General features: G+C 37.3%; 3 protein-coding genes across 5 annotated transcripts; 2 read left to right on the forward strand and 1 right to left on the reverse strand.

Moving 5' to 3' along the window:
• Positions 1–6,510: 6,510 nt before the first annotated feature.
• On the reverse strand, positions 6,511–35,893 carry VWA5A (von Willebrand factor A domain containing 5A). 3 transcript variants are annotated; one of them, XM_032285100.1, is made up of 18 exons: positions 35,757–35,893; positions 33,748–33,805; positions 33,427–33,629; positions 32,915–33,137; positions 32,615–32,790; positions 32,233–32,347; positions 27,105–27,274; positions 26,781–26,869; positions 26,431–26,575; positions 25,926–26,005; positions 18,548–18,662; positions 17,609–17,773; positions 17,231–17,331; positions 16,584–16,837; positions 11,760–11,903; positions 10,952–11,082; positions 8,011–8,137; positions 6,511–7,508 (listed from the first exon to the last, which is right to left on the reverse strand). In XM_032285100.1, the coding sequence occupies exons 2-18, from the start codon at positions 33,788–33,790 to the stop codon at positions 7,429–7,431; spliced, it is 2,361 nt and encodes a 786-aa protein (XP_032140991.1). In that variant the 5' UTR covers positions 33,791–33,805; positions 35,757–35,893; the 3' UTR covers positions 6,511–7,428. The 3 variants fall into 3 exon arrangements, 1 of the variants encoding a protein (XP_032140991.1); XR_004270826.1 differs by lacking the exon at positions 6,511–7,508 and adding an exon at positions 8,775–8,911 and having other exon boundaries at positions 8,053–8,137; XR_004270827.1 differs by lacking the exons at positions 6,511–7,508; positions 8,011–8,137; positions 16,584–16,837; positions 17,231–17,331 and having other exon boundaries at positions 10,953–11,082.
• Positions 35,894–47,850: 11,957 nt separating this feature from the next.
• LOC116556426 (olfactory receptor 148-like) lies at positions 47,851–48,789 on the forward strand. Its single transcript, XM_032285777.1, has one exon. It carries the CDS (start codon positions 47,851–47,853, stop codon positions 48,787–48,789), a length of 939 nt encoding a protein of 312 aa, XP_032141668.1.
• Positions 48,790–59,346: 10,557 nt separating this feature from the next.
• On the forward strand, positions 59,347–60,809 carry LOC116555972 (putative olfactory receptor 10D4). The gene is given in 2 exon segments (XM_032284894.1): positions 59,347–59,747; positions 59,750–60,809. Coding segments are annotated over 2 exon segments (933 nt in total). The 5' UTR covers positions 59,347–59,524; the 3' UTR covers positions 60,460–60,809.
• Positions 60,810–72,089: the final 11,280 nt, after the last annotated feature.

The raw sequence follows: 72,089 nt of genomic DNA on the forward strand, positions 1-72,089 counted from the left end.
ATTGTCAATCATGTTTCTTCCTTTATCTGTGATAACCCAGTAAAGAAGAATTAGGTTGTAAGCTCAAAAACGGAAAAGTGCATAAAGATGGCTATTTACTGGGTGACACATTTCTGAAGCTGCTATTTCCTTTTCTTCCTTTTGTTCTTCTTTCCTTCCTCTCATTTTATTTTTCCTGATAGAAAATTTCTTGGCATTTTAAAAATTTGATGGTTTCTCTCTCTTTTTTTTTAAAGATGGGGTTTCACCATGATGGCCAGGCTGGTCTTGAACTCCTGACCTAAGGTGATCCACCCACCTCGGCCTCCCAAAGTGCTAGGATTACAGGCGTGAGCCACCACGCCCGGCAAAATTTGATGGTTTCTATGGAAGAGGTGTGATTTACCTAGTGGAGGAATTAAATTAATAAATACAGATCTGAAAATTTTCTACATTTTTATTGCGGAGAGATGGGAATTAAAGCAATATCAGGGACTTGAATCCTTGGAAAGTCCCTTGAGTGATTTGGAATCCTCGGTCATCACTAATTCCTAAACAAATTTTCATGCTTCTATCTGATCCCACTCCCACTTTCAAAGCCTGTAACCTGTTGGGATGTAAATCAGGCAACCATAACAGGCAACAATACTGGACGAGTCCCTGGAATCATATGGAGCAGTTCAATGTCTAAAATGAATCACTAGTTTCCATCTCTCAATGGAAATATGAGCCTGAAAGTATTTTGTGTCTCAATCTATATTAAGGCCATTTGGAACCAACTGTCAGTTCTTGGAGCTTCAGAAAGTACTGAACGAAAATTCAGAATCTATATCTTTAGCTGTTACACCATGTCCTTTGATCATGCATTCTAATAGATAGTTATAAGAGAATATTTCTCTCTATTCTTCAGACAAATCTGATCCTCCTGAACTACAGCTTCACTTTACAATATCTTCTGTGCTTAATGTGTGTCTATTTAGCCATGGACATTAAGAAATCACAACAGCAGATGTGCTAATTTTTTTTTTTTTTTTTTTTTTTTTTTTGAGACGGAGTTTTCGCTCTTGTTACCCAGGCTGGAGTGCAATGGCGCGATCTCGGCTCACCGCAACCTCCGTCTCCTGGGTTCAGGCAATTCTCCTGCCTCAGCCTCCTGAGTAGCTGGGATTACAGGCATGCGCCACCATGCCCAGCTAATTTTTTGTATTTTTGGTAGAGACGGGGCTTCACCATGTTGACCAGGATGGTCTCGATCTCTTGACCTCGTGATCCACCCGCCTCGGCCTCCCAAAGTGCTGGGATTACAGGCTTGAGCCACGCATTGGACTTCTAATTTTTAATATATCATAACTGATAGAGCTGTTTTGAATGTGTGCAACTCTATGTATCTTGGATGAGGGGTGGTAGTGGCATTCATATATTTATTTACACCTGAAAAAATATTATAAAATGATTGTTGTATAAAGATTTGCTACAAAATGGAAAATATATAGCTGTGATTAATTGTATCTGTAACATTCATTTTAATGGTTTTGTCTATTAATGATTACAGATTCTCCCCAAACCAGATAATTCAGCTAATTTTTTAATGAAGTATTATAACCGTTGGTCTTAATATTCAAAACAAGTAGCTATTTCACATTTTTATTTTTAAAAGTAAAAAATAATAATAAAACTTTCAATCATAGAGTCTCTATATGCAATTAAAGTCGTTATTAACTTAAAATAGATGGTTATAACTACAAGATATTTTTATGAAAGCCTAAGATAACCACAAAGAAAAGTCTCAAAACATAAAGAGAAAATAATCAAAGCAAATTGCTACCAAAAAAAATCATCAAGTAAAGGAAGAAAGCAAGAGAAGAACAAGTCAACTGCAAAACAAACAGAAAACAATTAAAATGGCAATAGTACGTCCTCATTTATCAGTAATTTAAATGTAAACGGATAAATTCTCCAATCAAAAGACACAAAGTGATCATTTTTGTCTATCATACCTTAGTAAAGCAGAAAACATGCTTGTAAGCTTAAGCATCTTTATCCTAAAAATCTACTGAATACTAAACTGTTAATTACAATATTTCAAAAAAGAATTAAATTGAATGAGTGGATTTTACAGTACATAAATTATACTTCATAAACTGTTTAAAAAAAAAAGATGAAATAAAGACTAAAAAAAGCCTGGATTCTAAACTCTGTACAGAGCTTGATATTTGACAAAGGTTTTAATAATATATATATCCATTATCTCATGTAAGCCTGACTATATTCCTATATAATTCCACTTTCAGCGTTATGCCTATGCTTGTTATTTAAGAACTGCTTAACATTATACCCTCATGCCTCCCTAAGTCCTGTCTATTTATAGACCTTCCCTGCATTACTGGGTTCTTCCCCACAACTCATCTCATTTTCATATCTCACCATTAAGGATGTCTGTTTGTTATATCACTTGGTAATAAAAACTGGTTTATGTGCAAAACAAACAAACACAAACTTTTAACTTTGGATAGACTACAACAGGGGAAAAACAAATGTTTTCTACCTCTGAATTTCCAAAAAGTACAATTCTGTAAATGAAGAGTCACTAAAGTGTGGCAATTTGGTAGATCAGAATACATGGAGTCCAGTTTCAACTATAAAATGTAGAGAGTTTGGAAATCATCACTCTCATCATTACCAGAAGAAAAAGCTGAACAAACTTGATATGATTTGAATTTGTGTCCCTGCCCAAATCTCATGACAAATTGTAATCCTCAGCATGGGAGGTGAGGCCTGATGGGAGGTGACTGGATGATGGGGTGGATTTCCCCATTTGATGCTGTTCTTGTGATAGAGTTATCACGAGATCTGGTTGCTTAAAAGTGTGTAGCACCTTCCTCCTCTTTCTCTTCTTCCTGCTTCGGCCATGTGAAGACACCTGCTACTGCTTTGCCTCCCACCATGATTCTAAGTTTCCTGTGGCCTCCCCAAAAGCTGCTATGCTTCTGGTGTAGCCTGCAAAAATGTGAGCCAATTAAGCCTTTTATTTATAAATTACCCAGTTCTCAGGTTTCCTTTTTATAGCAATATAAGAATGGTCTAATACAAAACTATTTTTTGTACCCATTGGAAACTGAGAACACAGGCAAATAGTCACCCTGAAATCCTGAGAGACAGGTGACTTCAGAGTCACTGCTGACACTACAAACCTGAAAGAGAATCTTTGGAATGGAAGATAGATGAATAGAAACTTCTTAAACTTAAATGTAAAGATAAAAACAAAAACAAAATAAAAAACGCACATTTGCATGACTACATAAAGAATCTTTGGAATGGAAAGTAGACCAATAGAAATTTCATAAACTTAAATGTAAAGCTAAAAACTAAAACAAAATAAAAGACAAACACAGGAAAAACAGAGCAGAACATTCAAAACCTACAGGATAATTTCAAAAAGTTTAACATGTGTAATAGAAATACAAGAAACAACTAAGCAGAAAAATAGTTCAAGTAATAACAGCCCAAATTTTTCCAAAATTAATGAAAAGCACAAAATTATAGATTCAGGATTTTCAAATAACACCAATAGGATAAATACAAAAATGCCCTATATTGCGTTGGTGGTATAGTGGTGAGCATAGCTGTCTTCCAAAATTGCCCTATATTTACAAATGTTACATTCAAACTGCAGAAAACCAAAGACAAAGACAAAATCCTGAAAGAAGTTTGCAGGGCAGGAGGGGGAGAAGACTTTACCTATAAAGGAAAAAAAATAACCACATATTTCTTGTCAAAAACTACTCAGCTAAAAGAGATTGAAGTAAAATATTTAAAGTATTAAAAGACACAGATACACACACACACACAAATGTGGAACTATATGTTCAGCACAATTATGCTTCAAAAGTGACGAAGAAATAAGGACTTTCCCAGACAAAAACAAAAACAAAGGGAATCCATTGCCCACAGATCAATTCTACAAGAAGTATTAAGACAAATTCTTCAGGAAGAAAAAAATGGTTACAGGTAAGATGCTCACATCTATGTAAAGAAAGGAAATGTCAGGGAAGGAATAAATAACAGTAAAGTACATCTTTTCATTTTCTTATTCTTTAAACAGATAACTGTTTAAAGTTATAATAGTAACAAGTGGGTAGTCAAAATATAGACATAAGTGAAATGAATGGCAGCAATGCCATAGTGGATGGAAAAATGGAATTAGGAATACTCTGTTATAAGGTAAATCCACTACATGTAAAGTGATATAGTGTTATTTGAAGGTGGGCTTAAATTAGTTCTAAATGTAGATTACAAACTCTAGAACCACAACTAAAAATTTCTTAAGAAATATGATGGATATATTGACTGGAGTTAAAATAAAATCACATAAAATGCTTGATTAAAATGAGAACAGGGAAAAATAAAAGGGAAAAAATGCAATAAATAGTAAACAGTTGACAAACACGGTAGACATTAACCTAATTTTATCAATAATTAAATATAAATGATATGGGTAGATAATTTAAAGGCAGTGATTGCCAGAGTGGATTAAAAACAAACAAAAACAAATAAATAAGACCCAACCATATGTTATCTACAAGAAACCCACTTTAAATAAAAAGACTCATATAGGCTCAAAGTTAAGGGATAGAGAAAGATACGCCTTGCCAAAACCCATCAGCAGGAAGCTGGAGTGGCCACGTTAATTTCAGACAAAGCCAACTGCAGAACAACAACAACAACAAAAGTCAGGGATAAAGTTGAGCATTAAATAATGATAAGTCAATTTTCCAAGAATGTATAATAATTTTAAATGTGTATGCACTTAGGAGAATATCAAAATATATGAGAATATCAAAAAGTCTGATAAAACACAGTTAGTTCATTGCATGGGATTCTTTCTTGGTTTTCTCCATCTCCTTTCAATCAGATACTCCAGAAAGCAGATGGACTGTTTTTAAGGAAGCAACTGCTGTGAGTTGGGAGAGGAAGAGGAGCTGCTTAGTGACCCTGAGAGGGACTGTGTTAGAGTTGGGGAAGACGGGGGATGGATTTTATTAACAAGTCCATGGAGAACAGAGAACCCTCCAGGGGAGCTCCTGGGCTGTTTTAAGTGAAAGAATCTTGAGACAATGGTATCTGCCACTTTTCCTGTGGCCAAGTCTGCTGCTGTGGTGAAACAAGTGCTAGATAAAGGGAACCAATGGGAGATGAGAACAGCTTCTCTCCTGGGCTCCTTGCCTGGACCACCAGTTTCTGAAATACAGATGGTTCTTTATACTTTTCCAAAACATAAAGCACCAGCCTTGAAAAGGGGTTTCAATAAATGTGCCAAAATGCCATTTGCTGATTATGAAGACTGACACTTGTTTGGATTTGAGGAATTTGCAGTTGGTACAACATTTCATTGTGCAGAAGTCCAAATGGAAAAATAAAACCATGCCACTTTAAAACTGCAGCTGCCTTATTTTAAAGAAGACAAAAAGACAGGTTGACATATATTTTTTTGGTTTGGGTTTGTTTTGTGTTTTAGAAGGCCCTGCACTAAGTCCTCAAGCCCCAGTCTGGAAGCTGAAGGGTGAGAAACGAGGAGATAAACAATAAATGCTCTGCATAATAAATGTAAAGTGACAGCGTTGTGTGCACAGAGGTTAACTACACAAGTTTCATGGTCCTTAGGAAACTATTTTCTGATATTATGTAGGTAGGGCCTGTCTTGATGGCAGACTTTGATATAAGCCTATTTCATGAAAATATTAAGCCTTTACTTCTCAAGCTTCATTGTGGGTGCACATTACCTGGCAGCCTCATTAAATAAAGTAGTTCCTGGTGTTGACTAAAATTCTGCATTTCTAACAAGCTTCCAGGTGGTGCTACAACCCTGTTCCACAGATTACATTCAGCATAAACTAACTTGGAAGAAAGGCTGAGAGATTAGACTCCACTATACCCATCCCCCAAGTATTCCTAATACCAGGTAACTCAACAACTTAAGAAACTCAGGCCTAGTCCACCCACTTTCTGAGTCAAAGGCAATGACTTCCCTCTAGGAATTCTGAGTATTCAATTTGAAAGTATTAATAGAGTTCTAGTTTAATCCCTTAGTTTTACAGATGAGGATATTACGTGCCTGAGGGTGAAATAATTTGCCCATCATCACATAACTACTACAGTATATGGTGAAGATTCTAACAGTGGTTTCCTCACTAGTGTCCTTTCCTTGCTTCATGTAAGAGAAGTCAGCCTACAACAGAAGATAGAGGGGCAGGATACCATGGGAACAACGGAGGCATCAGGAAAGTTGGGACAGAAAACAAAGGATAATAAAACCAATGCAAGTTCAATAAATGAATCTATTAAAAACTAGACCTCTAAGTTGTGTTTTTTTTTACACTTTTTAAAGTGTTATTTCACTAACTTCAGGTCAAATTTCCACAACTGCGTTCTGGTCAATTTACTAGCCTAGCTTGGCTTCCCAAAATGCTAGTAACAAAATATTTGTGGGGCAGGGAGACAAGACCATTTTAAGAACCACTGCATTTACTCATGAAAGGGTAGAAATAAGTCATTTTAATATTGATACAAGTTACTTTAAGGGACAGTACATCAAATAGGGTCATTTCCATTAGGATAAGAGATATGAGACACAAGGGTCAGGAGTGATCACAGGGAGCTCCTTTCTTCCTAATGCGGAAGTGCTCCAGGTTCAGGTTCCAGGCAAAGCTCCCATTAAACTCGCCCTTCCCTTTAGTACACTAGATCAAAGCCTGACTTAGAGGACTCACAGGTTCAGGGTAGGACAAGGATTGCATTATATACCTCTTACTAAGGTGTTTCACTATTAAGAAGGAACATCTGTCTCCAACAGGTATAGCTCAACTGAAGTCTTTTAGGCAGCAGAAGGAAAGGCATGTAGGTTGTGCAGGCTAGCAAAGCCCAAGCAGAATGAATCAGAAAGGTCCCCAACAGTGCCAACTCTCACAGTGTACCGCTGGAGTCTCTCTCTGTGATCTTAACATTACATTGGTTCAGATGTTGGCTTTCAACCTCCCTCTAACTCCTCCTACATATGGAAAACTTCAAAGCTTACCAGTACGGTCCTAATAAGTATATAAGATAGAAAGTAAACAGACAAAAATAATGCAGAGAATTCTCTAATTCAGGCATTCCCTAACATCAATGCTGCAATCGTTAGTCTGTAGTTCATGTCACCTGTTTTTCATGCTGTCACCCTGGAAACCCTGGGAGGAACATTACGAGCCTGTGAATGTTTTGAACTCTTTCAAGAAAGGAAACAGGTTCTGGGATCACTGTCACTTTCCTAAGTGACAAAGTGGAGTGAGCATCCTTTACTTTTATGGCAAAAAAATAAAGAATTATAAAACACAAGAACATATCATCACAGTAGAAGTGATAAAGGACATGACAGTAGAAAATTAAAGGCACTTCTTTTCCTGTATGGTATCTTCAATAGGTAAAGATAGCAGGATCCACAGATGACTTCAGGAGAGTAATAGCAGCTTTCACAACCAAAGGCATGGTGGAGCCTGTGGTGAGGAAAAACAAGAATTAGGGATGAAGGATCTCAATGAGAGGCTCCTCCAAACCTCCCAGATCATCTACCCTGAGTTGTGCTTTTTATCTGTCCTCAATATCCCTGCTTTTTCTCTTCTTACTGCCCAGATTATCCTTGAATCTTCTCTGGCCCCACATACACTCAGCTGCCATGAGATAACAAACAGCCAGGACAACATGATCCAAGTCTAGTCTTCTACTTAGCTTGGTACTGAGACAGTAAGGAAAATCAGTGCCACTTGTCCTTCTCACAGTTCAACTCCCTGTTCATGTCCCTCTCCCTCCCTACTCACCCTCCTACCTTATCCCCAATTTAAGATTTCACCCTTGCCCTCCCAAGAAAAGCACTAGTAGGAAGATTAGTAAAGGTCTGAAGCAGGATGGTGGGAGCAAGTGACAATAGGACTCTCTTGTGGCAACCCTCTGCCAGGCCAGGGAAGGGGAAGGAGACAGGCCTTTGGATTGTGCTCCTACCTGCATGGACACGCATCCAGGCCACAGCCTTCCTTTCCAGAAGCTCCCATTCACACTTGAAGTCCTTACCATTGCCATGTAGCCAGATCACGGCCAGGATGGTGGCCCATCCTGAGGAATCCACAAGCTGCACAGTAGATAGAGAGCTCCGATTGGAGCTGGATGTTCCTCAAGGGGATGCAAAAACTTCACTCCCTCCTCACTTAGCAACCTTCTAAATGCTACTAAATTGAGTTACCTGGTCTCTCTCTACCTCCAGCTACTACTCACATGGCATAATGCCAGGCCTTAAACCTCAGGGCAGCAATCCATTGAGTCTTGAAATAGAAAATCCCAAGTTTTAAATCCAGTGTAACTACCAGGACAGTTCTGAAAACCCCTGACAAGACTTACCCAGCTCTAGTAAGAGAAACACAGGCAAAATTGCTTTGTATTTTGTAAAGTACCTTCATGAGTTTTTTAATTGCAGCCCTTACATCCCACAAAAAATCATGAGGAAATATCAGTAAACATATTTTTAAGAAAGAAAACTGATTTCATATAGAAGTATTAATAAAACGATTTGCCCAAACTTAGCCTTCTAGCAAATGACGGAAGTGGGGCTAAAGGCCAAATATTCTGATTCTAGTTATATTGCTTTAATTTCTCAACAGAAAACCTCAGCCATACAGCAGCAAATTTTCTTCCATAAAGTTTTCACCCACTGCTCTCAGCTTCAGTTTAGAGTCAGGAGATCAAGGGAATTTCCTATTTTATATCATGACCTTAAAAACTTGAAAACGGCTATCATGTCCTCTCTGATTGGTCTTATTTAAGATTAAAATTCTCAGTTCCTTCATTTCTTCCTTATTAGAACTGCTTATGTTAAAGCAGTAAGCATCCCCGAGCTTATTCTCCTAGTCTAAAAACAAATAGCACAATGATTTTTAAAACATGTCTCCTTAAATGGTCTTATCTGGAGGTAAACATACTTATAAAATTCTACAATTACAGCCCAAGAATGAGGTAGCATTTTAGATAATCCTGTTGTCCTCCATTACTCAGTTAAATATTCTGATTTATATTGTAGTCATCTAAAACCTCTGTTCTTCACGTGCAAATGCTCTCTTCCCTACCTGTAGAGTTGGGAATTTAGAACCCAAAACGGTACTTAGCTTTTATTTCTACTATGCTGTTTTTCTTTATCTGTTTATGAAAAATTGCAACTCATTATACAGAGGATTTTTGTGATCCTGATTCTTTTGACTGGTAGTTTATTTCCCAGTTTTGTCATCTACAAATAGGAAAGCCTTGGTCTTTATCTTCATCTAAATCTTCATCGAAACTGTGGACCTCCAGGGAATTCAGAGCCTGGTGGGTCTAAAAATCTGTTTCAAGTTTGAAATCAATTTATCATTTAGCACCATGGTTTTTCAACTGGTTTGTACTTGGTCCATGTGTTCATCATTAAAAAAAAAAAAATCAAATTCCTTGCCAAAATTCAAATACATCAGGTCTCTTGGTTCACTTGATTCACTGGCCTGACTGCCATGCCAAAGAAGGAAATGTCAGTGTGACGTGCTTTGTTCTCAGCGAATCTAATGATCCTTGCATCCTCTTCCAAGTGTTTATGAATTATTAATTACTTTTTCTACTTAATTACTTTTTCTAGAATAGCATTTTCCAATAAAAATATAATGCTAGATACGTTTGTAATTTTAAGTTTTCTAGTAGCCATATTTTAAAGAGTAAAAATAAAGAGATATAATTATTTTATTAATATATTTTATTTAACCCACTATATTAAAAAGTCATTTTAACATGCAATCAGTATAAAAATAATTATGGATGAAATGTTTTGTTCCTTTTTATATAAAGTCTTTGCCATTACTATGTATTTCACACCATAGCACACCTCCATTCAATTAAAAATTTAGTTCCTCATTTGTATTAGCCACATTTCAAAGGCACAATAGCCACATGTGACTAGTGGATACTGTATTATTGGACAGTGGAATTGCAGAATATCTGAAATTTATTTGATCTCCTTCCACATTTTGAAAGTTTAGAATATTTGTCCTTCAGGCTTTTTGCACCTGTCTCAGGCCTAACAACTTCTAAATAAGTACTGTATTAGAAGATTTGGCAAGTTACCTTGAAATTCTGGGATGCAATTTATCCTCATCAGCATATTTAAATACATCTAAAACACCTAGGTGGTTCTTATTAACAATGCTTCACCTACCCTGACTTCAATTAAATTTTGCCAACGTCTGCACCACTTTCATCAGTATGAAGAGGAGCAATAATGAGGTTATTATTGGGGGTTCTCAGGACAGATAGTCTTAGAACTGAATCTGGCTCCACCACTCATGGCCTGGGTAAACTCAGACACATTTCCCTAAACTTCAGTTTCTTCATCTATAAACAGCAACACAAAAGTGATCTACCTTACTAAATTAATATGAGAAATAAATAAGCTCATGAATGTGCTAATAACTGCTTAGCACAGTGCCTGGCACAGAGTAAGTGCACACTAAATATTATGTATATAACCAAGATGATTGCCAGGGAATAGTGGAAGAGGGTTTTTGCTTTCCCTTTGTCATCCACCAACAAGAAACCATCGATTCCTACTAGCTTCCCCATTAATCCCTTGCTCTTTCTGCTCTAACATGACCAGAAGAGCCTTCAACCTCTATTTATTACAAATTAATTTAGTGGGGGTGGGTCCTGAATCACCTCAATTCTCAATGATGACCTCTCTCTTTCAAAAACATACACATACACCTCAGTACTCAAAGTTAATGTATACATAAATATATATATGTATATATGTGTACATATATATATAAAGCTGGGTAAGAAGAGACATTGAAATATTGTGCTAAAACACACACACACACACACACATACATACATACAAACACACAAACACACTCCTTTTTCCTTTGAATCTTACCTCGGCAGGGTGTGCAGCTGTTATTTCTTCCAAACTCATATCTAGGACCTTGGCTAGATCTTCATTCAGATCCCAGGAGCCATTTGCATTTTGGTGATAAATCAGCTGCACAAGATGATTCTCTACAGAGGCTTTGGGGAGAAAGAAAGAGAGAGGATGAGAAATTATGGAGCCCCTCAACACACCTGAATTTACGGCTGCTAAATTCAGAGACAGACCACAGCAAGAAAGTCATTAGACAACATCCAGAAGATCGGACTTCAAACCTCACTTGTGAATGATGATCAGTGGAACAGGGACTCACAGAGGGTGACAACAGGGCTCTGCAGGGTGATGGGGGCAGCCCGCAGGCAAGCTGTTTGAGCTAAGATGATCAAGGGGTTTGTTCAACTAAGGGTCACCATAGACTCTACTGGGATAGCAGGTTTCAGGGTCCTATATGATATGCTAATGAAACTAGCTGAGCTGATGCTGGGAAACATAGGGGCGGAACAAATCTGACCTTCTGCCCAGTGTTTTTCAAACAGATAACCTCCTGGGTAGAGAAAGCCACAGGCAGCGGAACACTGAAGGTTAGTTTGTCAGTCCCTATAGATAGGAGGGGTGAAGGGAGGCCTGCCTCACCTATACGGTAAGTTTCCAAGTTGGTTTTTTGGGTGGAAGAATGAATCTTTTACAACTCACAGACGGTCTCTGAGGGAAGCATGCCTCTCTTCCCATAGCTGTAACTATGAAATTGTGGCTTGTCTAGTCCTATATGTGTGATAGACAAACATTGTTGAGAAAAAGTTCCTATAAAGGCACTCACCTGGACTGTCATGGTCCTTGTGAGTCATCAACCCACAGAAACTGTAATCACCTGTACGGTACACCACGTTGTCCTCAACAGACGCAGCTTCCATTATGGGCTGAAATGCAGGAGGACTATAGGAGCATACAGCCTTTGGAACAGCTGAAAAAAATCCACACAAACATTAAGACGGTGGCACTCCCTGCTCTCTGTGATGGACAAAGGAACCTGACAATTTGAGATACATATCCTCCCATCCACATTGGCTTCAGTGACCACCCTTACTGTGCTATTTTTCTCTCATATGCCCACCTCCTTCACAAACCCTTACCCTCTGAGCTCTCCTTCTACTGTGTCCTCTGGAACCCCTGATAGATGCTAAACAATTTTTCCTGCATCTTTAGTTTTAATACAGGAGGCTTCTTCCAGCTAAGTCTTAACTTGAAACTGAATTTATCCTCTCAAAAAACTTCACTCTCAAATGGTTTTGCTCCATGTACTACACTCCAAGTAGGGAGGTAGGGTTGACAACCTCTTCAGTCCCTGATGCTACATCCAGATCACTAAATGAAAACATTCCATATGTCTTCACTACTGCCTACTTCCAACCTCTTCATTACTTCCAATCATTCACTAAAGTATCTGAAAACTAGACCATAGACTTCTACTCCATTGCAAGGCCTACCATCTTCTTGAGAGATTTCAGCACCCCTGTACCTATCCAACACCCTAAGGCAAAGCTTCTTTGACTTCATCAAATCCAATGACTTCCACTTCATTCTTCTTCTGCCACTTCCTCCCAAGCCATGTTAATTTTGTTATTATGCAGAATTGTTCCACTCATAGAAAATAAATTGAAGCTAGGCGTAGAGATTCATGCTTGTAATCCTAACATTTTGGGAGGCTGAGGTGGAAGGATCACTTGAACCTACGAGACTGATACCAGCCTGGACAAAGTAGCAGGGCCTCATCTTTATAAAAAGCTTAAAAAATTATCTGGGTATGGTGACATGTGCCTATAGTCTCAGGCAGAAGGATCATGCAAGGCCAGAATTTTGAGACCAGCCTGGACAACATAGTGAGACCCTATTTCTAAAAAAATAAAAATTAAAAATTAGCCAGGCATGATGGTGCATGCCAGGAGTCCTACCTACTTGGGAGGCTGAGGTGGGAGAATCATTTTAGCCCAAGAGATTGAAGCTGCAGTGAACTACAATCACACCACTGCACTACAACCTGGTCAGCAGAATGAGATCCTGTCTCAAAAAATAAAAAAAAAAAAAAAGAATTTTAAATTCTTAGTTTTAATATGCAATATCTGATTTTTCCAGTTTTCTATCTCAGAGATTTCTGTTTCACCTGATCTTTGACCTCATCTGGATCACTAAGTTCTTGACTTCTCTACTTTGTTTCCTATACGTCAGCTTGCTTCCATCAAGCTGTCTAGTATTATCTTAAAAACAAGCTTCCTAGCATCACCCTTATACCAAAACCAGATACGACAAAAACAGAATTACAGGCCAATATCCTTGATTAACATAGATGCACAATCCCCAACAAAACACTGGCAAACCACATTTAGCAGAACATTAAAATGATCATGCATCATTATCAAATGGGATTCATCCAAGAGATATAAAGCTGGTTCAGTAAACATAAATTGACAAACATGAATCACACTAACAGAAAAAAGGACAAAAACAGATGATCATTTCAATAGATGCAGAAAAACCATTAAATAAATTCAACATCCCTTCATGATGAAAACTCTTAACAAATTAGGTATAGATGAAATTTACCTCAACATAATAAAGACAATTATGGCAAATTCACAGCTAATATCTTATTGAACAGGGAAAAACTGAAAGCATTTCCTCTAAAATCAGAAATGACAAGGATGTCCACTTTCACCACTTCTATTCAATATAGTACTATAAGTCCTAGCCCGTGCAATTAGGCAAGAGAAAGGAATAAAAAGAATCCAGATTGGAAAAGAGGAAGTAATACTATACCTGTTTGCAGATGACATGATCATATACATAGAAAACCCTCAAGACTACCAAAAAAAACAAAACAAAAAAAACCTTGTTAAATCTAATAAACAAATCTAGCAAAGTTGAAGGATATAAAATCAACATACAAAAGTCATTAGTGTTTCTATACACAAATAGCAAGCTCTTTGAAAAGGAAACAAGAAAACAATCTCATTTGCAATGGCTACAAAATAATTAAAACATTTGGGAATAAATTTAAACAATGAGGCAAAACATCTCTAAACTGAAAATTATAAGATATTGATAAAATAAATTGAAGAAGACGCAAATAAATATAAAGATATCTCACATTCATGGGAAGAATAAATATTGTTAAAATGGTCATAATACCTAAAGCAATTTACAGATTCAATGCAATCTCTATGAAAATACCAGTGACATTCTTCACAGAATTAAAAAATTCTAAAATTTGTATGGAATTATAAAACAAACAATCAAAAAAACAAATAGTCAAAGCAACCTTGAGAAAAACAAATACAAAAAAAATAAATAAATAAAATAAAATGCTGGAGGTAGCATACTATCTGACTTCAAAATATGCTACCAAGCTATAGTAACCAAAACAGCATGGTAGTTGCATAAAAACAGACATGGACCAATGGAACAGAATGGAGAGCCCAGAAATAAATCCACACATTTACAGCCAACTAATTTTTGACAAAGGTGCTAAGAATACAATGGTTAAAAGACAATCTCTTCAATAAATGGTATTGGGAAAACTGGATATACACATACGAAAAAATAACATTAGATCCTTATCTCTCGTCATATTAAAAAACCAACTCAAATGAACTAAATACTTAAATGTAAGAGCTGAAACTATGAAACAACTAGAAGAAAACATAAGGCAAAATCTCTATGACAGTGGTCTGGGCAATGATTTTTGTATATGAACTCAAAAGCATGGGTGACAAAAGCAAAAATAGACAAATGAGATTACCTCTTGTGTATAGCAAAGAAAATAATCATGGTGGCTCACGCCTGTAATCCCAGCACTTTGGGAGGCCGAGGCGGGTGGATCACGAGGTCAAGAGATCGAGACCATCCTGGTCAACATGGTGAAACCCCGCCTCTACTAAAAACACAAAAAATTAGCTGGGCATGGTGGTGCGTGCCCATAATCCCAGCTACTCGGGAGGCTGAGGCAGGAGAATTGCCCGAACCCAGGAGGCGGAGGCTGTGGTGAGCTGAGATCGCGCCATTGCACTCCAGCCTGGGTAACAAGAGCGAAACTCTGTCCCCTCCAAAAAAGAAAAGAATCAACAGGGTGAACCAATAACCTATGGAATGGGAGAAAATATTTGCAAACCAAACATCTGATAAGGGTTTCACAGATCCAAAATACACAAGGAATTTAACTCAATACCAAAAAAGCAAATAACCTTGTTTAAAAGTGAACAAAAGACTTCAACAGACATTTCTCAAAAGAAGACATACAAATGGCCAACAGGTATATGAAAAAATTTTTAGAATTACCAATCATCAGGAAATTGCAACTCAAAACCACAATGAGATATCACCTCATACCTGTCAGAATGGCTACCATCAAAAAGACAAAAGATAACAGGTACTGACAAGGATATCAGGAAAAGGGAATGCTTGCACACTGTTGGTGAGAATGTAAATTTGTATAGCCATTGTGGAAAACTGCTGCTCCTTAAAATGTTAAAAATAGAGCTACCATATGATCCAACAATCCCACTGCTGGGTATATACCCAATAGAAAGGAAATCAGTATAGCAAAGAGATATCAGCATTATTCGCAATAGCCAAGACATGGAATCAACCTAGGTATCCACCAGTGGATGAATGAACAAATGAAATCGTACTATAGATAAACAATGTAACATTATTCAGCCATAAAAAAGAACAAACTTTTGTTATTTGCAACAACGCAGATGAACTTGGAGAACATTATGTTAAGTGAAATAAACCAGCCACAACCTGGGTAAAATGGCAAAACCCTATCTCTATGAAAAATACAAAAAATTAGCCGGGCATGGTGGCATGTGCCTATTAGTCCCAGCCACTAAGGAGGCTGGTGGGAGGATTACTTTAGCCTGGGAGGTTGAGGCTGAAGTAAGCCATGATTGTGCCACTATACTCCAGCCTGGGCAACAGAATGGGACCCTGTCTCAAAAAAACAAAAAAAAAAAAAAGGAAAAGAAGTCCAGAACAAATATACATAAAGACAGGATAGGCAAATATATAGAGCTAGAAAGCAGGTAAGTGATTACTGGGGCTGGTGGGAGGGGAGTGGAGGAGAAGATAGGTGGGGTCAGGGAGAGAAATAGGAAATGTTTGTTAATAGTTTAATATTAACAATGGAATTAATTAACATTAATTAATATGAAGTTTATTTCTTGGGTGATGAAAATGCTCTAAAGTTGATTGTGGCAATCAATGGTTGCACAACTCTGTGAACATACTAAAACCCATTGGATTATACACTTTAAATGGTGAATTGTATGATATTTGAATTATAACTCAATAAAAAAGATAAATCAGCTTCAGATTAGGCAGTTTGGTCACTCGGTGTTTACATGCTCTTTCTACGTTTTAATGCTTGTTTGTTTGTTTTCTCTCAGATTATTTTAAATCTCCTTGCCAATAGGATGTATTCTAGTTCCCTAGGACAGAAAAGTTTAACACTAATCAGAAATCCTAGATATGGAGATATAAGGAAAACAAAGCAACTTAAGAACAATTCATAGCCTTTTCCTTTAAATAATGTGCTCAGTCAGGACGTTTTATTCTATATGAATTTGAATGGAATAAAACTCATTACCTCCTTTGCATCTGAACTTCAATGGGGCAGAAGCACCTAGCACAATTGGCCTTGGGATATTCCTATGAGCCAGGGGCCCCTGAACTGGCTTGTTCAGATCCTTGTTGATAGCAATGAAAGCTGTGAAAGAGCTTATGACACCAGACTCAAGGCTAAGGTTCAATGCATCTTTTTTATCACTTGCAGGAGTGTCTCTGAGGCCCATGTCCTTGGTCTGAAGCAAGGACTTGGCAGCAAGGCGGTGAATGGTGAGGCTGAAAGGAAAAAGTAAAAAAGTGCTGAAATGTAGGGAGAGATATACATATACCAGTTACTTGGGGCTCGTAAAAGTTAGGAATGGAAAAGGAAAGATACAGTCAGAGAAGGGGAGAGGTAAGACTTTGGTGGTTTATAAATAAAAAGTGATTGAAGAAAAACAATTACAATGGAGCCCAGAATTAAGAGAAGAATCTAATCCCTAAGGATGGCAGAGGAAAGAAGGAAGGAAGGAAGGAAGGAAGGAAGGAAGGAAGGAAGGAAGGAAGGAGAAGGAAGAAAAGAAAAAGGAAGGAAGGAAGAAAGGAGGGAGGGAAGGAAGGAAGGAGGGAGGAAGAAAGAGAGGGAAGAAAGGGAGGGAAGAAAATGGTAATGGAGAACTGAATTCTCACTTGGCATCAGGCTTGGGTTGTAGAGGAAATGTCACCTTATCCTCAAAAGTCTTGCCCTGGAGTGTGTATTTGAGGCATACTTCTCCTGTTGTCTCTGCTGCCTGCAAATTAGAGATGAGTAGAAGTGACAGAAGAAAGAAATCATCCATGGAAGGATCAGAACAGGGGCAGCTACCCCCAACAACGTATTAAAATACCTGAGGAAGAATCAGGTAGCCTAGGAAACCAGAGACCTGAAATGATGGGAAGGAAATAGGCTGGCTCTACTTGGCAAGTGCTGTCTCTGGCTGAGATGAAATCCACCTACCAGCTTTAGTGAATGAAATGGTCAGTGTGGTATCTTTCTGACTAGGGGAACAAACAAGACTGGAAACTCACTGGCATCTTCCCAGTCAGTTGGGCATAGATGATTAATCTCTGACCCCTAAAAATGACAGTCTGTTCTGGGGAAAGCATTTCAGCAGACAGACGAGGAGGCAAATGCCAGCTCAGAGAGACATTCTCTACCACAGGCTGCAGAGAGCGCTTCAGAGTCCTGAGAGCCTAATGGAGGGAAGAGAACAGTATGAACACAAATGATACTGATGATGGCAGCTACAATTAACTGAACATTTATTATGTATCAGAAGCAATACAATATAATACATGTCATGCCTACTCCTTAATACTATTCTAGGAGATGGGCATTATTTATCTTGCTTGACATAAGAAGAAGCCAAAGTTGAAATATTTAGTAACAAAATGTAAATGGACAAAATGTTTGAGAAACAAGACCCTTGGAGAAGGGGATTAGGTAAGAGGTGGCACCATCCAGGAAAGAGGAGCTTAGAGATACCACCAGAGGGGTCGTCTACTTGTACAGACAGATGAAATGGAATAGCAATTTACCATCTCTTCCAATCCATCAGACATATCACGATTGTTCCTTCTCCTTTTCTTTGTATCTTTTGCACAGAGGATGCATGTAGCACCAAAAGAGATTCTAAAGTGAGGACCTAGAATCTCAGTCATGATGGCCAAAGCTCTTAGTTTCTCTGTGCCTGGTCTTAAATGCAAAGGCCCCAATCCCTTTCAGCATCCTGTCTCTGAGCTTGCAGCTACTGGGACCAGATGTCATATTTCCAGATACTAGAGTGGGTCTCTATTACATGTGGCCAAAAGTAGCCTGACTAAGCATACAGCCCAAGGCCTTGGGGATAGAGGAACAGGTATACTGGAGGAAAGCTGCCACTCCTACCCTTGTACAGTGTCCCCCACCCCATTTCACTTTGGTCTGGATTGCCACTTCCGGACAGACACAGCCAGTCTGTCCCTCACCTTGGACTGCATCCTGTCTTTGCCTGTGATAAATTCTGAGGTGCCCCCTGATGCCCGGGCAATACCTTTTATTAGGCTGGTGGAGGCACCTTCACCAATACCGAATGAGAAACACCTGCAATTGTAAAAGGACAGAGGTTAGAGGCAGGCATTAAGGAGTGAAAATATAAAATTAATACACAATGGCCAAAAATACATAAGGAAATAGTCTACTTACTTGACAAATATGTAATAGCCACCATTTACTGAGCATATTTTATATTTTAGGAGGTATAAAAATGCCTTAAATCAACGATGCAGTTTTATCATTGCAAGATTCCTAAAAAGCAGGCTTCTGCTTCACATTGCAGATACAAAACTGAGGCCCAGAAAATTTAAGAAATCTTTCCAAGATCATGCAACTACTACATGTAGCAATGTCACTGGAGCACTGGTCTGTCTGACTGAAAGATCTCTCTGGTAAACCAAGAGAAAGATAGAAACTAACACCAGTTCCTACCTAACGATATGCTGGCACCTTATCTGCCCTAGCAAGACCAGTCTTAGAAAAAGGAAGCATGCCTCCTGCTCTTCTAACTGCAGAGTTCTTGCCCTGCCTTTGCCCATGTGCTCCAAGTAACTTCTTAATCATGATGTGATTTCCCAAATAGAATTATGTATAAACAAAAAACATACTGGTAATACTAACACAAGCGCTTTTGGAGGGCATGACAAAGAAAGTTTTCATTGTAAATTAATAGCCTGAAATTTTGGTTTATGTATCAGTCTCTCTTAGGTTAGTGTGAGTCATCATCCCCAAGTCTAGTGGCATCAGCATGAGGGTCAATGCTCTGCACTTGTAAGACTAAGGACCGGATTTCTAACTGCGGGTACCTACCTGTAACAATACTTCCTAAATGCTACAGCCTGACAGCATCTTGATATTACAATCTTTCAATTTCTAACATGACCTTTGAATTGCAGCCTACGTTATAAAGCGCTGTTATAGTTTGTAAGGTCTTCTGCATAAAATCAAAACTAAACAATATTGGCTGGGCGTGGTGGCTCACACTTCGGGAGGCCAATAACAGGAGTTCAAGATCAGCCTAGGCAACACAGTGAGAGACCCTGTCTCTAAACAAACAAACAAACAAACAAAAAGTATTGATGACTAACTGGAACCTCACGGCAGTGCTACATGTGGATGATAATAAATATTAATATTATTATAATAATAGCAAAATTTTTATATAGCACTTAAAATATAACACCCTAGGAAAGTTCTGCTCACAGCAATGCCACTGTAAATTGTTTCAAGCCAGTAGAGAACTAAGAAAGCTGTATACAATATTTACAATCATTTGTTTGAAAACATCAAAGGTCTACCAAGATAAAAATCTATGAGCCAGGACCTGAGAGAGGAGAGAAGCCAGGAGAAATGAACCCAGCATCGGATGTTTCTTTACCCTTTGAAGCAAGTGCCAAATACAAAATGGATGGCTGAAAAGCCAAGCAGTTACACACAGGCAGGAGAAACAAAACAGCAATTTGCACTTTCCAGAGGGAAGGTGCTCTTGTAAACACCCGAGAATTTAGAATAGAATCCTAAAGGACTACAACCCAGAGGTAGAGGTGAATCAGAAATAGACCAGCCATCACCGTGACTGAAGTTCATCAGATCCTGACTGGATTAAGATGATCTGTTCCCAGTCTATCCAGCACCATTCAGAAGCAAAGAATAAATCCTCTCAGATGGAAGATGTCATCTAGAGGTTAATCTAATTTCTACAATTTTTTATTTGATGACTAACAAAAATCCTCAAATATTGGGAAATTAGGCACTGTACTTGTGAATTATACAAGCTTAAAAAAAGAAATCATACTAACTGGAAAATATTCTTAAGTAGATGACAATGGCAAATGGCATATCCGTATTTAAAATTCGGCTACAGATGTGCTTAAATGTATAGCTCTGAATACACACATTAGAAAAGAAAGTCCAAAAATCAACTATCAAGCATCTGTTTCAAGATGTTAAAAAAAGATGGCCAAAAACTCAAGGAATGTAAAAGAAAGAAAATAATAAAGCTAGCTAGGAGCAGATATTAATGAAATAGAAAACACTTAAATGATAGAAAGTATCAACAAACCCAGTGGTGCTGGTGTTTTGAAATTATTATTAAAATTGATAAACATCCAGTGCAAGAAAAGAAATATTAACAGAAAAGGCACAAATAACCAACATTAGGAAAAGAAAAGGTAATATCACTACATATCCTACAAAACTTAATAATGTTATTAGGCAATATCATAGACAATTTAATGCAAAGAAGTTCAATAAAACACTCAAACTTTTATAAAAAATAAGAACACATAAAAGTATGAATAGGTCAAAACAAAAACTTTCCAAAAAAAATCCAGGCCAAGAGAGCTTTGCTGGGAAATTCTAATAAACATTTACAAAAGAAAATCTTTTGGAGCAAAGGAAAAAACGCAATCTTCACAGCTCAATTTATGATACTAGCATAACACTGATATCAAAACCTGACAAGACAATATATGTCAACATTTCCGATAAAAATAGATTCAAAATCCTAAAAAAGTATTATCCAACTGAATCAGAAAATATATGAAAGAAATTAATATATCACAACTACTTTGGGTTTATTTCAGAAATGCAAGGTTGGTCTAATATTTAAGAATTATTAGAATTCACACTTTAAAAGAATAAAGGATAAAATCATATATTCATCTAAGTAGATGCATAAAATACATTTGATGAAATTCAACAATCATTCATTATTCAAAATAAAAGAAAGAAAAGAGAGAAAAGAACCCTCAAAACAAATAAAAGGAAATTTCCTTAATAATAGAAAGGATAACCACTAAAAAAAAAACTTATAGAAAACACCATACTTAACGGTGCAATGTTGAAATGTTCCTTTTGAAGTCCAAAATAAAATAAGCATATGATCATTTTGATTTAGATTTCTAGTAGATATCCTCCCCAAGGTAATCCAAAGGGGAGAAAAAAAAATTTTTAAATAAGAAAAAAAGTTTTTTTTTAAAATAAGAAAAATAAAATATATTTTTTTACAAATGTGATTCTTCATACAATATCTAAAAGAATCTGCAAATATGGAATTTAGTTAATATCTAAATTAACATCATTAAATACAAGTCACAGTAAAACAAGCTATTGAAATTCATCTCTATATAGAAATAAACCATCCAGTAAATAAAATTTTTAAAATACTGTTTAAAATAGCATCAAACACCTAGGGAAACAATTTAATTAAAAAATGCATGAAGCCCTCTACACAGATAATTATAAAATACTACAGATAGATTTCGTGTGTACAGAAGGCTTCCCTTATCTGCAGTTTCACATTCTACAGTTTCAGTTATCTACAGTCCACTGCAGCCCAAACATATTAAATAAAAAATTCCAAAAGTAGACAATTCATACATTTTAAATTGCATCCCATTCTGAGTTGCATAATGAAATATCGTGCCATCCTGCTCTGTCCCACTCTGAATATGAATTCTCTTATCCAGCGTCTCCATGCTGTCTACACTACCCACCTGTGAGTCACTTAGTAGTAGTCTCGGGTACCAGATAGATATATGTGGTATCACAGCTCTTGTGCTCAAGTAACCTTTATTTTACTTATTAATTCTATTTTATTGTTAGTTATTGCTAATCTCTTTCTGTGCCTTATTTGTAAATTAAATTTTATCCCAGGTACATATGTATAGGAAAGAATGGTACAGATAGAAAGTGTTTGGTACTATCCACGGTTTCACGTACCTACACTGGTCTTGGAATGCATACCCCATGGATAAGGGTGAACTATTATTGATAAATTGAAGAAATGAGTAAGTTTACTGATTACGCAGGAAGTTAGGTTTCTCATACTGTAGAAAAGAAGACATAAATATGTAATTGGAGAAAAGAGGAAGAATGCTACATTGCTACCTATGAAGTGGGGAAACAGTAAAAACTTCAGAATTTCTTTTCAACATTTCCCAGTTCTCTCTGCTGAAAATGCCAAGAATAAATAACAGCACAATAGTAAGTAGCGCACCTAACACTCAAATATTGATTTTTATTTATTGCTTTCACGAAAAAGTATTTCTTCAAGGGCTTCTCGGAGGGCTGGGAAAGTACAGGTGAGTCTACAACAGTGTGTATTAGAAAGAAAGTATTCATAAAGTAAAGAGATGTGAGAAAAACATACAGACGCCTTAAAAAGGATCTCACAGGTCAATTTTGAAAATTTTGAGAATCTAAATGAATCATGAGAATTATGTGACACATACTGAAAAATAATGAAAGAATCCAAGAGTACCTACTGATAAAACAAAAGGAAGGAAGAGAGAAGAAAGGAAGAGGAAAAGCTTCTTCTTCTTTTTTTTTTTTAACAGTAGGATGCCAATTAACAGGTGTGGAAAAGCTGACAGAATTTTGATAATCATTCTGTCACCACCGAAAGTCATAGCTGACTTGGGCAATAATCACCAGTGAATGCTAAACCACCGAGTAAACATTTGTTGAGAACAAGATGTTTACAAAATTTCAAACATACCTTTTACACACTACCTTTAACTAAGCAGTCAAACTTGACATCCCCAAGCCCCTTTGGAATATTTCTGCCAAAATGTCTAATACCAATCTTAACATAAATTTAAACGGTCTTACAAACACAAATCAAGATTCAAAAATATAACTGGCTAGTACTCTTTCAAAATGTCAGTTTCATGAAAGAGGATAAAAAGCTGAGAAGCTACTCTGGAGTAAAGAAGACTAAAGAGACGTAACAACAAATAAAATATGTGTCCTTGGATTTGTTCCCAGAACAAACAGAAAAATTAAAAACTATAAAGCATATAGAAAACTATAAAGAACAAAAGAAAAATTGACAAATATGGCCTGCATTTGGATAATAGTGCTATCTCAACTTTAAATTTCTTGAATTTAATAGTTTTATTGTGATGTAGTAGAATGTTCTTGTTCTTAAAAGATGAGTGCCTAAGTATTTATATATGAAGGGTTATGATATCTGTGGCTTGCCCTCAAATGTTTCAACAAAAAACATATCTGAAACAAATGTAAAAGGTTGACAACTGGTAGACCTTGGTGAAGCGCATATGGTGTCCATTTTTTATGTTTTTGAGACAGAGTCTTGCTCTGTTGCCCAGGCTGGAGTGCAGTGGTGTGACCTTGGCTCACTGTAACCTCTGCCTCCCGGGTTCAAGCAATTCTCCTGCCTCAGCCTCTTGAGTAGCTGGAATTACAGGCGTGGACCACCATGCCTGGCTAATTTTTGTATTTTCAGTAGAGACAGGTTTTTGCCATGTTGGCCAAGCTGGTCTCAATCTGCCTGCCTTGGCCTCCCAAAGTGCTGGGATTATAGGCATGAGCCATGGCTCCTGGCCCCACTGATCTACTTTTGGAATGTCTCTATAGGTCTAAGTCGTCTTAATAAAATGTTGGAAAAAAAGTTTTAAGAAATCAGAAAAGATCAAAGTAAATAAAAGGATTGGAATGCTCAATAAAGTAAAGAGTCCTGTCTAAATAGATCTAATGAAGCCAATGAAATCCTAGCCAATATCCCAATAGGTTTCCTCTTGTGGTAAAAACTGACAAGCTAATTCTAAAATACAAATACTAAGAGTCAAGTATAACCAAGATAGTCTTTGTCATTAAATGAAAAAAATTGAGGATTTAGCACTATTGGAAATCAAGATTTATCATAAAGCTGTACTAATTTATACGGTGTCGTTCTAGCACATGTCTAGATGTATAGGCCAATGTGATGGAACAGAGGATCCAGAAACAATCTACACATGTATAGGTGCTTATTGATGACAGAGATGACATTGCACATCAGTGAGGAAAGGACAAACTTTTCCATAAATAAGATAGGGTCAATTTGATATCTACGTTATTACAAAAAAAAATGAAACCTAACCCCTACACCACACAATGCACAAAAATAAGTTCCAGGTGCATTGTAAATCCAAACGTAAAAGAAAAAATAAAACTTCTAGAAAATAACAACAAAAAAATCTTCATCACCTTGGGTAGGGAAAGACTTTTAAACAGGACGCAGAAAACATGAAGCATAAAGGGGAGGACTAAAAAATATCAAGCTACATTAAAATTTACAACAACTATTACTCAAATACATTTTGAAGCCAAGAGCAACCTACAGAGTAAGTAAGTGTACAGTATATCTAGAACATACAGTCAACAAAGAGCTTGTATCCAGACTACAGAATGAACTATAGGTCAGTAAGAAAAAGAAATCAATCTAATAGAAATAATCCACAGAAAAAAGACTTGAGAGCACATCATAAAAGAGGGCATCCAACTGGCCAATAAATACAAAATGTGCTAAATTCCATTCGTTATCAGGAAAATGTAAATTAAAACCATAAGAAGATGCCATTAAACACACAAAAAATTGACTAAAATGTAGAGACAAATAATACCGTATTTTGGAGAGGAAATTAGGTTACTGGAACACTCCTGCAATGCTAGAATGAATTAAATTAGTACAATCATTTGGAAAACTGTTTGATATTCCATAGAAACTCCACAACTCTGCCTATTCAGAGAAACATCTATGTATATAAATATGTATATATGCATATACACGTGTATACAAAAAATACATGTACAGAATACAAGAAAGTTCACAGCAGTATCATTTTTAACAGCCAAATCAAAGTCCATCAGCACTAAAATCAATGGATAAATTATGGTATAGTCATTTTATGGAATACTATACACCAATAAAAATTAACTATGGCTATACACAAAATATATATAAATCTCTCAACATACTGCTGAAAGAAAAGTAATGATATACACAGAAATGAAAGCATACTGTATAACTTATTTCTTTTCACTCAAAACACGCACAAATAACCCATGGTGTTACTATGTCAGGAAAGCTTTAGTGTATAGTGACGTACATGACGGAAAAGGGTATAGATGGAGAGGTCTGCTACCATTCCAGTTTTTACCTATGTGGCGATTACACAGTGTGTTCACTGTGATAATTTATTCAGTTGTATATTTATAATTTGTGTAGTTTTCTGTATGTCTCACTTTCCTAACAACATTTATAGTAAAAACAATTAACATCTTACTATTCAATTCTTGTGTCCATTGTAGTTTAGAAAGAATGACAATGATTTTTGCTGTGTTGTTGTTATTTTAAAAAATAATTTTAATTTTTATAGGGAGAAATAGATTTTCAATTGCTAAAACTAAATTCTGAAATCATATGGTCCTCTTCAAGGAATGTCAACACTGGCATCATGTAGCACTAGAGTCTATGTGCCACTACTTAGTTCCAATCACCCAGAAATCACATTCTCTTCATACCTGTGTTTCTGTCTGTTGATCCCAACTTCTTTAATTACCCTAAATGTGTCTGTAACTTCTCCATCTGTAAAGACAAAAAGCTGTACAAAGAAAGAAAATGTTCATCAGGTCTTTGTCAAGTTCATTTTAAGATACCAGAATTTGTCCTTGAAAAATCCACCTATTTCATTGCAGAGCCTCTGGTGCCTCTAAAAGAGGCATAAGATCGCTAATGCTTCAGTCATTAGTACCAATTCTCACATGATCTGCTCAGAACCCTGGAAATTTTTAGCGCCTTCCCTCCTAGCTACATCTAAGTTATTATGGCACTCCACAAAAGACCTTCCATTGTCCATTGCATGGAGTTAAGAAGAAAAATACATCGTCTTTTTTTTTCTATTTATTGTATAATAGAAAACTGTGAATTACAAATCATATTTCAATATACTGCATGAAGCTCAGGGGCATAGATTCTTAGAGATTTCACTCTTGCTGTCTCTTCTGTTAGCTGTGTTCCACTTCTTACCTGTAGGGGGTGGCCTGGGATGGAGGGTCTCCTGTAAATGTCCTGGAGTGGTGCCAAGATTTCAGTGCCCCCTAGGTTGGCCTGCATAAGCTTAACTCTCCCCAGGGCCTCCTCCATGGTTTGCTGAGTGTACTTCACACTCTCCCTGAGAAAAACAAACACATCCAGTTACACGAGGGTTACTTAACCCTGCACAGTATAGAGTCCCTGAATTGAGAAACCCCCATCAAAAGTGAGTCTTATCCAAAATCCTCAACGCCAAAGTCAGCTCTGCAGTAACCCCTTTAACAATTTAGTCTTTTTCTTTAAACTCTCATTTTGTACTCTCTACGGTCTTTCCAGTAACTTACGGGAAGCATGCCTCATAGGAAGAGCCGAATCCATAGATGTTGAAATAACAGCCTATAGGCAAACTCTTCAGCAGCAAAATCAGTGTTTCCTGAAGGTAAGAGAGTATGAGGACACAGAGTGAGAGAGGCTCCTCAAAACACATGGGCCCTGCCAATCGATTCTTGAGGATGTGGGCCATCACCCACCTGTCCCTTCTTACATTCCGAGGCCAGCCTGCTGCTGTGGCTCAGGCTCCAAATAGACCCGAATTTAACCCTCAGATTTATCTTCGATTTATCCTCACTTGAGCATGTGATCCAGAAAAGGAGAAAAACTAGCTTTACCTTGGCTGCCTGTATGCGCAGCTGAGATCTATCCTGGCTATTCATGGGGCTCTGCATACTTCCGGAGCGGTCCATGAGGAAGATAAACTCTCCACAGGTATTTGATGGTTGATCTTCTGGGATATTTGGATAGAAACTCACCATTGCGGTTGGATCTCCCATCAAATGACCTGAACAGAAAGGATAAAGCCACTCTAAGACAAAAAGGAACACAAGAGTCCTAGAACCCAACAATCAATGGTAGTGATTACAATCAAGAGCTAAGAAAAACTCAAATCTAAAACACTGTGATGATTCATATACTACAACTGCTTGCAATGGGTTCAAGGTGAGTTATAAATATATGAGACAGACAAAAGCAGAACAGATATGAAAGAGAAGAAAGAGGGTAGAAGTTAGCAGACACAAGCAATAGTTAAAACATTGTCACTGATTACTAGCTTCCTGGCAGCTACATAAATGAATGAAACACGTTAGGTTAAAATGTTCCAGCATTTGCCAAAAGAATCAGACAAGTTTATCTGCAGAATCGAACCTTTTCTTCAAATCAAATAAATGGGAAATGTTATCACATGGGCCTTAAGTCTTTAATTACAGCTTTGAAAAAAGTGATACTCACATGGACAATTTTTAGGTTGACAATTTACAAGAGTTGAGAGTATAAGTATTATACCCACCACCAAGGTAAATCTGTCTGCTTTGGGTATGAATAACTCACTGATAGTCCCCAGAAAAAAGGAAAACACTGGGATACATGTTGGATTCTATGAGCATCATCCAAATAATGGGGTGGGGGGACCACAGGAGCCTAGTCTATCTGGCCACGTTGTCAAAGCCACAGCTATAACTATTTTTAGGAGCAAGAGAGGGCTGATACAGGAATTGAAATGCTAGTTCTGAGATAGAGGTGCAATTTCTGTTAACTCCAGCTTTACAGAAAATATAGGAGGATATATAATTAAATTCCATTTTCCCAGTTTTACAAAGTGGTTCTAGGATCATAGGTGTATATTCTCAGTAGTCCTGGGATTTGGTATGACAATAGAATCTGGCTCAGTTTAATTTCTTCCCCATAGGATATGCCAATAACCAAACTGGCTTCTAAATAAGATAGGTGTTGTCCATCATATACATGAGAGAACATTAGTTCAAAAACAACAATTATACAATCCAGATGTCTGGATATATGATGGAGGAGAAGATTTTTTGATGAGCAGGTTCCTTTCCATTCTCAGAGACAGCTGGTTTAAATGGAGCTGGCACTATGCTGAGGAGCCAGAAAGGGTGGCATGAGTATGATACAGGTGAACATGTTTAAAGGGTGGCATGAGTATGATACCGGTTAACATATTTAGCATGAGTATGATATGGGTTAGCATGTTTAAAGTGTGGCATGGTATGACACGGGTGAACATGTTTACAGCAATGCCAGGTCAATTGTAAATGTTATATGTGGATTATCTATTAAACTTTAGCCTGGCTCAAATTATTTTCACCTCCATGAGTCTTGGCTTCTTTGTTTTCAAATGAGGCATTTCAAATTTTAGCTCCTCTGCTTGCTAGCCTCATGTCCTCATCTGAAAAATCAAGGTAGTAAGTAACACCTACATCAAGATTATTTTAAGCAGGGGTGTCCAATCTTTTGGCTTCACTGGGCCATATTGGAAGAAGAATTGTCTTGGGCCATACATAAAATACACTAACTACCAATAGTCAATGAGTTAGAAAAGAAAAATCACAAAATAATTTCATAATGTTTTAAGAAAGTTTACAAATTTGTGTTGGGCTGCATTCAAAGCTGTCTTGAGCCACATTTGGCCCACACACCACAAGTTGAACAAGCTTGATTGTAAGGGTTAAGTAATATTTATACTTAGTGAACTCAGTTTAGGGCTCAACTCAGATTAAACTCTTAATAACAATATTATAAAATTATTTCTAAATTTTATTTTTATACAATTTTTAAATTAAATCATAAATTTAATTTTAAAAAGACTATGTTCTTAATATAGTAAGTACATCTGTTCTAAGTTTGTAAAAAATAACATACTGTGTTTTTGTCATAGAGTGGTAGGTTTCATTTGGCAGAACTCTAAATGGTTTTAGTGAGCCAAGCTGCCACTTAAAGTTGTCATTTGCTTCCTTGTATGGATGAGAACAGCAAGTCATCTTGACTAAATATTTGACCTGAGAAGCAAGACTTGGGCAGTTCTGCTGGAAGGGATTCACAAGACTATAAAGACTGTTCCTGATGTCACCCTGTGGCCTTCAGAGATGGTCTTGGGGAACAGATGAGAAAATCTGCACAGGAGCCAAGGGAACTTCTTAGAAAAACAGGGACTGAGATCTCAATCCTTACCTTTTGAGATCCAACATTATAAAACTTTCTCTGGTGAAAATAGTCCTTTAAAATAATCCTAATTGACAAGCAGGTCACTGTTATGGGAATATTTCATGGACACCCATGAAATATCCATGAGATAGTCATCACAGGGAAAGGAAAAAGCAGATAACTAATGTACAAAGAGCATGGAGCTTTGTGGAAGAGGAGCTGGTTACAGCAAATCAGGTTGAAGCTGGGGAGCCCCTTGAATGACCTTAGCATGGAAAATTGGCCCTGAGGAAGAATGGTTGAACAAGTGAGGGAAAATGAAAAAGTTCAATTTGTGAGCTCAAGTATGAAGCTACTTTGGAAGCAAACATTAACAATGAGAGAGTAGGGTACTCTGTAGAAAAACAACTACAAGGAATTTTCCTGACAACAGCTATAATTGTAAAAGCAAGAGCCTAACCCAAGCTGTACCACTTGGAATATGATTGTCACCAAGGATCTGTCCATTCCTCCATGTGGAAATGCTTCATGGCAGTAGGACTGCAGTCCTGCTTCATTGAAAACCAGGAGCATGGCAGCCCGGGAAGCTCCCAAGAGCACAACAAACTGACAGGGGTTGTACCAATTTTAATTCCAAGAAAGTACATTAAGGAAAATTTAAAAAGTAAGAAACATTAAAAGAAACTAAGAAACTAAAGTTATTAAGAAGCGAAACTTAGTCTTAGAAATTAAGAAAATTGGGCAAAACAAAAAAGTTTTGGAGATGAAGCGTGGTGATGGTTACACAAGGTGAATATCCTGAAGACCACAGAACTGTACACTTAAAATTAGTTAAAATGGTCAATTCTGTTATGTATATTTTATCTTAAAAAAAAAGAGAGAAAAAAACTTCAGTTGAGACTGCATGTATCAGTTGAGATTGATGGATCAATCAATAAAAATTATTAGATTAAAAAAAACATTAAAACTAAATCTAGTCAATCTAATCACAATTACTACTAGCATTCTTCCTATTTTCTTTTCGTTTTTTTTTTTTTTTTTAAATATACTTTAAATTCTGGGGTACATGTGCAGATCTTGCAGGATTGTTACACAGCTATACACACGCCATGGAGGTTTGCTGCATCCATCGCCCCATCATGTACATTAGGTATTTCTCCTAACGTTAACCCTCTCCAACCCCCCGACCCCTGCTATCCCTCCCCTAGCTCTCCCATCCCCCAACAGGCCATGGTGTGTGATGTCCCCCTCCCTGTGTCTGTGTGTTCTCATTGTTCAACACCTACCTCTGAGTGAAAACATGCAGTGTTTGGTTCTCTGTTCTTGTGTCAGTTTGCTGAGAATGATGGTTTCCAGTTTCATCCATATCCCTGCAAAGGACATGAACTCATCCTTTTTCATGGCTGCAAAGTATTCCATGGTGCGTATGTGTCACATTTGCTTTATTCAATCTATCACTGATGGGCACTTGGGTTGGTTTCAAGTCTTTGCTATTGTACACAGTGCCACAATGAACATACGTGTGCATGTGTCTTTATGATAGAATGATTTATAATCCTTTGGGTATATACCCAGTAATGGGATTGCTGGGTCAAATGGAATTTCTATTTCTAGGTCTTGAGGAATCACCACAGTGTCTTCCAAAATGGTTGAATTAATTTACACTCCCATCAACAGTGTAAAAGTGTTCCTATTTTTCCACATCCTCTCCAGCAACTGTTGTCTCCAGATTTTTTAATGATCGCCATTCTAACTGGCTTGAGATGCTATCTCAATGTGGTTTTGATTTGCATTTCTCTAATGACCAGTGATGATGAGCATTTTTTCATATGTTTGTTGTCTGCATAAATGTCTTCTTTTGAAAAGTGTCTGTTCATATCCTTTGCCCACTTTTTGATGGGATTTTTTTTTCTTGCAAATTTGTTTAAGTTCCTTGTAGATTCTGGATATTAGCCCTTTGTCAGATGGGTAGATTGCAAAAACTTTTTCCCATTCTGTTGGTTGCTGGTTCTCTCTAATGATAATTTCTTTTACTGTGCAGAAGCTTCCTGTGTTTTAAAATGTTTTTCCTAATGCACATATTATTTTATAGTGGTGATCTGACTATAACTTACTTTTCTTTTACTTAACATTCCTTGGAGGTTGTTTTTCCTATTACTTCAATTTGTCAATGTACATTATTTTAGTAGCTGCATAATAATTCATGAAGTATATCTATAATAGTAAATTTGGCCCCTAAGAAACATTTTGATTGCTTACTAATACCTGATATTATTAAAATGACAGGGGAAATCTCAGTGCATATTTTTACTTATATTTAGATTTATTTCCTTAGGCAAGATTTCTAAAATTGAAATTACCAAAGTTAACATTTATTTGACACAAATGGCCAAATTTATTCTCAAAAGGTTAATTCATCACACCCGTTAAAACATGAAGCGTCAGATTTCAAAATCTTTGATAACTTGAAAGGTGAAAATGTCACATGATTATATGAATTTCTGTCAAGGCTGATCACTGCCACTTGTTTATAAACTGGCCATGTTTTCTCTTGTAAATTATCTGCCCCTGGTTTTGCCCAATTATCTACTGATCTACTTAAATTTGCCTACAAGACATATCACATGACAGTCATTAAACCTAACCATTCTTGCATGATGTAGTGTAAGCTATTTCAGTGTTTCACATGTATTACCCCCTACTGGAGGGAGGGAAAGAAAAGAGAGCAGTATGACAGTAATTCCAAGACAGAGAGTTGCCTCTTAGGGGATAACTACAGAGGAGGAAAGAAAATACCTGGCTTCACGTTAGGCATCCCCATCTCCAAAACCACGCTAGGGGTATGCACCTCACTGTAGTAAATCAGGAGTTCCACATCCCGATCAAACTTGTGTCCAGCAGCCAGGGAAACCTGAGTTGGAGACAGGTAAAAAAGCCATGTTGGAATCATCACTGCTTGCTTTTTAGGGCTGAGGTTAGGGCTGCGGTCCTCCTCCATGAGAGAGCATGATCAGGAACAGAGGTGAGGCTAGAGAAAAGGCACTGGAGATTAAGTGAAGATATGGAAGGAGCATGTTGGACCCCCTCCAGATTACCATTTGGGAAGAACTTGGTGGAGACCAAGTTAAGACTCAAGCAACAGAGGTACTGATGACAGCAGTATTTGCTCATTAACCACCTGAGCAGAAGTCTTGTCCTCTCCCAGGTACTCAGTAGGACTCAAGGGGCAGTTGGATTGGACCTTCTCGATGCCATGCTGGGAATCAATGGTGGCGACCATGCTGAGTGTGTAGGGTAAGTCCTCCACAGGGACTATAGGCATCTTCACATCAAGGCAGCTGTCCTTAGGCGACCCTATAAAAAGTGACCTTAGTTCTGTTTTCCTTGTACACTCTGCTTTTCAGCACACTCACAAGCATAAGAAAATTTCCCTATTCCTGTCACCCACCACTAGTATTCAAAGGGGAGAGATACTCACCAGAGAACTTGTATCTAGGATTCAGGACAGCTGGGAGCACAAAGCGCAGAGCCCCGTCTGTTTCCAGAGGCAGCTCCTGCACATACTTCAGGGTGACTGCCGCCTTCGACCCAGGTTGGAGGTTACCCACATTGCAAGAGAAGACATCCCTGGAGCTGCTGTCCTCCTCCAATAAGAAGGCCTGGTGGCCTTGAGAGATGGCATTCTTATAGTTGGTGCGGGCCTGAGAAGAACAGGGTGAGGGATGGGAAAGAAAGGGAACATACAAGGTGACATGGCTGATGAAGAGATGAGTAGTGCAGAGCGACTGGATGTAACTGGTCTTGTCTAATCACAGCTATACTTTGAATGCCTCTGATTGATTTTTCCCCAAAATGATTTTAGGAAAATGGCAGTTAGAAAAGAGTAAAAGAAAGAACTTTCAACATCAGCATGTTTTGTGAAGGTACATTTAGTAGAGATCATAGAGTATGCATTAAGGAAATAAGAAGGGAGGAGGTAATCTCTACTACCTTCATCTTGTCTTGTAATTCTGCTACAATTTTCGTCCCATCCACCAAGGCCTCAAAGCTGTAAACAGCAGAGTCTTCATCCATGGGGAACACAAAGACGGCCTCCAAAGGAACTTCTTCCTCATTCTCATAGTTCAAAGTTGCAGACACACCAGCCACAAACTCATAAATGGACACACTCACAGAGATACTCTTCAGTGGTACTGAGGATAGACCAGAATTCAAGTTCGTCAAGCTTCAACAGAATGCCTCCTTGTAGGTCAAGCCTTGTGCTAGGTGCCAAAGATTCAATGTCAAGTAAGAGTCACAAATTAGGCTTACCTGGCTTCCGCTGGAGGGTGAGTAGGCCACAGAATTGCACCATGGTGATGCAAGATTCCTGTAGAAAAGACATATCACAAACAGAGTGACATGTTGGAAGTTACCTGCTCAAACACCAGCATTTTATGTGCTTTTCTCTGGCATAAGAATACATTCAAAGGGTTAATGTTGAATTTAGGAAGATGGAACCTTAAAAAAAGGAGACAAAGATTTCAATCATAAGGTTACTTTTAAATGGCAATCCCAGGTGCAGAAGCTGTAAGATTCACTGGCATCTACTAAACAGGAAATCTCTGAAACACGTTGAGGCTGGTTCAAATACAAATTCCACTTTCTCAAAAGCATATTTCATTCACCACTTCTTAGGCATATGGAATAGGTGTCATTAACCCCTCTGAGCCTCAGTATTCTCTTCCTAAAATGAGAACCATCATACCCACACATCATGTATGAATTAGTACCTGTGAAGTCCCTAGAGTAGCACATGACTTGTAGAAGGCATTTAATCAATGATGATAGACATCACTATTGTTCCTACTATTGTTGTTACTGTTAATCAATAAACCTCTGCCGCCATTCACTTTGGAGCATGTTATTCAGAGATGTGCTGGATGTGAGAAGCTGTGTGATCCAAGATGGCCTCCTGTTACAGGCTATTTACGGTGTGACATGTCTTTTGGGACTCAAAATGAAAAGGTATATTTGTATCTGTCCAAAATATTCTAATATACGTAAATACTACATATGCACATAGCCTACATTTTCACCCCCACCAAACAGCACCAGTAAATCGGGCTTTTCATTCCATATCTGCTTTTATTTTGATAAACTGGATGAAAACTGAGTGTGGCAAAATGACTCACAGTTTGACAGCAACAGAGAGGACAGTGGCAGGTGTAGGGAGAGGAGAGGATGTTCAGAAAAGGGCTTCTATGCAGACTCCTGACTAGGGCAAATTCTCTGGTATAACAGGCTGAGCTGGAGGAGGGAAGAATTTTTAATAACATTTTAAGCAGAGAGCCTTAAGGCAGGAGACTCACATTGGAGTAAAACAGCTGAAAGAGAAGCTCTCAGGCTGGGCAATACTCACCAAGAGTGGCTTGAGTGGAACAGAGAGACGCAGAGGGCGTCCCCTACAAGGAAATAGCCTTCACTTCCTGATTCTAAGCCCAGGAAAAAATCCCTCGTTGAGGAAAACCTGCTATTCTGCACCCTTGCCCCTACTCTTCCCAGTACCAACAAAATTAGTTTGGGTCAGAATTAGGTCTGTCTTCTCAGGTGGCACTTCAGAAAAGCAACTTGCAAGACTTAGGTAGAGGCTGGCCACCAAGCTGAAAGCCATGAATCTGAGGCACTGTGAGAATACAGGGCTTCCCACCAAGCCAGGTAGCTGCTTCAGGAATGCAGAGTCCCAGCCTGGGCCACTTAGCAGCTAGGAGGGAGGGAGAGGAGCTGGGTGGCACTGCGGCCACAGCGCTGCGGCCACACTCCGGCCTGTTGCAGGGGTGAAGTGGACAAGGAGGAGATTGAGGTAAGAAGTGGGGCTTGGATAAAATCAGAGATTGATTTAACCTTTCCTAGATTTGCTAGATTTCAGTCCTATATTTCCAATGTCCAAGCATTTACAGAAGGGTCTGCGTCGGTCTCTTACATTTCTATACAGAAGGGCTTAGGGGCTGCAGTTGATTGGAGTAGATGGAGGCTTAACAGCCTCATTTTTTTCCAGCTTACACTGTCTTGAAGTTGAGCAAACATCGATTGTCCATTTCAAAAAAAGAAAAGTGGGAAAAAGTAAAGTAAAAGAGAAGGAAAGTAGGAAGAAGGGCCTCGAGATTAGGAGATGGCTAAATCCCCCGCTTCAATCTCCAGAAGATTCCCCTAAATTGCCAAAGTTTCAGGAAACCTTCCTGGGGATTGCACATCAGGATTTAATCCTTCACCCATGAGGCTTGCAGTTCAAGAAGGCCCTACAGATCTGGGGACCGGGGAAAGGAAGTTAGAATGTGCACCTCTCAGTCCTCCGGCGCAGGAGTTGGATCCAGGCTCTGCCCGGGCAGCTTGGTCCCCTACCTTCTGCTCCTGCGTTCCTGAGTGCTCTGAGTCACGGTGAAGAAAACAGCTGAGGTCACAATTTCCGGAAAGAACCGCCCCCTTCTAGGGACCGGTTATAAAGTAGCGACCACAAGACTAAGGGATCAACGGAAAATTATTAAACAAATAATAGAACTTTCGCTTTGTATCAAAAGAAAATTCTTCGACTTTGGAACGTTTGTTTTTTTTTTTTTTTTTGGCCTTTAGTAAGGAACAACCAGAGAACAGGCAAAGAGGGAAAGAAAAAATGCTGCAACAGTAACAACAGTAACAACATCAACAATGACTTTAAAAACTGCATATTTCTGTAAACGCTTAAGTGCCAAGGGCTTACTGCGTCCCGGGCCGTGCTAATCAAAGCTTTATGGACACTGTATCATTGAAATCTTATCTCTAATTTGAGCCATTTGTTCCCAAGTTGCACCCTCCCTACAGCAAGGGAAAAGATAAGGAGTTTGTGTAAGGCACATACTTCTGCTCTAATGAGAGAACCTCTAATCAGGGAAGCCCAAGTTTTCCTGTCATGGGTCCTTACAGGATTCTGAAACCAAACGTTTGTGATAAAAATGTAAGTAACTGAGAATGTCTATGCGCATTTATCTGGCTAAAACATTAGACGTGATCAAGGTCCTCATGTCTTCTCTATTTCAAAACAACCTATTCTATCTGGGACTTAAAGTGTAATATTGCTGTTGAGAAACTGTCGGGTAAAGAATACATGATACATACAGAAAACACAGCTTGATTTTGGTCTCTGTGATGTATTTGTTGTGGATATTTTACTCTCCCCAAGTTATTTGTTCTCTTATCTGTAATATGGGGAAAATGACATACCTCCACAGGTTTTTTTTGAGATCTAATGAATGTTAGTGGTTGTAAAAGTTATATATTACATATACACACAGACACATACATATGCAGATTTATATAGGTAAATGCACATTTATGTGTATATATATATGTACACCCACGCATGTGTATACAGTATACATGCATGTAATATGTGCACATATAGTAAAGCACAACATAAGCACAAATTCTATTTTATCTGTACTAGGCTCTACAACCATGTTTTTCACCTGTACCAAACTAATTATGAGAGGGAATTATTCTTTTCTCTGGATAGAAATTATGTCTGGTATTGTTCCTTGTGACTGTGCCTTCTTTCCATTGGCTGAAACATCTGAGCAACAAAAGGAAGAAGCTGGAAAAGTTGGCAGAGTTCATCATCTGATCCTGCTGGGCTTAGAGCTTAGCACTAAAAGTCTGCCACAGACCAGGCATGCAGCCTGGTTAGAAAAAACTGAATCAGGAAACACGTATAAGATGCTGGTTGTTGAAAAGACAATTATGTGAAAATTCCCATAACCTAGTACAATATACACAATTAAACAGGTGTAGATGAGGTATCTTCACTTAAAAGTCTTTCCTTGTGCCTTAGTGTTGCCAGACATTCCTCGATATTGATTCTCATCTTCTTTTTTAAAAACAAGAATGCATTTTATTTATGTGTTTATTTTGCTTAAACAGTAATTTCACTCTTTTCATATAAAATATTTAATGAGTTCAATGATCAAATTTCTGAATGAATGTAATTCATTCTTTTAATCAACATGTATTTATTGGGCTTCTATATGCAAGGCACTTCTTTTTTTTTATTGAACTTTAAGTTCTGGGGTACATGTGCAGATCTTGCAGGATTGTTGCATAGGTACACACATGCCATGGTGGTTTGCTGTCTCCATCCCCCTGTCACCTGCATCAGGCATTTCTTCCAATGTTATCCCTCCCCAACCTCCCCAATCCCCCACTGTCCCTCCCCTAGCCCCTCACATACCCCGGTGTGTGACATTCTCCTCCCTGTGTTCATGTGTTCTCATTGTTTAACACTAGCCATGAATGAGAACATGTGGTGATTGGTTTTCTGTTTTTGTGTCAGTTTGCTGAGAATGACGGTTTCCAGATTCATCCATGTCCCTGCAAAGGACATGAACTCAGCCTTTTTAATGGCTGCATAGTATTCCATGGTGTATATGTGCCACATTTTCTTTTCCAGTCTATCATTGATGGGCATTTGGGTTGGTTCCAGGTCTTTGCTATTGTAAACAGTGCCACAATGAACATACATGTGCACGTTTTTATGATAGAACGATTTATAATCCTTTGGGTATATACGCAGTAAAGGGATTGCTGGGTCAAATGGTATTTCTATTTCTAGATCCTTGAGGAATCGCCACACTGTCTTCCACAATGGTGGAACTAATTAACACTACCACCAACGTGTAAAAGTGTTCCTATTTCTCCACATCCTCTCCAGCATCTGTTGTCTCCAGATTTTTTAATGATGCAATTCGAACTGGCATGAGATGGTATCTCAATGTGGTTTTGATTTGCGTTTTTCTAATGACCAATGATAATGAGCATTTTTTCATATGTTTCTTGGCCTCATAAATGTTCTCTTTTAAGAAGTGTCTGTCATATCTTTTGCCCACTTTTGAATGGATTTGCTTTTTTTCTTATAAATCTGCTTTAGTTCTTTGTAGATTCTGAATATTAGCCCTTTGTCAGGTGGGTAGATTGCAAATATTTTTTCCCATTCTTTTGGTTGCCAGTTCACTCTGATGGTAGCTTCTTTTGCTGTGCAGAAACTTTTAAGTTTAATTAGACCCCATTTGTCTATTTTGGCTTTTGTTGCCATTGCTTTGGTGTTTTAGCCATGAAGTCCTTGCCTATGCCTATGACCTGAATGGTTTTGCCTAGGTTTTCTTTAGGGTTTTTATGGTGTTAGGACTTATGTTTAAATCTTTAATCCATTTGGAGTTAATTTTTGTATAAGGTATAAGGAAGACTTCCAGTTTTAGTTTTCTGCACATGGCTAGCCAGTTCTCCCAACACCATTTATTAAACAGGGACTCCTTTCCCCATTGCTTGTTTTTGTCAGGTTTGTCAAAGATCAGTTGGTTATAGATGTGTGGCATTTCTTCTGAGGCCTCTGTTCTTTTCCATTGGTCTATATCTCTGTTTTGATACCAGTACCATGTTGTTTTGATTACTGTAGCCTTGTAGTATAGTTTGAAGTCAGGTTGCATGACGCCTCCAGCTTTGTACTTTTTGCTTAGGATTGTCTTGATTATGTGGGCTCTCTTTTGGTTCCATATGAAGTTTAAAAAGGTTTTTTCCAGTTCTTTGAAGAAAGTGAATGGTAGCTTGATGGGGATAGTGTTGAATCTATACATTACTTTGGGCAGGCAGTATGACCATACAAAGAGAATAAAATACCTAGGAATACAGTTAACAAAGGATGTGAAGGACCTCTTCGAGGAGAACTACAAACCACTGCTCAAGGAAATAAGAGAGGACATAAACAGATGGAAAAACATTCCATGCTCCTGGTTAGGAAGAATCAATATCATGCAAGTCACTTTTCTAGATGTTGGCGTTATGGCAATAAACAAGACAGACAAAAATCCTTACCCACTTGTAATTTACATCATAAGGGAAAAATATTCAATAAACAAGCAATTAAGTAAACAAGAAAATATCTGGTAGCAAAAGTGCTTAAAGAAAACCAAAATAATGCAATATAATAGGGAGCAAGTAGAGACTACTTTAGATGAGGTATCTTCACTTAAAAGTCTGTCTTTGTGCCTTAGTGTTGCCAGGCATTCATCAATATTGATTCTCATCTTTTTTTTAATACTAATAGGAACCCCAAGTTTCACAATGTCTATGACCATTCAGAATAAAAACATTGCCCGGTCTCCCTTAAAGGTGGTGTGGTCTTGTAACTAAGTTCTGGCCAATAGGGTACAAGAATTAAGTGCAACACTATGTCATGCATGTCAGAGAAACCCTCTTCCTGCTCACTGGTATAAACGCAGGTATATCTTGAGCCATCTTGAACCATAAAGACTAGACCATAAAGCCTAGAGCATTTCCCCTAAAAATGGAGAAGCAAAAAGATAGATCCTGAATCCCTGAGATTCTTGTAAAACAAGCCACTGTATCATCACAGAATTTTATGGGAGAGAGTAATGAATTTCTTCATGGTTTATAACAGTTCTTTGGGTCCTTATCCTACCCTAATACATTAAAAGTAAACTTTTAAGGAAACGATCTTCATCGGAATATGGAAAGCACGTTTGCTTATAGTGGGAGTAGAAATCTGTGTATTATGAGAACAATATCCAATTAATTTTAGCACTCACCACTGTAACACATGTGCCCTGAATTATACCAGTGTGTGTTGATTATGTTTATCATAGTTTGCTACTTATTTTTCTTCAGTTCTTCTGAGACCATTTCCCTCCCTGAAATAAAGGCTGTTTGTCGTAGAGTGCTTAGGACTGGCTCAGAACAGGCTTTCAATAAGTTGTTTTGCTCATTGTCTCATTTCTGTTATTCTCTTTCTTCAATGTTCTCTATCTTTGTCATCATGGAATTTTAAGTGTTCAGTTCTGCTTGTTCTCTCTCCTCTGATGTTTCCATAGCAATTCATCTAAAACTTCCTGCTGTTCCTATCATACTTGAGCTTTTTATGTGCTCTTAAAATTGTCAACCTTTAAGAAAATAAGTTTGTAAGATGCATGAAGTTATTTGATTAATGAATAAATACATGTATATTCTGGTGGTTGTATATATGCTTAGGCTGTGTGATTAAAATCCACTATAGATATTGGAGAATGATTTCAAAAGATCAAATAACAAATGCTCAGACATGTGCACAAATCTTATAAGCATTTATTACATATGGGTAATAACAATTATAATTAACAAGTATAATTTTCAGGTGATCACTGAAAACTTGGAAATTTAGTGTTTAAAGATATCACATACAACCTGGGCTCCACAGAAACTTACAGATGAATGGATCGATAGGGTGGATTTAAAAATATGTATATGTATAGTACTATGTATTGAGTTCCTATTTGAAACCAGTGCTAAGTGTTTTATATGATATGTCAAACTACATTAATTACAGACAGGAATAATGCCTGTCATCACAAATCACTTAGTTATTTGTCAGAAATTTCTTAGATGATGCTGACAATTGCTTAAGAGTAGCAATTTTCATGGATTACAAGTAAATATGCTCCTGACAAACCCAAAGCATAGATAAATGTCAAAGGGGATAGGCAGGAGGCAGCTCAAGGGTCTAAAAATCTATAAGGATTTGTAAAGAACATACATTGCTCATTCAGAGATTCAGAAAATTGTAGAGGAAACAAGAAACCAGGTTCTAATTTATGAGGATCAGCTTGGCCCTATCACAGAATTAAGTCTGTGAGCTTTAGATTCAGTCTGGGGCTTGATTCCTACCTCCAGTATTTAATAGTTGTGTAATCGTGAGAAAGCAATTTAGCTGCTCTGAGTCCATGTCATCACTTGTAAAATGAACTGATAATAATTACTCCATATGTATGCTGTAATCATTAAATGAAATAAGAGTTTTAAGGCATCTGTCACAAGTAGGCACTCTCTAAATGTTAGTTTCACTTTTCTTTTGTTGAGTTGGCCAGCTGAATTTTGAGAATCTAGAAAACAAATGCTATTTAGATTTCCACATAGAACAGGCTATTTTCCTGGAAAGGATTTTGAGATTTCTTAAACTTTTTCTAAATTTGGCAATATTATCTTCATTTTGGTTTGGTAGTTTTTTCTGCTCACCATCTTTTGGTTTGAACTACTCATCGTTAAAACAAACAAAACAAAACCACCAAACATTGCTTTTTTGTTTTGTTTTGTTTTGTTTTGTTTGAGATGGAGTCTTGCTCTGTCACCCAGGCTGAAGTGCAGTGGCATGATCTCTGCTCACTCCAACCTCTGCCTCCTGGGTTCAAGCAATTCTCCTGCCTCAGCCTCCCGAGTAGCTGGGATTACAGGACCCACTACTATACCCAGCTAATTTTTGTATTTTTAGTAGGTACGGGGATTCAGATGTTAGTCTGGTCTCGAACTCCTGACCTCAAGTGATCCACCCATCTTGGCCTCCCAAAGTGCTGTGATTACAGGCATAAGCCTGCCCCCAAACATTGTTTTTAAAAACCTTCATCTTGAAATTGGGAAGGAAAAGAGCAAGTCGGGGGAAAACAAAAGGAATAATTCTAACAGTGAAATTAAAATGATGAGAAATCTTTGTTTATCCAGTTTTAAGAAATAATAAATATCATGGGAGTACACAGTGTGTCAGGAAGTTTACAAGCATTATCTAAACACTCACAGCCTCCCTGTGAAATACTATCATAACTCCATTTTACACAACACGATGTTAAGGCTCAAAGAGCACAGTTAACCTGCTCAGGGACATATAGCTAATGAGAAGCAAACTTGTTCTTCACACGCAGAACCTTCTGGCTCCAAAGTGGGTATTCTTTTGATTACGTTATAATTTCTTCCACAGCCATAAGAGGTATAGAGATAGGTAGAAACTGGAAAAATGACAGATTTGGCAGGCCAAATCCCTAAAGTCTACACAGAACAAAGGGATTGATGAAATATCTATCCAAAACAGAAAAATGGGGGTCAGGAGGGATCCACAGCCCTTTGATTTCCAATTCCTTTAAAGGGTATTGTGATTACTGCATCCTATTTTCTAACTCCTAAACTCTTCCAATGTCTGGCATTTAATTGATCCCTGTGCTCAGAGGGCTCCTGCTCTCTGTCTCAGGATAGATCATAGAGAAGGCTCCAAGGGACTATGAGACCATTTAAAATTCCACAAAGGCAGGGGATATTTTCACTTTCGCTAACTCTGATGAAGTCATCCTAGGCAATAGGGTGGCCATCAGATGTATAATATCTTCTGTATAATAAATATAATATCTTCTGAATGAAAAATAAAAAGCCATTTGGGGTCTGCAATTAGAGAAGCCAAACTAAATTCCCTGGCATGCTGTTTGGGATGGACAGCCCCATAGTCCATAGAAGAAACTGACGGTAAAAGAAGGGTTAAAAACATTTGTGTTCCTTAAAGTGAGCTGGTCATGATCCTTGTGACTATGTAAGTATTTAGAGCTTCTCCTCAACTGTCTTAATTTTTACCTGTTTTCCTCACTCCAGCGACCTGAGTAGCAAAAATTGTTGGAAGAAATCACTGTGAAGGGCTTCTTTCTCATGCTATATGGCAGCCAAGGTCTTTTCCTCCCTTCACTCTCTCATACAGTATTCAGAATGCATTTCTTGATTCCTTTCTTTTTGTTGTTACTGATGAATTCAGCATCTGTCATTTTCCAAGCACCACACAATTGCTTAGAATTAAAAGCTAGTTGGACCTATTTCTTGATATGGAGAAAATAAATGACTTTAGCAGACAAATATATATGTGTGTGTGTGTGTGTGTGTGTGTGTATATATATTCATTCACACACAAATATATATATGTGTGTGTGTGTATATATATATATACATTGTCCTGGTTCTCTTCCTAATTCTCTGAAGAATATGTACATTTCTTCTTAAGTGACTCCCTTTCATTCTCCTTTTCCTAAAATGTAATATGTTTCAACATTTGGCTTCCAGTACTATTGTCTTGACTATCTTAATCGCTTCTGGTGGTCTTATTCAGGCTGAAGACATTGACTATCATCTTCATTCTTTTATTATTATATTTACTATGGGGAGTCCCATGAAGAGAAAAAAATCACCATGAAGGGCTTCTTTCTCATTCTATTTGTTAGCCATATAGATTGGAAAACTCTTTAGCATGTGACTCCCCACAGTAAATATAATAATAATGAATAATAAGGAATGAAATATTATATTTTCATTATCTGGACTCCCCACAGTGAATATAATAATAACAAACTATTATATAACATCTTATTAGGTATCAAACTCTTTCATGAACATCGCCATATTTAATCTTTATAGCAATTCTGTAAGATTAATATCTCAGTTAATAAAAACATGTAGTGGGTACTTACTATAAACCAAGCACAATTACAAGAACATTCCATATATTCTAGAAACACAATTGTAGTGTGGATGTCAAAATACAGATTTGTGAAACACAAATGAGGGTTATAGGTTAAGGAGACTATTCAGTGGTGTGGCAAGAACTTTCACATTTTGCCCCATTGTCCTGCCTTAATTATTAATCACACTCCCTTTTGCTCTTAAAGTGTCCTAGTTGGAATGGTAATTTTTAGCTGCCTAGTTAAGGTTCAGGATACTGGTGCAAGGCATACTTTCTGCTTCTGTAAAGATGGGAACCTGAGGTTCAGAGAAAATAAAATACTGGCCCATAGTCACACCACCAAATAGCAGAGCTTGAACTTGAACTTGAATCTTTAAATCTCTGATTTAAGTTCTTTTTAATATTCTATGATGTCTCTTTTTCTAGACAAATGTTTGGATTTGAATAGAATCTTCTAGGAAAGCTGTATCTATTTCTATTATGCTTGCAACCCTAAATTACTATTTAAATTATCATTCTCAGATCCTCATGTCTTTAATGCCTGTGAACCTGACTGATTGTGGGTTTAGAAATGATGAAGAACTTAAATATTTCAGATTTTTAAAAAATAATATTTGAAGTTATAAGGACAGAATTTTTTTAAGTCATGGTTAATAAAATCTCAAACTGAAATGGTATTGTTTTCATGAGCTATTTCTCATAGATCTCTTTTTCTTTGAATTTTTATCTTACAGAAAATCATGTTTATATTGTACCGATTTTGAGCCAATAGCTGAATAACACACATTTCACTTTGCCTATCACTGATACCATGTATTAGCATAATTCTTTTTTGAACGATTTGGAGGGGTTCTTGCTTGTGGGTTGTGGAGGATGCAGGAGGCACTTAAGCCAAAGTTTCCAATCTCCTCTATCATGTATATTAATTTTTTACCTCAACATAATTCAGAGGAGACCTCCCTTGGTGCTCAGGGTATTTTCTAAACACTTCCCCAAACTGTGAATTATTTAGCATTAGCTGCACTCATGCTGATATTAAGGCAGTACATTACAAGAGCATTTTTGCCCTTGTCAGAGTAAAGGACTAAGTAAAAGTTGCTGGGCATCTGAAATATATCAGACACCCTATTAGATGCCTTATTCTGCATTATCCCATTCAGTCTACCAAACAACCCTTAGAATGTAATACTATCCTTATTTTAGAGATAAGCAAATTGAAGAGATAGCAGAATCACAGAATTAGTAAGCAAGAGTCTAGATATAAAACAAAATCTGCCTGGCTTAAAATCTTGCCCTTCCTTATCATCATTGCCTTATTGGCATCTCTCGTCCAGGCAGAGAACAATAAAATTCTCTATCTTTATCAAGGTTACATCAGGAATATCATCATATTTAATCTTTACACAATTCTGTGAGTTATTATCTCAGTTAATCAAAAACAAACATTAGTGGATCCTCACTATATACCACCAACTATAAGAACATCTCACATGTTAGCAATATTTTCCCATTCGCTTGATCTTGATTTCTAATATCTAACTACTTTTTCTATTTATCTCATACATTTTCTTAGTTTAAAAGTCACATATTACACTCCACTTTTCTTTACTGAAGTGTCAAACGTCTTTTTCTAGGAATGTGTTAAAATACCTACATCGCGGTTACTCTATTTGCCCTCTGTTCATTGAGCTTAACTGAAATTATTCAGAAACCTCCCAGGATATCTACGTGAAGAGATGACTATTCCAGATCACAGAGGTCACCCAGTGGTCATGCACTTGTTCTTCAACAACCAAGGCACACAGACAAACTGATTTCAGGTCCAGGTGATCCCCCAGAGGAAGCAGACAAAAGGATACTGGGGGTGGGAGGTGGTGTAGTCGGGGGGGAATGAAGAATACTAGCTTTCACCCAACAAGAAACCCAAAACACCCAAGAATACAAAGAACCCAATACAATAAACGTAATCGCTATAGACTTGACGCCTTAAGACAATAATAGAGTACATCAATTTCATTAATATGTTGTAATAACACTTTTCTAGATTTGATTATCACATGACCTAAGACATATGATCTAAATCTGGTACCAAAGGCTGTGTGAATAATTTTGTCCTATTTATTTTCTACAATAATTCCTTTTCACATTATTTTATTGTTGCTGTTAAAGAACTAATTTTGTTCTTTTCCTTCTCTTCAGAAAGTTCCATTTGCCTTCCTTAACTCTCATCCAGCAAGAGGTAATTATAAGTTACAGCAATTTTGAAGATATTCAAGGCTCAACCTATCTCCCCTTGCTCAGCAATTAGATACTCTACATTTCAGTGAATACCTAAATTCCTTTTATTAGGCATAGTATCTGAAGCCAAAAGTAGGCTGACTACAACCATTGTTTTTTGGAGTTAAGAAAAAAGACTTAAAGTAGTCTAAAGACCAAAGGAATAATTCTAGAGCGTTCAAAAATTTGATTGAAATAAACACACTTGTTAGGTGCTGCTATTCCTTAAATCCTAATAATACAATGATGAACAAGAATAAACACAGTCTCTTCATAGAACTTACAGTCAGATAATATCCATAAATTAATTTCCAACTTTTCATTCACTCATTTCTCTAACAAATATTTAAATGCCATCTACTCGGAAGCACGGTGATATGTGTTGCAAATTCAATGACAAATTATAGCCACTGCTCTCAGGAATCTTGCAGTCTAACAGAATCTGAACTCAATTCCTTCAGGACTTCCTGTGTCTATATGGATTGTATTCATCTGTCTTACCACTTCCATTTTTTCAGAGGCTAAAATTATCAATCAGTAACTATTACTTATAAAGAAGATCAGATGCATTGACCAGGAATTGTAAGTAGAGTTAAAGGCAATTATTAGTTTTCGTATTTGGGATATCAAAAAATATATATATCTAAAAAGTAAAAACTGAAGGCGAAAATATCTCTTCTTAGATGATTCACAAGAGCCTTTATATTCAAGCACTATCATACCCCAGTGGCAGTTACCTGTTCTTAGCATATACAGTTACCTGACTCTTTCCCTTCAAATAAAACAGTCAAATTCATAGACGCAGTGAGCAAAATGATGGTTGTTACCCCGAGGGTGGTCAGGGAAGACAGGGAAATGGGGAGTTACTAATCAATGGCTCTAAAGTTTTAGTAATGCCAGATGAGTCTAGAGATCTGCTATACAATATTGTCCTCATATTGTTAATAATAATATTGTATTCTACGCTGAAAATCTGGTAGGAGAGTACTTCTTATGTTAAGTGCTCTTATACAACAAAATAATAACCAACATTTAAAAAAAGATAAAAACACACAAAAAGTTTCAGAATTGGAACATTTTAGTTTCATTATTCTAAGGATTCAAAAACTCCAATTGTTAGAAAAGATTATATATTTCATATCTGCATCTTTATATATGATATGACATCACTAAAACCTAAAACTAGGACATAATAATACATCTCAGCTGCTTATCTCTAAGCAATTTAAAACCCCAGAGTAATAACCAGATTAGTCACTGTTAGTTTCTTTTCAGACGAATGAATATTTCCAAATAAGAACATGCTAAAACTCAAAAGTTTATATAATTAGAATATTAACACAACCCAAATCTTAATGCTCATTATGTTGTATCTCAATCCATCATTCTTATTAGATATATCGATGACCAAATTCACTTTTGGTGACCAATTAGGGCATCTGATCACATCTTCCAGTCACTGTAGAAATGTTCTGAAAAGGAATCAGGAGGATCCAACTTGCAAGTTGGTCTTTTTAGGGCATTCATTATTGTACAGTTGGTTGTGGACCTTAATTATGTTCTGTGCTCTCTTAGTCCATTCAACATTTCACCATATTAATGTTTCTTTTTGTTTTGTGTCTATATTAATGAAGGGAAGGCATATGTATGCTGTACTAATCCCTAAATGTCTTTGGAAGAATTCCTGATTCTTAATTTCAACAAAAACTTAATGTTTAAACAAAAATTGGTGCCAGTGAAGGTATTGGTATTGTGTCTATCCCAATCAGCCTCCACATTCATATTTTCACATATTTTGTGAAAACTCAGACTGCCCTTCCATGAACATAAGGAATCACACATTGCTGAATGAGTTCATTCTACGGGGAATACCTCAGACAGAGGGACTGGAGGCTGTGCTCTGTGCTATCTTCTCTTTTATCTACTTCTTCACCCTACTTGGGAATTTACTCATCCTTATAGCAATTGTTTCTTCCTCTACCCTTCACACCCCTATGTATTTCTTCTTGGGACTCCTGTCTATTTTTGACATATTGTTCCCATCTGTAACATGTCCCAAGATGCTATTGTATCTCTCTGGCCAGAGCCAAGTCATTTCTTATAAGGGATGTGCTTCACAGCTCTTCTTCTATCACTTTCTGGGTTCTGCTGAGGGCTGCCTCTATTCTGTGATGTCTTATGATCGCTTTGTTGCCATCTGTCACCCACTGAGGTATATGCTCATCATGAAGCCTGGAGTCTGTGTCGGCTTGGCCATGGTAGCCGGGTTGGTGGGTTGTCTTCAGGCCACCATTCTGACCTCTTTTACCTTTCAGTTGTCCTACTGTGGCCCCAATCAGGTAGACTACTTTTTCTGTGACATTCCTGCTGTTTTACCCCTGGCTTGTACTGACAGTGCCCTGGCCCAGAGGGTGGGTTCCATAAATGTTGGATTTCTAGCTTTAACACTTTTGTTCAGTGTCTGTGTCTGCTACACTCGCATTGGGATTGCCATCCTGAGAATCCGTTCAGCAGAGGGCAGGCAGAAAGCCTTCTCCACCTGTAGTGCTCACCTGATTGCAATCCTTTGTGCCTATGGACCTGTAATCATCATCTATCTGGAGTCCACACCCAACCCCTTGCTTGGCGCCATGGTACAAATATTAAATAATGTTGTATCACCCATGCTGAATTCGTTAATCTATTCCTTAAGGAACAAGGAAGTGAAAAGATCCCTGAAAAGAGTATTCCAAAATATTTTACTTACTGTTTGTGAATAAATTATGAGTTATTATTGAGAATAAATGTTAAAATTAACATTATTCTTTGTCTCTTAATTCTGGATAAGGAATCCCAAGGGCATGGCAAACATTGGGAGACAGATTCCTTGTCCCTGTAATAGGTAGCCAGTAGTTCCTCTCTGTCCACATCAACATTCAATTTTATTTTATTTTTTTGCTCCAATTAAAATGTAATTGTTCCTGCTTTCTGCCTATAAGCATTTCAGTTCTTCCATCTTGTGAAGAAGAATATTAACTAACATTCATAGAGCATGATCTGTCTTCTGGGCATTGGGATGAATATATCACATCCATCATCTTACTTCATCTTCACCTCACCCCTATAAAGTAGATTTCATATAATTAGAAAATAGTTTTGAGGATTAAAACCTTCAAATAATGAACCCAAGATTACACATTAAGTAGCAAATCAGATCTCAAACTCAGTTGCAGTTAACTGCAAATCCCCTTGCTGCTGCAGATTCCTGTACCCCGTAGCTACCCTAAGTGACCTGCTTGGCAATTTACTCATCCTAATTTCCTCTCTCCAGAGCTCATGATACAAAGAAGTTGTTTGATAAATAATTGGTAAAATAAGTACTGACATAGGTTATGTCTATATACAGTCATCCCTCAATATTCATGGGTTCTGCTTTTGTGAATTCAACCACTGTGGATCAAAAATATTCAGAAAATAAATTTTACAAAGCTCCAAAAAGCAAAACTTGAATCTGCCTAATGTGAGTACTACTTTGAATTAATGTGAATGAAGTGGTAGTAGACATTGTATTAAGTATTATAAGTAACCTAGAGATGATTTAAAGTATATAGGAGCATGTGCATAGGTTATATGCAAATATTACACCATTTTAAATAAGGGACATGAGCATGCTTGGATTGTGGTATTTATGGGGGTTCTAAAACCAATCCCCTGAGGATACTGAAAGATAACTGTATTGACTTTATCATTATCTCCACTTACTCTATTCTACTACCCATTTTTCCCACCTGTAGATGGTGGCACTGAGATACAGCAATTAGTGTCTTCACTGTATACTACTTCTAGTGATGCTAAAGTCAGCCCTAGACCCAAACCCTCTTAAGTCTTGCTGTGTCATAGTTTTCCTACTGCACCATGCTGCCAATATGCCAAAATACTCTTTAATATAAACTCAGGGGGAAAGTATTTCTATCCAGTGTTGTTGAAGAGAAGATGGTCTAATTATGGGGCTTAATTAGCATGCTCATTTGATTTTCCCAGCAAGTTACATTTTGTAACCTAACTTCCAACAAGACTGGAGTTGATAACTACTTCTCAATTTTCTCAGAATCTAAAGTGAAACAAAGGGCACTATTAATTGGAGATCCCACAGACATACCAGCTCTTAGTTTCTGTGACATTTTAGTTATTCGTAGTTTTTCTATTCCATTTGTAATCCCCAAAGTTCTCTTTCTATTTGAAACCAGTAAACAAAAGCAAGTGAAAATTCCTAATAAAAATGCTTACTTTATAAATAGCATGAAGCAAAAATGATAAAATGAAGCTCCTTCAAGCATAGTTAAATGGTTTTAGCGCATGGCTCCTCCTAACTTGATTGTCAAAAATCCAAGATGTCACAGCATCTTATTCCCACTTTAGGGATGCCTATCAGAGATGATAGGCTGGACCCAAAAAACCCTAGTGTGAGTTTGCTGTTCTACTAATGTAGGCTATTTTGCAGAAGAATCTGCATGCCATGATTTCTAGTAAAGGCTGAATAGTGTTTAGGGACAGATATTCAACACACTGATACTTCTATAATAGATATAATTTCTAGACAATGGAAAGCTTTATAAAAATAGGGATTGTGTGTGTCTTACTCACCATTGTATCCATAGAACATAGCCCAGCGACATAGTAAGCTTCCAGTAGGCTTGTTGAGTGAATGAATGAAAACCACTTACCCATTCAAATTATGATGCAATTGTATGTTTATTGATACAGAGGAACATGTGTGAAACAATTAAGATACAGAACAATATTATGTCTGAATTTAAATATATATCCATGTTTAGGTAAAACTGATGATACGCAAAAAACAAAATCGGAATGACCAACTTTTTGGCTCTTTCTAAATTAGTGCTGCAATGGTTGTCACTGAAAACAAAAATAACAGTCTAAATCTTTCCTATATCTGAGTATACAACATAAGATTTTATTTAAAACACATATGCACACATACAAAAAACACACATAGACACACACAACAACTTTTTAAAATCTTACCTCATTAACAACAATAGCAACAAAACCAAATAACCTGATTGAAAAATGAGTAAAGGGCTTAAATAGACATTTCTCCAAAGAAGATACACAAATGGCAAGTAAGCATATGAAAAGATGTTCAATACCATTAATCATTAAAGAAATGCAAATGAAAACCACAACAACATATCACTTCAATAAGGATGGCTACTATTTTTAAAATTACAATAAGAATAAACATTGGCTATTATGTGAGAAATTGGGACCCTTGTATACTGTGGATGAGAATGTAAAATGGCTCATCTGGTATGGAAAACAGATTTGTATTTTCTTTAAAAAGTAAAAGTAGAATTACCATACCATCCAGCAATTCCAGTTCTTGGTATACACAGAAAAGAAATGAAAGTAGGGTCTCGAAGACATTTTTGTACACCCATGTTCCCAGCAGCGTTAACCAAAATAGCCAAGGGTTGAAAGCAACCCAGTATTCGTTATATGAATGGATACACTAAATGTGGTATATGTACACAACAAAACATTATTCAGACTTAAAAAGGAAGGAAGTTCTGACACATGCCACAGGGATGAGCCTCAATGACATTATGCTAAGTGAAATAAGCCAGCCACAAAAAGACGGTATAAATACAGTTATATTAGGTATCTAGAGTAGTCACATTCATAGAAAAAGAAATGAGAATGTTGGTTCCTAGGGGCCACAGAGGATGAAAGGGATGGAGAAGTTATTTAATGATTATAGAGTTTTAGTTCCGCAAGAACTGAGCAAGTCCCAGAGCTTAGTTGAGCCGCAATGTAACTATATTTTACACTACTGTACTGTCTATTTCAAAATGGTTAAGATGTTAAATTTTTATGCTTTGTGTATTTTACCAGAATTTCTTTTTGAGACAGAATCTTGGTCTGTTACCCAGGCTGGAGTGCAGTGGTGCAATCATGGTTCACTATAGCCTGGACTTCCCCGCTCAAGAGATTCTCCCACCTCAACCTCCAGAGTAGCTGAGGCTACAGGAGTGCACCCCACGCCCAGCTAATTTTTGAAATTTCTTATAGAGATAAGATCTCACTATCCTCCCATATTGGCCTTTTGAAGTGCTGGGATTACAGGCATGAGCCACCACGCCTGGCCTACCTTGTTTTTGTCGTTGTTGTTGAAGGTTGCTTATGCAGTTTTCACACATTCTGTGGCTTATTAATTCTCTCCTTTTTCCTATAACTACATCGACTGTGGCTGAGCCCTCTCACATCACTGTTTCTTTATTTTTTTATACCTCCATTTGGTGTGGGCAGAGAAAAAGTTTGAGAAATGTAGTCTAAGGTAGCTTTTCAGAAGCTCCTCCTGGAGTAATAATGATGTTAACATTCATTGAGTCCTTACTCCTTACCAGGGCACGGTGTAATTGCTTTTTATACATTATCTAATGTAATCTACATTAGAGTCCTGGGAGATCATTTTACAGAAGATGAAATGAGGTTTAGGGATGTTAGGTAATTTTCTTTAAGTCACACAATTACCCTGTGGATGTAAATAGACTCTGTCTCAGATCTTCATGTGGCTATGCACAATACAGCAAGTCTGTTGCAATTTTAGAAATAAATATTTGGCCTTCCACGCCCCCCCAAAAAATCTTACCCCGTCTTATTTTTCCTTTCAATCTCTCAGATGTGTGAAAGCTTATCTGAGAGAAAACTCATTTGTAATAAAATACTCTAATCCCACAGAATGGGGTGCTTTTATTCTCATTTTTACCTTGTTACTATCCTCTGTTGGTTCGAATCCTCTGGGTGTTCCCAGAAGACACCTGTGTGGGGCTTTACCTGATAATTAGAGTTAAAGTATGGTTCTTAGTGCACATTCAGGTATAGAAATGTAAGCAGAAAATGAAGCTTTGTTTTGACATCATCACACGAGGCTAAAGCAGGGCCTTAATCCTTTCACATTCCTTGTAGCATGTCTTCGCCCTGGTAACTATCTCTTCTCTTTTTTTTCCTGACAAAATATCTCGAAATTCTATAGCCCAGTGATCTTCCTTATTTGTCTCCCTGAATGTGCTCTTGCTCCCCACAGCTGCTCTCCTGACTGTAGCTAGAATTATTTTTCACATTCTCTCTCCCACGATGTTCTGAAACAATGCTGCTTAAAGCTGTCTTACATTTTCTTTCTTTCTTTTTTTTTTTTTTAAGCCTCCTAATGTAGAGACTGCAGTCTTCAAAGAGCAGGGCCTTGAGTCATCATTTGCTTCTCTGCCTTTCAAGATTTACCTCAATTTTTTTTCCTCTCTTTCCTCGAGTTCTTCAAACATACTGTACATCTTTCCAATGAAGTCTTGGCACCTAGAAAGGTTTCACCTTCAGATCTGAACTGGGATAACATTTTCTCAGGGAAGTCCTCTTCTACCTTCAAGGAGCACCAGCTAGTCATGCAAATCATGACATGAATACATATTTAATTTACTGATATGAAAGAGGAAAATGAGTAGGATACAAATACTCTGTCCCAGTAACTTTTCAATCCACAGCACTTCTTCCTAGCCCTTACCACCTTAAGTAATTATCATTTATATGTGTAGGATTATTTGATGAATGCCTCTCTTCTTCTACTAGACTTAAGCTCATTGAGGACAGAGACCTTGGCTAGTTCCTGTTCACGAGAACATGGCTGTTTTGGTGCATCATGATAGCTCTAATAAATTTTTGACCTAATCAAGGTCAAAATGATCTCAATAAAACGTCTAACTTATTCACATAAACTTTTCCCCTCTTGCAGCTTTTTCTTGCCTTTGCCTTTGCTTAGCTTCTTATCTAATTCAGATTTCTTAAACGCTATTATAATTCGTTCTAAATTACTAAAATCCTTCCCTCCATCAGGCCTTCCTGCTCAGTTTTCAGTGAGCTCACCTGCCTGTTCCATTCACACACCCACCCCGTTATGCTGTTTTATAGAAAAATCACAAACCAAGCAGGTTAGCAACACTACTAATTTATCATCTACCTCAAGTGCTTGCTAGCAGTTTTATTACTTTTCTTCTACACTATTGCTCCTATTTCTTACTGGAATGACTATCAGCTACTTGATTTATTCCATCTGTCACAGGAGGGAAGGCTGAAGCCAGGAGAGAAGGGAAGAATGATGACATCCCCCACTAGTTTTCTGTACTCCTTACCCTTCCTCTGTCCCATATTGAGAGCCTAGGCCAAGTGCACCATGCCGTCATCTAGTTGTCTATATGACCCTTACTACTGAGCACAATCCTGTATGCATTGCAAGGTTTTGTGAATAAATATTAGTTTTGAATAAATTAAATTTCCTAAAGAATGATTTTTTTTTTTTTTTTGAAACAGAGTCTTGCACCATCGCCAGGCGCCAGGCTGGAGCGCAGTGTCGTGATCTCAGCTCACTGCAACCTCCGCCCCCCGGTTAATTCTCCTGCCTCAGCCTCCCGAGTAGCTGGGACTACAGGTGCACGCCACCACGCCCAGCTAATTTTTGTATTTTTAGTAGAGACGGGGTTTCACCATGTTGGCCAGGATGGTCTCAATCTCTTGACCTCATGATCCGCCCGCCTGGGCCTCCCAAAGTGCTGGGATTACAGGCGTGAACCACCACGCTCAGCCTAGGGTGAATTTTTTTACATGACAACTTTCCTAATGTAACCTTCATCTGTTGAAGAAAATTGAAATCCTGAGTACATGATTTTGCTGTGGAAAATTCAATGAAACAAAAATTTAAATTTTATTTTTTTGCAATCAGTATATTGAAGAGATACCTGCTTGTTCATGTTCATTACAGCACTATTCACAATAGCCAAGACTTGGAAACATCCTAAGTGCCCATCAGTGAATGAATAAATACAGAAGATGTGGTATATCTGCATGATGGAATACAATTCAGCCCTTTTTTTTGTTTGTTTGTTTTTTTGTTTTTTTTTTGAGACAGAGTCTCACTCTGTCGGCCAGGCTGGAGCGCAGTAGTGCGATCTTGGCTCACTGCAACCTCTGCCCCCCTGGGTTCAAGTGATTCTCCTGCCTCAGTCTCCTGAGTAGCTGGGACTACAGGCGCGCACCACCATGCCCGGCTAATTTTTGTATTTTTAGTAGAGACTGGGCTTCACCATGTTGGCCAGGCTGGTCTCGCTCTCCTGACCTCGTGATCCACCTGCCTCAGCCTCCCAAAGTGCTGAGACTACAGGCGTGAGCCACTGCGCCTGGCCAATTCAGCCTTTAAGAAGAAGGAAATCTTGTCATTTGTGACAGTGTAGATGAAACTGAAGGATATTATGCGAAGTGAAATAAGCCAGGTACAGAGAGACAAATACCGCATGATCTCACTTGTATGTGGAAACTGAAAAAGTGCAATTCATAGAAGCAGAAAAGTAGGATGATATAATAGTTGCCAGGTGGGATGGGGTGGATGTTGGTGAAAGATACAAAATTTCAATTAAACCAAAAGAATAAATTCAAGATATCTAATGAACATCATGGTTATTATTATTAATAATCTATTATATACTTAAAAATTGGGAAGAGAGTAGATTTTAAGTGTTCTTACCACAAAAAAAGTATGTGAGGTAATACATGTTAATTAGCTTGATTTAGCCATTCAACAACGTATACGACTTTCAAACCATCATATTGTAAATCGTAAGTATAAACCATTTGTATTTGTCAATTTTAAAAAGTTATATTTTATTAAATATAAATATTTAACATGCTCAAGGCACATATGGAATCTACATTTAACACACAAAAAATTGATCAAACATTGAATCTTTGCTTTAAAATGCAGACAAAATACAACTTGCAACTATACTTCTGTTGCTTATGATAATTCTAGAGCATCTGTACATTTTCTGAAGGAAAATAATTGTAAGCAATAATAAGAAAGATTTTTTTCTTTTTGAGACAGAGTTTTGCTCTTGTCACCCAGGTTGGAGTGCAATGGCACGATCCCTGCTCACTGCAGCCTCTGCCTCCCAGGTGCAAGCGATTCTCCTGCCTTAGTTTCCGGTGTAGCTGGGATTACATGCGTGTGTCATTATGCCCAACTAATTTTTGTATTTTTAGTAAAGATGGGGCTTCACCATGTTGGCCAGGCTGATCTTGAACTTCTGACCTCAGGTGATCCACCATCCTTGGAGTCACCGCTCCCGGCCAGAAAACTTTTTAGTTACTATATTGAAGCCTTTCCTACCGTGATCTGATCACTGTTTCTTCTGTAACAGGTATTGTCACTGAGAATATTTGACCTTTGGGAACATAGAACATGAGTGTTTTTACTGTGACCATTCCATTAATTTGGCACATGCCCCACTTTGATTCTAAAACATTCTACTTGGACATCTAAACAGTCCATGGCATTTAACTTCCCGGAGTATGTTTTTTACCAGACCAGGTAAATTTCATGAGAGGTTAAAAGTTTATGGCTGGGCACTGTGACTTCTGTAATCCTAGCACTTTGGGAGACCGAGGCAGGTGAATCACGACAAGAGGTGGAGATCACCTTAGCCAACATGGTGAAAACCAGTCTCTACTAAAAATACGAAAAAATTGCTGGGCGTGGTGGCACATGCGCCTGTAGTCCCAGCTACTCCAGAGGCTGAGACAGTAGAATCACTTGAACCCGGGAGGCGGAGGTTGCAGTGAGCTGAGGTGGAGCCACAACGCTCCAGCCTGGTGTCAGAGAGAGACTCCCCCAAAAAAAAAAAAAAAAAAAAAAAAACTTTTATTTGTCCTCTTTTTTTTTTTGTACAAAATATTTTTCAAGTTATTCATGTTCCAAAACATTAAAGATAATCAAGGATAAACAGAATGACAGAATTAGTGAATTTTATACTTTTATCATTTGCTAGATGTGCAGCAAAATAGTTTTCATTTCATATAAAAATTCCAGATGTATTTGAAATAGTGTAACTACCTAAACATCCCTTAAACACTGAAACTTTATGGCTAAAAGTCCTAAAGAAGAAACCAAATCTTAACTCCCTTCAAGTTAAGAAAGTGATTTAACGTCTTTGACTTTTACTTTCCTCATCTGTAGAGGACTTCACCAGAGTTTTGAGGTTTAAATAAAACTGTAAAATATTATTTTTCTTCCAGATAGATTATATATTTTTTCTGAGCAGAGAGACAATGTCTAACCCACTTCTCCTACCCCCAACCTTTCTCTCTCTCCTGGCAAATAATTAATGCTGACAGATGATTGGCACTCGATATTTGTTAAGATAAATGAAATCCATGTATATATAAATAAACAAATAAAAGAATGTATTCAATGAGGAAGTTTGTATTCCATCGCAACCCCTAATATGTATTGAGTATTGAAGCCATTTAATTTGGAAACTTTAACAGACGCCAGGTAGTATAAGACAGATACTTCAAGTGATACCTTAACACTCTTGAACTCTGAGCAATTTCTTCCCTCTTTCTTCTGGCAATAGCCCCTTCTACTCCCCATTGGAGAACTGCCCATCTCCATCCCCCTGTAGGCTGTACCCCGCTCACAGAGATAAGCATGTGACTCAGCCAAGGAAGTCAGATTCAAACCCTGGGCTGAGGTACACAGAAGTAAAGGCAGCTGAGTTGGAACCAGCTGATGGCAGTGCTCTGAGGCTGCTCCATAAATTCTAACTGCTAAGGTCCCTCCAGCTGCCCTACTTCTCACCCTTCCTTGGCCTAGTTTTCCATTAGTTTATCTGAGCTACCCCAGTTACTGTTGCTTGCAATAGTCAATTCTGTCAATACTATGTAGGAAAATAAGGTATAATTTATTTATAAAAAATAGTACATACACATGAAAAGCATGAATATAAAATACACAATAAATATGTGTGACACATGTGTCAAAGGAAAGTTTAAAAATATTCTTCCATGGAAGCATATTTTACAAAGGAAATGGTAATAATCGACTCTCTCATTCTCTCTCTTCTCTTCTGTCATTCATTTCTAAGGCCTAATTATACCAAGTAGTTAATTGTTCCCTTGCTAACAAGTTCCTTGAGTTGAGGGATTAATACCCCAGGGAAGGCCAGGGTTATTTAAAATGTCCTGTATTAAGGAATGACTGCAGTTCCTAAAGTTAGACAGGAAATTACTGTAAGGCAGCTGAAGCATATTTAGATTTGTGGCATTCTATTTGAAAGTGATTGGAAAAAAAAAAAAAACTTAAGTTCCCTACTTGTAGACTCTAGGCTGATGGGGATTTAGTCACAAACTGCTTCCTTCTGCTGGGGAGAAAAGGAAGACAACACTCACAAGCATCAGCCAATTATGTTTCCTGTTTGCCATGTAAGTGCACACATTTTGCCCTTCACTTTTTATCTTGGCTTTCACTCTCTTCCTCCCTTCACAATCTCCAGGAAAGAGAGAGAGAGAGAGAGAGAGAGATTTTAGGTAATAGAATACATGGGTTGATCCATAATTTATAGATCTCACTGTTAAAAAATTTTTTAAAGTAGAAAAATATATTAGATTTTTTTAAAGCATGACACTTGGACTCCTGTCTTTACTACTGCTACCCCGGTACCATCTGCTGCCACAAAATTAGGATGTGGCTTACTTGGGTCTGGTTAGACAATTACAGACACTTTGGAGACAGAAATGAAGTCTACCAGATACACATGTGCACTGAATTCAGGTGACTGCAGAGGATAAGGGACTTGTTATTGTAATTTTCTGCTCATTAAGAGCTATCTAAGAATCTTTCTTTTGAACAATTTCTCACTGTTGACCCTCATGGCCAGGAAGACAATGAGGGAAAAATACTTTATATTTTGTACATGTCTTGCAGAATTATGAATGACTTTTGGAGAGTTACTGTAACCAAATTGTCATAGATGAATATAAGAAATCTGGATGAGACCTTGTTTGTTATAAAGACATTAAATATTTACTTTTGTCCCTTTAGAACATGTATGATTTATGCTATGCAGTGGTAAATATGAAGGATGGCAGCTATGAGACTAGTCATGGAAGGCTTCTTGGTGAAATTATTAAATGTGAGGCATCTGCAATTAGAAACGGCAGCGTTCTCACTTATATGTGGGAGCTAAACAATGGGCACATGTGGATACATGGAGTGGAATAGTAGACGCTGGAGACTCTAAAAGGCGATTCGGGTGGGAGAAGGTGGTGAGGGAAGAAAAATTACCTATTGGGTACATGGTACATCATTTGGGTGACGGGTATGCTATAAGCCCAGATTTTAGTACTTGGCAATATATCCATGTAACAAAAATGTGCTTGTACCTTTTAAATCTATAAAAATAAAAAAATGCAAACAAGAAGAGGAACCACTGCAGAATGAGTACAGAGCAAAGCAGGCAGATCAAGACAATTCTACCAGGAAGCCTTCCTCTTTATCTAGATCTCTTGCTGCTTTTCCATTTCGTTGATCTAAACACAGCTAATTTACATGCATATTAAATTTAACCACATATTTCTTTTCACAGACACCCAAGAGTTGATTTTTCCCTAAGAATGAGAAGTCACACAATGGTGACTGAATTCATCCTTCTGAGAATCCCTGAGACAGAGGGCCTAGAGACAGTCCTTTTATCCCTGTTCTCCTCATTGTATTCATGTACCCTCTTGGGAAATGTGCTCATCCTTACAGCTATCATGTCCTCCACTCGGCTTCACACTCCTATGTATTTTTTCTTGGGAAACCTCTCCATCTTTGACCTGGGTTTCTCTTCGACAACTTTCCCAAGATGCTGTTCTACCTTTCAGGGAACAGCCACGCTATCTCGTATGGAGGCTGCATGTCCCAGCTTTTCTTCTACCATTTCCTAGGCTGTACCGAGTGTTTCCTCTACACGGTGATGGCCTGTGATCGCTTTGTTGCCATATGTTTTCCTTTAAGATATACGGTCATCATGAACTACAGGGTGTGCTTTATCTTGGCCACAGGGACCTGGATGAGTGGCTGTGTCCACGCCATGATCCTAACCTCCCTCACCTTTCAGTTACCTTATTGTGGCTCTAACAAGATGGGCTATTACTTCTGTGATATAATTGTAGTGTTACCTCTAGCCTGTAAGGACACATCCTTAGCCCAGAGGGTAGGTTTTACAAATGTTGGTCTTTTGTCTCTCATTTGCTTTTTTCTCATCCTGGTTTCCTATACTTGCATTGGGATCTCCATATCAAAAATCCGCTCAGCAGAGGGCAGGCAACGAGCCTTCTCCACCTGCAGTGCTCACCTCACTGCAATCCTTTGTACTTATGGGCCAGTCATCATTATCTATCTGCAACCCAATCCCAGTGTCCTGCTTAGTGCCATAATTCAGATATTGAATAATCTGGTAACCCCAACATTGAACCCACTAATCTATAGCCTCAGGAATAAGGATGTAAAATCAGCCCTGAGGAAAGTATTTATCAAGAGAAGCTTTGCTCTGGGAAATAAATGAGAAAATTTAAAGTATTGTTGGATTTAAGATTTTGATTACATTTTAAAGTTTGATTCTCCATTTCCTAAGAAAATTTCTCATCTGCTGCTTTCAGGGCATGTTGAAATGAAATGTACTCTGAATAAATCTACTACTTAACCTTGCTGTTTTAAATTATATGTCTATTGGTATATTTCTCTATACATTAGAAGTAAATAATTTTTTGACTTTTGGAGGGTTTAAAATAGGAATAAGAAATAATGTGTAATTGCTGCACTCCACACTGGAGTACAGGAGTGCAGTCTCCACTCACTGAAACCTCCACCTCCAGAGTTCAAGCAATTCTCCTGCCTCAGCCTCCCAAGTAGCTGGGACCATGCTCAGCTAATTTTTGTATTTTTAGCAGACCCAGGTTTCACATGTTGGTGAAGCTGGTTTCAAACTCCTGGCCTCAAGTGATCTGCCCTCCTCAGCCTCCCAAAGTGTTGGGATTATAGGCATGAGGAACTAAGCCTGGCCTATAATTAAATATAATTAATAGAATAATTTAGCAGACATTGCACCAATTTCTCTCCCCTTCCTTCCTTCCTTCCTTCCTTCCTTCCTTCCTCCTTTTTCTTCCTCTTTCTTCTTTCCTTTCTTTCCTGGGTCTTGCTCTGTACTGGATTGCAGTGGTGCAACTATAGCTCACTGCAACCTGCATGGGCTCAATTCTTATGAGGTAAGGATTCTCTGTTAGCACCACTGACACACACCTCCACCCCAAACATTTCCTAGTTCTTCAAATCTTGGAAAGAGTTAAGAGAACACATTTGCTTTCTCATAGTTCCAGTCAAAAGTGTATTTTTATATATTTAAAGGAAGGGGAGAATGAAAGAAAAAAATCAGAAAATCCTACTTTATTGAAGATTATAATCTTTAATTTTCTTCCAATCAATATTAAAACTCAAAGTAACTTAAGTACTGTTTAAGGTAATCAACCTAGTATTCAATCTTGTGTGATTTCAAGATGTTTTCTAGCATACAGATTCCTTTGGAATCTAGATATTTTTCTTGTGTTATTAGATCCCTGGAAGGCTATGAGTTCTTTATTTTCTCAAAAAATTAAATTAAAATTTAAAAAGGAATGTAGGCATTTCTCTGTGTCTGTCATAGAAAACCCATGTTAAAATTTTCATTTAAATTCAGGTAACAATAACAAATTTGTCCACCTGAGAAAGTGTATATTTCTTTCTTTTTCATAATACGATCTATGTAATTTATTTTGCTTCTTCTAATCTCTATGTTCCATAATGCTGAGGAAAAATAGATAAAATTTGCTTATGAAAATAATGTTACATTTTATAATGAATGTATTCTTGTTTCTCTTTTCCTGATCTTGTTTTCTGTTTCTGCTTCTGTTTTACTCCAACTTGTCTGACCTTTCTTGTAAGCTGCATGAAGTCCTTTTTGTAAAGAAGCAGAGGCTAGACAAAAAGAAAGAAGGAAAGAAAGAAAGAAGAAAAGGAAAGAAGGAGGGAAAGAGAAAGAAAGAAGGGAGGAAGGAAGGAAACAGAGAAAAAGAAAAAAGAAAAGAAGGAAGGAAGGAGGGAGGGAAGGAATGAGAGAAAAAGAAAAAGAAAGAAAGAGAGAGAGAGAAAGAAAGAGAAAGAGAGAAAGGGAAAGAAAGAAGGGATGGAGGGAGAGAGGGAGGGAGGGAAGGAAGGGAAGGAGGGAAGGGAAGGAAAGAAAGAAAAAGAAGGAAAGAAAGAAAAGGAAGGAAGGAAGGGAAAGAAAAAGAAAGAAGGAAAGAAAGAAAAGTATTTAGAGCCAAAATAATATTCCATAATGGAATGATTATTACCTTCCTTCTCTTACCTTCAATTCCTATCAACGCAGGTGATTGAACATTAGTTCTCCAAGTGCAAACTATAAGCTATTACATTGAGTGTGCAGTGAGCTATTAAAAGATACTTAATGAGCTTCAGTGCAAGCACATTGGTGACCAGTGATTTGTGATGTGTTATATGAGAATCTCTATTGTGAGATAACCATAAGTGTACCTTACAGGCAATCAGGCAGTCACTCTAGCTAGAAATAAAATAGACACTAATTCAATTTCAAGAAATCTTTGTAACGCTGAAGTTCCTTCCAGATAAGTAATCACTGGACTGGAATATTAAACATGTCAAATGTTAAAAGAGAAAATGTAAATAATAGCTTTATTTCCCTTTATCTTTCTAATATAAACATCAAAACATGTAGTAACTATTCCATTACAGCAAGGTTGTTGTAATTTTAAATGTTCTGTTAACCAAGACACATAACAGTCACTCCTTTCTTCATTATCCATGTTTTCTTTACTGGCCTTGTCTTTTTGGCAGGCAAACGCTGAAACAGCCATATGCTTCACAACCTCCACTCTTCCGTCTTTTAACATGCACATGTGCACACACACATACACGCTTCTGTTTTAAGCATTTTGCCACTTGTCACTACAAAAAAAAAAAAAACAGATGGCAATACTAAAAAAATAATAATCACTTGTAAAGTTGCAATGATTTAGACAATCTCTTTGAATTTTCCCTTGACAGTTTCCTCTAATGTGTATTAAAATGTCATTCCAGCTAGTCCTGTCTTTCTCTTCTCTCCCAGTTGCCTCACTTTTTATCCAAAGGTCAGGTTTACAGACTAAGCATCTGCATTCAGAAATTTCTTTAGTTAATGGCAGAACCACAGGTAGAATCCACGTCTTCTGATTTGCAGTCCAGTTCTCATTTTGCTTCAAAAACTTATAATGCCAAGTGAGAAATTTATGGGTAACCATGATGCAATGGAAGTTTAAAGAATCTTTGCACAAGTCATAAAAGCTATAAGCATACTAAATAAAACAAATATTTTGTTGTACAAGTGTATCTTTATTGAATCAGAATATTTATTTCTTCTAATATAAAACATTAAAGAACTTTAAAAATAAAAAATTTAATACTAAATAAATAATTTCTAGTTTTCCTGTTCTGATAAAGCATTCCTAGAAGTTTCATCAAACTGACTTTTAAAGATTTAAACAATTTCAGACTTACAGAAAAGTTGAAAACCTAATACAAAGTCCATGTTAATGAATTCCCAATGTTATCAGCATATTGTTTTGTTTTATCTCTTCTCTCTGTCATTCTCTCTCTCCCCCTCCCCCCAATATTTGTGTGTGTGTGTGTGTGTGTGTGTGTGTGTGTACATCTTATTCTGAATGAGTTGCAAATATGTGGTTCTTTCCCTCATATCTTACTGAACGTGTTTCCTAAAACAAAAGATGTCTCCTTATATAATTATAACATAGTTATCAAAACCAAGAAATGAATATTGATACACAACTATCAACTAATCTATATGTATTTTTTAGATTTTCCCAATAATTCTAATAACGTTCTTTATAGCACAATATGTTCAGGATTATATATTGCCTAATGTTATTTATCTTTATATTTTTAAAATCTGGAATAGTTCCTGAGTCCTTTGTATTCCAGGACACTATAGTTTTTGAATATTTTAAGACAAGTATTTTGTAGAACATGCATCAGAGTTTCTTTAATGTTTTCTCCCAGTTAGATTCAGGTAATGTGTTTTTGACAGAACCAACTCCAAAATAATGCTTTGTTATTCCTAGGATATTATATCAGGAGGTGCTTGCTGTGAATCTGTCCCATTACTAGTGAGGTTAATTTTGACCATTTGGTTAAGGTAGTGTCTGTCAGACTACTCAACCGTAATGCTATTATTTTACCCTCCTAATTAATAGTGATTTCTGGAGGGATGGAAACTTTGCAATTATGTACGTATCCTATTACTTCTCAAATTTTATCTGCTAGTTTTAGCATCCATAGACAATTCTTCTCTGAATTGATTACTATTATAATTACCAAATAATAACTTTCCAAATTAATTATCCTTACCACATTAGGTAATTAGTTTTCTACCATAAAGAAGACCTTTCTCTCTCCCTCTATTTAATTATATCAAAATGACACTGTAACTAGCTGAATAAAGCATGTGATACCAATCTTGTTGCTCTGTCAGTTGGAATCATGGGATAAGATGATTATACTAAGACATTATCTCTCATTGGAGGAGGAACATCCCTTTTTGAGAGAGGAGATGTAAAAAATATTAAAGAGAGATCCTCCCACTAAACTAGATGACTTTTAATTTACCTTCCAACTCTGAAATACTAATTCTGTGATTCCATATGGCTGTCTTAAAACTGTAGAATCACTTACATCATTGGAGAAATGGAAGTATACATAGAGGAAGTAATGGCACATGGAAAGGCTGGGTGGGATAGGGGTTAGGAAGCCTTTGCAAATTAGTCAATAAATAAAAAAAAGTTCTCTTTCACTTGCTTGGTACCAGCCAGTTGCAAATATTAAATACCAGGCAATAACAGCAGTCAAGCAAATAACAGAATTTATTTGTTTTAAGGATACAGAAGAGAAGTGGCACAATCAGAATATATTATAGAGAGGTCAGCAACATTTTTCAAGACAGGAGACGCAAGTTCCCTGGACCTAAATCTCACCATTGAACACAGGGCTGTTCATGAGAATATAGGAATGAGCATGTTTATATTAGAACCTCTGGAAACATCATTCACTCCCCTCATACTGTACATTAGAATATAAGGCTCGACCATTCCAGTATGTATGTGTTGCCAGCTACCTCAGCCAGTAGCAGACATACCTCATCAATCTCAGCAAGTTCACAAGGTGATTATAGACTATAGTCCACAGTAAACTCAGACCATGACAAAGTCCTAAACCACTGCTTTCAGACTCTGCATTCTCCAGTGTTTGCTATGAAAACATTTCTGAATTAGGTGCTGCAGAATTAGAAAATGAATCCGTTTCCCAGAGTTCTTGGGAAATCACATCAAGAATTCCATCATCCATTTCACTCAGGACTTTGTTTCAATCTATACTTTTACATCACCCAAAGCTGTTTAAAAAATTCACATTTTCTACAAAACATAATTGTCTTGCACTCTACACTAGTCAAAAGGCCTAAGTGAAGTGGACTGGGAGTAGAACACTTTTAAAACGTGATGTCTTTGTCCATTAAAATCCTAATAAATTTTCATGGTTTTCTGTAAGCTATCACCTTCAGCATATGATATGAAATAACTTTGTCTCAAACTCACTTAAGTGGGCAATAAGTTAAATGGCAGACCCCTAAACAGTTTTTGGACATTTGTAAGGGTTGGGCACTGAGAAGGGTGTGACACACCAGAACATAGAGCAAATCACCTCTGTAGGATGGAGGAGATTTTGTCTGGAAAGAATGCAAAATCATAAACATTGCTTGCAGGGTTTTAAATGTGGGGCCCCCTGATTGTAAAATGAGTTAGAATAACCGTATTTCATTTATAATTGGTGTGTCAGAAGCACAAGGCTGAAAAGGAATGGAAATTAATAGGTTAAACATATACTGAATTGTGTGTTACTATTCGGCACTTATTTATTGTCATATTCTGTACAATAGTTAGGATCTTGGGGTACAGAGGTGAATAAAATGAACATGGGCCTTACCTTTAAGAAACTTACATCAAAGGAAGACGGGAGCCTTAAGTGAAACTTGGAGACTATGATGTTACCATTGTAAATGCCTAAACATTTCCTAAAAACAGGAATACCTGACATTTTTTACCAAAGAGAGAAAGAAGTATCTGTAGGTGAATTATTTCTCATGATACAGCAGGCTAATACCATATGGCCTTCTCAGTAAGATATTACTGGCAGTTGAATTCTCAATCCAGACTCACTGTTTATGGGTTCTAGGCAACCTGCACAGACTGACTGGTACCCTGACAGGATGACATCAAGATTTTCTCCTTCGTCCCACATCATCTCTGTTTATACTCCTAACTTCCAGAACCATGAGTTCTCTCATATAATTTTTGCAGTAGCAGTTGGTTTAAATTATACCATTTACTGGGTCCTGGGAATATTATTTTGCTTGAAATGTTACTACATGGCTAGGAATTATTTTATTATTTTTACTATTTTAGGTACGGGACTGGTATTGTGAAATTCATACACTTCCACTTGGGAAAGTGGAAATTAACAAAGAACCTCCAAGTTGGAGCATTCAAACTTGGAAGTGCTAAAGAAGCCTCACCCTATTTCATGAAGTGAAAGCCCAGAGGTTAGTCACAGAAGGACCTGTGACCTCAAATAAGGCACTGAGCCCTAAAAATAACATGAATATAAAATTGCGTAGGGGGAAATATTGGATTTGTAATTCTTTGGGCTTCAATATACAACAAATGGGCATTTCATATTTGTATTTTAATTTCTTTCTGAAAATTTAATTTAAAAAATCATTTTCAGAGTTTATATTTGTGGGCAGTATAATTTTGTTGGCATTATATTATTTGGCATATTTTAACACTTGTGAAAGTTTGTTTTACAGTTTCTTCTTTTGGAGCTATATTGGATACTATGACTAGAAAATTTGTGATGAGAAATAGATTAGAGAATGCATTTTTGGCTGAGAGTGAAGTGCGTCCTTGATATTAAATCAATGCACACTGTGTTCTGAAGAGAGCCAAGCAGGGCATCCTGCTGGCTGATTCCCGTAGCTCTCTTTGGGTTGCCCGGCAACAAGCTGGCTAAAGTCAGAATCCTGCTTTTCCCCTAGCAATGAAGAAGGCAAACTGAGATGCTGCTGTTTCCAAGGCTTTCGAAGAAGAGAGAGAGGATTTTCCCCTTGCATTCTTAATCCGGTTTTATGATTAATGATACTAACATTGTATTTTGATCCATTTGGATCTTTATTTCTATTCATCAATGTTTAGTACACAGAGATGAGGAAGTGGGCAGAAAGGTGACTGATTAGGCTCCCTCAGCATACATTACTACATCACTCTATTCCCAGGTCGTTATGGTGCTTCCTACAGTCCAAGTCGCTTATAAGTAAGTGAACGGATTTATGAAATAGAATTCAATAACTGTGTTTAAATGTCTTCCTAACCTCAGCCAAATATGTGTAATGAAGCATCACAAATACTTTCTAAAGTGCATGACAAGCTAATCTTCATGCTGAACACACTACAAAGAAGGTAATCTATCAATCATCAGAGCCTCTAATGAGGCTCAAGATATGATACTGCCCGAGACAAACTAGCATCTCCCCTTCTTCCTTCCATCTGAGTAATGACTTAACAACGTGGTGAGATGCCCAAGACAGAAACTAAGAGCACACTTTTACCTTTTCACACTCCCACTCTGCTGATCATCCATTCAGTTCCAGTACTCTAGTTTTTAAATCTTTTTATATTATCATACTCTCCCTCTTAGTGCTCCCACTTTGTTTCACACCTTGATCACACCCTGATGCCCTCTTAGAAGGAATCCTAGCTACTACACTGGCCCATGTCCAGCTGCCTGTCCACACTGATTCATATTACAATACATTTTTAGAACACCATCTGACTACATTGCTCACTGGCGACTCTTCACAGCCCAGAGGATGAAGTACAAACATTATAGCATATCGGGTAAGAATCTTTATTGCCAGATCCTGCAGGCCTTTCTGTTCACATGCCCGTGTTTGTAACTGAGTTGTGACTTCTCAAACACACTGTGCTGTGGAACTAAGAATGTTTGATAAACCTCTACTAAACTCTTCAATATAGACTCCTCTCCAAATGGTGTCTCTTCCATAACCCCAACTCTGCAGATTAACAAACATTTATTGATGAACTATGATGCTCAAGGAATTAATTTATGTGCTTTCAGAGATGTAAAGCACCTTGAAATTAGACTTGGAAAGACAAGAAAGAATTATATTAAATGATTATAACTATTATACTATGACACAGGCTAACTAAATAGCTCTGACAACAGCTGTCATGGTCTCCAGTTAAAAGTGATTTTACAAAGACATCATTAACATGTTTCTTCCCAAAATTAAGAATCTTATTATCACCAAAGTTTAAAATAAGAACTACTTAATTAATTTTTCCATAGTAGAAACTATGATTATAGAAGAAAAAAATATCCAAAGGAATGCCAAATTTATTTAAACGCTCAAATACTTGGAGAGATTTGTTTCCTTTAAAGCAAAAGTAAGTAGAAGCTAGGATATCTGTCAAAATCTGAATGAGATGTTTTGTGAGTGACTTTTCTGTTTTCGTAGATCCTAATAAAGACACTTCCTGGTCATTATGTATTCTCTCTGAGACACTGTTCTTACCTTTTCTATAATCCTTTCAAATTTATTTATTTTTAATTGACAAATAATCCCACATATTTATGGGGTACAATATGATACCACAATATAGGTAGACACTGTGGAAAGATTAAAGCAAGCTAATTAACATATTTATCACCTGACATAATTATCCATTTCTCAGTGGTAAGAACATTTAAAATCTACTCTTATAGTGAATTTGAATTGTGTTATAATTAACTGTAGTCATCATGTCACTCTGTTACGAAAGTTCATCCCTGTTACCTAACTGAAATGTTATATCCTTTAACCAGCACCTCTCCTTTCTCCGTCCACCCTCCCCATCCCTAGCCCTGTCACTCCAGCCGCAGTAACCACTACTCTAAGCTCTACTTCATGAGTTTGACTTTTTTAGATTCCATTTATAGGTGAGATCTAGGACTATTTGTCTTTTTGTGCCTGGCTTATTTTACTTAGCATAACGTCCCCCAGGTTCACTCATGTTGTTGCAAAGGACAGGACTTCCCCCCTTTTTGAGGCTGAATAGTATTCCACTGTGTAAGTATACCACATTTTCTTTATCCACTTATACATTGATGGATACTAGTTTGTTTCCATATCTTGGCTATTGTGAGTGATGCTGCAATGCACATGAGCATGCAGATACCATTTCAATGTACTGATTTCAGTTCCAGTGGATACATACCCAGAGGCAGAATTGCTGGATCATATGGTAATTCTATTTTTCCCATAATGGCTGTGCAAATTTACGTTCCCACCAGTAGTGCAGTGTGCAAGGCTTTTCTCTACATCCTTGCTAACACTTGTTACATTTCATCTTTTAAATTATAGCCTTTCTAATCTGTTGATGCTCCTATATGATGACGTGAGTTTAGAGGTAGGAAAAATGCATGTCTTGTCCTTATGCAATTTTCTTCATCTCATAAACGAGTCTATAGTTTTAACGAAATCAGATCAGCACAGAGGTCAGCATGGTGCCTAGAGAGGGACAGAAGCTAAGGGAGGGAGAACATGGAAGACCACGATTTTCTGGTTTTATGAAGATTTGTAAGGTGAAAACATATGGGAAAAATAATGACTCTATTCAAAGAGTTTCCTCTGGGAAGGTGCTAATGAGGATTATCTGAAATTAGAAAGCTCGATTTAGAGACAGATACTACAAAAAAAAAAAAAAAAGAATGCCTGCCAATCCAAATTATAAATTAACAACAGTTTTCTATGGCTTTTCTGCTTGTTGTAGGTAAAGGCTATTTGTTTAGAAGGATTTTTATATTAAGCAAAACATTCCTTTCATTGATATCCTGTGTAGATTCTTCTTTAAAATGAGAAATCACACTGTGATGTCTGAGTTTGTTACTGTATATGGCTGAGCGCTGGAGATTCTATTGTATTATCCTGATTATATCTTTTAAATTTTGTATCATTTCGAGAAACGTTATATTCAGAAACATTGTTCCTTGGGGTTTCACACACCATACATGTGTTTTTTTTTCCTTGAAAAATATCGTTGTGATTGGCATGAGTTTGTCTTCAATGACTGCTTTACCTTAAATGCAGAGATAGGCCATCCATGTTAAGGGTTCCGCTGTCCATGTTTTCTCCTTTCCTTGCCTATACTGCTCTGAGATCTTACTGCACTCACTGACACAGTGCCACCCTTTTATTGTCATTGGTTAGCCACTGCAAGGTATGCGCACCATTATGCACATGCTGTATATACTGCTCACCACAAGTCCCTGGAGAGGCTGCTAGCTACATGTCAATCTTCTGATGCTTTATTTGACAGCTACCCTAAGCCTGTGCCAAAGAAGTTATGGCTGCCATTCCCATCACATTCCTGAAGTCAAACTGTGACCTATGCAAGCAGGTCCTAAGCACAGAGGCTAGGTGTTCCATGCTGCTCTCTCTCTCTTTTTTTCCTCTCCCTCTCTCTCCTTCTCTCTCCTCTCTCTCTTCCATTATTTCCATAACTTATATTTGTAATGAAATTGACATACCAAAAATTATCTCTGCAGAGAGTGTGCATGGGGCTTTCTCAACCTGCATTTCTGACCAATTGCAACCCTTTGTGGCCATGGACAGAAACTCAGGCAGAGAGCCCTCTGCAATTCTGTGATTCATCAATCAAATTTGTGTGACCCTCTCATTGTACCCCTTGATCTCTAGCCTTAGAAATGAAAGTGTGAAACAAGCTTCAAATAAAGTATTTAAAGAACAAACTTTATTCATGAAAATAAATGAGAAGATGATTAACTTCTAAAGGAATTTTAAATATTCTTTTCTTAGCAGTTTTCAGAAAACTGTGGGTTAAATAGTACTGTCTTTAACTTTATTACTAAATCCTATATCCTAGTATGAAAATTTGCTAGTACCCAGGCTTTTAAAGTAAATATAGCTTATTATGTGCGTAGCAGATAATCAATTGCTATTTATCATTGGATTTGCCTGCAAAAAAACAATTTTTGGTTCTCTTCTGATTTCTATGGAAGAAGCCTGGGAAGAGAGCCTAGATCACTGCAAAATATCCACTAAAATTCATAATCTCCCTTATGTCAGAACACTGAATTTTAAACACATTTTAGAAGACAGCTTACTAAAAATTAAACATTTTTCAATTTTTGTACAGGGAGAAAAAGTTAAGAAGATTTTCTGGATGAGGCAAGGTTCCTTTTTTGGAATAAAGCTAAACTACATAGGGAAAAATTCACCTCAATTATCATAATGAGATTGCATCTCTTTATGTTCCTATGGTCAGAATTATCTTAGATTCTCTTCTATCCAGCTTTTTTTTCTATTAATAAGAGCAAAATTCAAGGAATGTTGTTTAATTAAAGTGTTATTATTTTGTTATTTTTTAATATGCATTCTGACTGGGAAAGTTGACCTGAGGATTGAATCAACATGTTTAAAGCATTGAGTAGGAGGCAACTCAAAACGTGTATGACTCACTGTTAAGCCTATTGCTGATTTTTATGTACAATAAGGAGGCAGAATTGAAAAGGAGAATGTGGAAAAGAAATTGATAGCGCTCTATCTAATAACGTGAGACACTTTCATTGCGAGAGAGGCAATCTGGCAAATTATCACAGTTTAAAGTATATGTTTCTTCCCATAAACATAGGCTTTACTGATTCTAAAGTTTAATGTTTTTCCATGGGAGATCTGTAAGGCTAAGCAGGTAGCTCGTAGACACAAAGGTAAGCAAAGAGGAATATTGAAACAAACTGGGGAAGTCAATGCTGCGGGACGTGGCGTGATGAAGGTCGGGGTGAAGTTCATTCTCATGGGTAGGGATTAGGCTTTCTAGAAATTTGATTGCTAGTTACAGAAAAGGATTAGAAGAAGAATTTTCAGAAAGATGTGGGCATGAAGGGAATGAAGCAAGATTAAAAAACGGGCATATCTAATTCTGCAAAGGGTTCAACATT

The sequence above is a fragment of the Sapajus apella genome, unplaced genomic scaffold, assembly GCF_009761245.1.
Source record: "Sapajus apella isolate SASKATOON/1434 unplaced genomic scaffold, GSC_monkey_1.0 scaffold16, whole genome shotgun sequence".
Taxonomy (NCBI): Eukaryota; Metazoa; Chordata; class Mammalia; order Primates; family Cebidae; genus Sapajus; species Sapajus apella.

Coding starts and splice junctions, on each gene's coding strand:
- LOC116556426 (XM_032285777.1), top strand. CDS start 47,851: ATGAACATAAGGAATCACACATTGCTGAATGAGTTCATTCTACGGGGA.
- VWA5A (XM_032285100.1), bottom strand. CDS start 33,790: ATGGTGCAATTCTGTGGCCTACTCACCCTCCAGCGGAAGCCAG. Junction 18,663..25,925: donor ATCAACAGACAGAAACACAG/GTATGAAGAGAA, acceptor TTACAATTGCAG/GTGTTTCTCATTCGGTATTG. Junction 17,774..18,547: donor AAGACAGGATGCAGTCCAAG/GTGAGGGACAGA, acceptor TCCCTCCATTAG/GCTCTCAGGACTCTGAAGCG.